Below are 72,089 nucleotides of genomic sequence, written 5' to 3' on the forward strand. Positions count from 1 at the left end.
CTTTCCTATTGCATGCCTTACCAAACAGCTTATCAAAGAGCTTGTACCCTATTTACCTGCACATTCCATTCCACCAAGAATGGCATTTCTTCTTGTTTGTCAATAGGCATTCTGCTATGTCATTTTCATTCATGGTAAATTCAGCAAAGTAAATATATATATATATATATATATATATATATATTTTTTTTTTTTTTTACTTTATTTATTTATTGTTTTTTGCTAAATCCCTTCACTTTTTTTTCACCCAGGCCCTCAACCCCTCCCCTCTGTTGGCTGCTCTGCATAGTAAAAGTTAATAAACATGATAAAGTCATAATTATCATCAGCATTATGTTAAGAATGCAATAAAAAAAAATGGTCCAGTTATATACTAGGCAGTTTTATAGGCAGAGGACATGAAGAGTAAACATTTGAAAATATGTCAATTCTCACTTACGGAAATAACAATGCCATTTGTCATACATCTAATTGGCAATAAAGACTGACAATTTCAGAAAATAAGAATTTTCATATTCTGTTGGTGTGAGTGTAAATGGATGCAATTACTTTGTAGTATATAAAAAAAGAAATATAATACTTTGCAATTCGTCGATTCCAATTTAAGGCATTATATTTATAAAACAACAACATCAACAAAAAAACACACACATGTAAGAACAAGAAGATATGTGTAAGGATATTATTATAACATTATAACACAAATACTTTTAAAGAAAACTAGGAAATGTTTATGTATTTAAAAACATTTTCAGAATGTGTATGTAGACTATAGACTATGTTTAAAAAGATACTTTTCAAAAAAAAGGTAGGTACTATACAAATGTCAATTTATTATCAAGAAGAGAAAGAAATACCTTTTCATTATAATTTATAAAGGACATTGATACACTCTCTATTTAGTAAACTCCTCAAGGTACAAATCATCCATTATTTGTCATTTTACCTCTCATCCCCCAGCACAGCACTTGGCATGTAGCAAGTGTTCAACAAATTTACATTAAAATAACCTGTACTGCAATTTACCTGAGACATAAAAAAATTTACTCTCATTAATTATCTAAACTAATAAAAGCCTAGGTGGCTTTTGTGCCCTCATGCAATGTCCCCACTTCATCACAAGATGGCTGCCCCCACATCATCCCAAGATGGCCTCTCCCAGGTCATCACAAGATGGCTGCCACAAGATGGCCATCACAAGCTGGCAGGGAAGGGTAGTGTGGGCAATCAGACTGACAGGGGAGCGCAGTTATGGGCGAACAAGCCATCAGGGAAGGGCAGTTGGGGACAATTGGGCCAGCAGGGGAGGGCAGTAGGGAGCCATTGGGCTGGCAGGGGAGGGCAGTTGGGGGCAATCAGGCCAGCAGGGGAGCAATTAGGGGGCAATCAGGTGGCAGGCAGAAGCAGTTAGGGCCAATCAGGTAGGCAGGCAGGACAGTAGTTAGAGCCAGCAATCCTGGATTGTGAGAGGGATTGCCCCAGCTTCATCCAGAAGTTTGTCCAGAAGGGCATCTGGTCTAATTATCATATTACTATTTTATTATTATAGATATTTACTGAAAGGTTACTATTTGTAGAAAATGGAAATCAGTGCAAATGTCCACTAATCACAAAATGGCTAATTAAATTATGGTATAAAATGTTTTAGAATATTATGTTGTCATTAAGACAATAATTATGAATGAATGAAGATCATCTGAATAAAATATTTGATATTCAATTTTTGCTAGAATTAATTCATCTGGTAATTATGAGTATATGGAATAAAATTTATGAAATTATGTCAATGAAAAAAAGGATGAAAAAGAGTATGTTTCCTGATTTAAACTGTGCTAAAATCATGTTTGCATATAAGCAAGTAGAGTAAAGGGAAAAAATGAGGGAAAAATGTATTTTTTAATAGTTAAGATCTATTTACAGTGTTTTGCATAAAGAAAAAAAGAGAAAAATTCTGTTATTGAGAGGAATTTCAAAGTGTCTGCCTACCTACTATTATGAAACCAAATTATGACAAAATAAGGATGCTTTTAGGTAAAATTCAGTTAAGATGGGTAAATAGTTCCTGGCTGTTATATTTACTTTGAAAAAAATATATAAAACAAATCTTAAAAAAAAACAAAAATGCATCTAATTCTTCTCAAATTAATGAGGACTTTAATTTGTGATAGGTGATAATGTAAAGTGGACAATTTTAGTTGTTAGTTATTTTGAGTTATGCACTTAGAAATCAGTACCCCAAATTCTTTGGAAGATTTGTGGAAATTTTTATTTTACCTGGAACATCTCTATTCCCAAACATTCAATGTATTTACTGAGTTCCACTGAATAAAGATAATGTCTCACAAAGAATTCCTGTAATAAAATACCAAAAATTTTTGATACATTGGCCCGTGGAACTAGAAAAAGACATGATTCTTTTCAGCATAAATATGATTCATCTGAAAATGATATTAAATTACACGGGAATCATTCTCCTCTTTATCTATGGTGTAACAACACTGGAGAAAGAACCAAAGTACAGAAAGAAGAGAGAAAATGTATGCTTTGTACTTTAAATCTGAAGCAGAGAGAGACTGATTAAGATTTTCAGAGAAAGTCACCTCTGGATGCTGCCTCTAATTTACATATTACCTGGGAGAGTGTCGTGTGGCTGCATAATCTCATCTTCGGAATGTGTTCTGCTCATTTTCCAAAGGGGAGGATGGTTCTAATGCGCTCAGTGGAGTGTACTATTTTTTACTTCTGCTGTTTCTACTTACCTGTCTTCTTGCTTATTTATTGTTTGCATTTAGCTTGTCCTGCAAGTGTAATTGTAGGGCAAACGAACAGGCCATAAACTTTACAAATAAACCTCTCTTCAGTTTTATACGGCAGCTGTGTGGAGCACCTTCATCTTTCTTTTTCTTAACTTGATGAAATTTTCTAAAGGACCATGAGTTTTTAAACAAAATGTCAAGAATATGGGTTTTCCCCTCTGATTTATAAAACTTGCCGTAGACCACCAAATTCCTCCAAAGAAGTTAAATTCTAATGAGTAACTTGTCCTACACATTTGAAACTAACTTTTTTTTTTTTTTTTTTTTTTTTTACTATGTAACAGATAAAGCTAATTCCAAGGACGTGGGCAAATCATTAAACCTCTTTTTATACTCATCTTTAAAATAAGATAATTGGAAACTATGAGCCCTATAGTTAATGAAAGTTCAATGATTTCAAAAGCCTTTTACTTCACAATCTTTGCAAATAATAGCTCACAGATAGATTAAACTCTGGGGGATGGTGCTTGCTGAATAAATACTTAGCAAACAATTGGTAACAGACATGGAAAACAATTGCCAGAAAACATATTAATGACTTTGGGAAATGCTAATTTATACAGTTAATATTTAATAGTATAGTATTTCAACAAATGAATTAGTGTTTACATAGTAAAGAATTCCAATGTTTTGTGCATACATTCTTGACCCACTTCCACAGTTTTTTTTTTTTGGACATTTCACAAAAAGTTATTTTAAAAAAATGATGATCAAAATATTTCTGTTTATAGCAGTTTATTATTGGTGGTTGAATCTATAAGATAATCTATAAGATAATCCCATCTTATCCTAAGAATTTTTAATCATTTTTGATATTTGCTTTACATTAGCACTGCCAAATGTAAATTTGTATAAGTATCCCAAATCATAAAAGATTTATAATTTTAAAGGCATTTGGATTATTCTTTAGTTAATCAGTTGGATAAAAATTAGGATAACTGTAACTAGAACAATTAATTGAGTTGAGCTGCATGTTATTAAAAAAATGGGGGGAAAATCATGGTGTGCGTTGGCTACAAAAATGAAACTAAGCGTGTTTGCTGTCACAGAATTGGTGTGATAAGCAAGAGGAAATGCATGAGTCCAGGTTAATAATCAAAGCATATACCAGAAGAAAAGGGGTCAGAAGCAGTACATTCTTGCGGTTAAGACTATTGGCCCTTTATGGGTTTGTTAGGTTAATTAACTCTGGAAAGACTCAGTTACCACTGCTGGGAAGTGTGACGAGAATAATCACTTGTCATTCAATTCCACAACTGGGTATGAAAGCTGATTCTAGCGGTGTAACAAGGCCTACGGACTGGGGGATAGTTACAGGCTGAGGAAGGGGCGGGCAAAGCAGCACAAAGAAAGCGGTGCTCCAAGAGAGTGACTTACCCACTGGTCGGAACTACAGCAGACCAGGTGATGGTGCACTCGCCCCCTTCCCAGCCTTTGTAAGAGGACCCTCGTTTGTTCAGCTGTCCTCACTCCTCCCTGTGGCCATGCTTTTCAGGGGAGTCATGGAGAACCCCTCATCCCTTGAGCCTGCCCTCTTCCCTTGGTTTCCTGAGGCCGGGAATGCAATGCAATTTGGGTCAAGGAGGTAAAAGGCCAAGTTAGCGTGAGGATGAGGTGAGATGGGGATGGGAATGGTGTTTCTGAGAAAGGGCTTCCTCAATCTTAAAGAAAAAAAAAAAGTCTTGTTACTGCCTGTACTACGTGTGGTCACTGACCTGGGGATATAATCCCTGCTTCAGGCATCTTTCAGCCAGGCCAAAGATGGCAGGTCAGAAATGAGACTTAAAGTGGACCCAGGAGGAAGGATGGATTTGCACAAACGGCAAACTAGCAAAAAAGTAAGGATATTTCAAGCCAGGATAAGAGTTTAGATAGGAAAGGAAGGGAAGGGAAGGGAAGGGAAGGGAAGGGAAGGGAAGGGAAGGGAAGGGAAGGGAAGGAAGGGAAGGGAAGGGAAGGGAAGGGAAGGGAAGGAGGAAGGAAGGGAAGGGAAGGGAAGGGAAGGGAAGGGAAGGGAAGGGAAGGGAAGGGAAGGGAAGGGAAGGAGGAAGGGAAGGGAAGGGAAGGGAAGGGAAGGGAAGGGAAGGGAAGGGAAGGAGGAAGGGAAGGGAAGGGAAGGGAAGGAAGGGAAGGGAAGGAGGGAAGGGAAGGGAAAAAGGGTGGCCAGAGGGCTGTCTTGTTAACTGAGTAATGCTGAGACCACTAAGGTTAGAAGCAAAGAAAGTCATGTGAGGAAAAATTTTGATAAATGGGGAAAATTCATTAGTTCTTTTCCCAATCCGTTCTCCAACCTGGAAGTGGTGCCAAGTGGCTTGCTTGGGGTTCCTACTTGTCCTAAGTCACAGGTGAGTTTTGAGGCTTCTTTCTTCAGATAAAAAACAGAGAGAATGGGGGGTGGAGTGGGGATAGGTAAGATATGTACACATATAATATCTTAATTAAAAAAATGTAAAAAAAAAAAAAAAAAAAAGAACAGAGAAAGGCAGAAGGCTGAAAGGAACCTTGTAACTTCTACAGTTTGTAAACTTAAACCAGTCATGCAAGAGAATCATCCTGTTTAATTTTATCTTGACATGGTCTTATTTGATTGGTTTTTGTGAGATTATAGATTTTCTCTTTTTTACCTGACGGTGGAATACATGTTGATCTAGTCACCATGTAAAATGAGACAATGGCCTGGCCAGTGTGGCTCAGTGGTCGTACATCGACCTATGCACTAGGAGGTCCATTCCCAGTCAGGGCACATGCCTGAGTTGAGGGAGTGGATCCCCAGTAGGGGGAGTGCAGGAGGCAGCTGATGAATAATTCTCTCTTATTGATGTTTCTCTTTCTCCCACTCCCTTCCTTTCGGAAATCAATAAAAATATTTTTTAAAAGAGAAACTGACTTCCCATGAAAGTAAAAATAATCTGATATTTATATATTTTTAAATTATTTTATTTTTTGAATCTCAAAATGTGATATGCACATTATATCATATTATATCATAAAAATAATCATATTTTCTATGTGTTCTGGTTTTGCTATAATGTGCATATAGCAAAACCAGAACACATAGAAAAATATGATTATTTAAGATTAGAATCAAGCCTCAGTAAGATAAAAGAAAGCTAACTATGCTTCAATATTTTGTGATTGTTGGTTCCACAACATCTCTGACTTCAATGATCTAAGTGCCTATAAGACATAAGTGATCTACAATTCTTCATGAAAGAGAATAAACTCTTAAAGGTATTAGATGCCACTGAAAATACATACATGCTAAGTTATTATTAAACTCACGAAACAGTACCAAGATACTTTTGTTGCTCACATACACATCATATTTAATAAAATCTAGAAAGCTATTGATTATTAAAGATAGCATTCTTATTATTCAAGTAGCTATATTTATTTCTGTACAGTATTTATATTTAAAATATACCAAAATTTATTTAACCATTCTAATATTAATGTCCAATTAGGTTACTAACAATTTTTTGCTATTAATAACAGTATTACACTGAACATGATTTTATACATCTTAGCATGTTACAAATATACATTTCTGTTGGGTTTTTGGAGTGAAATTGAAGTTCAAGTTAAAGTAGGAGCTGATAAAACACTTTTCCAAAGTGATTGTACTCTCCAACCAGCAAGATGTAAGATTTCTATTTTTTTTAATATTTTTTGTTGAATACTGATATCACATGTAACTTCTACTTCGTGGCTTGCAGTCTTTTCTTCCAAAAGTTTCTTTTGATAAATAGAAATTGTTAATTTTAATATGGTCCTGTTTATAACCTAATTTTTCTTTATGTCTAGTGATTTTTGGGGTGAAGTTTAAGAAATCCCTGTCTCTCCGAGCTCTTACATTGTCTTCTAGAAATTTTATTGTCTTACTTTTTAAATTTAGAGCTAGAAAATTCACCTCTAATTTATTCTTGGCTATGATGTGAGTTACGAAGGAATCAAAATTCATTTTTTTTCTCCCTATGGAATCCAAATGACCCAGTATAACTTATTGAAAATACTCTTCTTTCACTGAACTGCAGTATGTGAATCATTGACTATATTTAGACCCACCTATTGCTGAACTCTATAAATTGTCTATGCTATATCTGTATCATACTCCTGTTGTTTTTACAGCTCAGCAAGTCTTTAATTTTATTATTATTATTATTGTTCATAATTGTGTTGATTATATTAGACCCATTCCACTTCCATAAAAATTTTAAAACAACCTAGTTGACACACAAAAAAAAAAAATTGCTAAAATTTTCATTGGAGTTAAGTTGAATTTGTATATGTTTGTGGAAAATTAAAATTTTTATAATAGTAACTCTGCTAACATGAAAATTCATATGCTTTCATTAATTTTGATTTTCTTCAATTTTACTCAGTAATGTTCTGTGGTTTTCTCTAAAGAGGTATGGACACTTTTGTTAGATTTACTCCTAGAAATTTCCTGCTTTTGTTTATCATTTCAAATGGCTTCATTTAAAAATTTTATGATTTGTTTATTATTGCTTATGAAAATATAATAAAAAAGGCATAAATAAATATACTTTATTTTTATATAATGTTAGTTTTCTATCTTTCTTGAGGGAAAAAATGCTATATCTGTATTCTCTACGAAGCCAGTATAATATTGATCTTTGTCTCATTCCTAACCTCAGAAGAAAAGCTTTATAAAAACTTATGATGTTCACAATAGGTGATTTTATAGATAGTCTTTATAAGTTGAAGGAAGTTTTTTTTCTGTTACCAGCTTTTAAAGTTTTTAAAAGTAGGTCTACTTCTAATTATGAATGGATATTTAATTTTATTGGAAACTTACTTTTCTACAACTCGGGTATTTTTCTAGTGATAGTTTTGTTATATATTTTGGAATTCCTGTGTAATTCCATTGTGGTCAGAGAAGGTCTCTGAATAAATTAAATTAATCTGATTTTTTTTGAAATTTTAAAATTATACAACATATTTTTAATTTGGGCTACATTTATAATGGAAAAATATATCAATTTTGTCATTGTTGAGTGAAGTGTCCTATATATACCAATTCCATCAATATACCCATTGGGTTGTTAGTTAATTGTTATTCAGACCTTCTATAATTTGCATTAGTTGTTTTTACCTGCTTGATTTTTTAGTTGGTATTATAAGTGGACTCAAACTCTGCTGAAAGTTTTCTAGCAAATGTAGCTTAACAACAGAAAAGCTAACTAGGAAGCTCCATATGTCTCCTAAGTGAATCCCAGGCCCTCGATTGCCAGAGCCTTGCATTGTGTTCTTATTTATTAAAGTGGTAATGTTTCCCAGTGGCTAATGTTGCCTGTGTACAAGCTCCCTTGATATAAAACTCAGAAAGGGAAAAAGGATTAGTGGGAAGATCCAAGATTCTAACTTATTTACAAGAAACATTTCTCAATTGTCCAAAATATGTCACCTTGGTTGTGTATATTAGTAGAGCTTTCATTAAAAGAAACTTAAAAAAACAAAAAACAAAAAACTCCTAGTGGGATAGAGAACGGGTAAAGGTAGTCAAAAGTACAAATTTCCAGCTATAAAATAAGTAAGTTTTAGGGATATGATGTACAGCATGGGACTATAATTTATAATAATGTTTTATTGCTGAGAGAGTACTAGTAGATATTAAAAGTTCTTAAAAAGAGGAGAAATCAAGATGACTGCATAGGGTAGACACCTGAATGCAGCCTACCACAACAAATTTGAATTTAGAATTGGAAAACAGGAAACATCTCCCTGAAGCACCTGACGGCTGGCTGAGAGGAGGCTCTGCCATCTGGGAAGGAGAGAGAAGGCACGCTGAACCTCAGGAACTTTGAAGGTGGGGTGAACTGTGAGCCCAAAAAGGCGACCGCCCGATTTTGCTGCTGGCTTGCTTGCAGAGCCCAGAGAAGGTGGGCTGAGGTCGCTACTGGCTTACTCCCTGCGCGCGGAGAGGGTGGACAGCTAACGCGCAGCTAGCTTTCTCATTCAGGAGAAAAACCGAATCACCCTATTGCTCTGATAGACGGCCCCCGACAGGGAGAGGCCAGGCTGTCAGGCAGTGGGCAGAGATCTCTCAGAGATGTGTGAAGCCAGCGGCCATTACTGCGGGACTCAGAAACCAGACCCTCATAAGGAGAGGCTGACCAAGCTTGTCTGCACCACCCCAAGATTCTGCCCCATCCAAGCGGAGCACAGCAGCCCTTCCAGTGGCTAGCTTTCTCATTCGCCTTGAATAGGACTCTCCTAGGGAGGGACAGACAAGAATCCAAAGCTTGTCTGCGCCTATACCAAAGAGGTGTGTGCGCCTGCAACCAATCTTATAGGATTCAACAAAGCTTGTCTGTGCCACCCTGAGACTCCACCCCATTCAAGCAGAATACAGAAACCCTCCTAGCAGAGACACTTCTGATCCTCATAGCCAATTGGCTTGGAGATCAACGCTTCCCAGTGATACCAACAACAAGCAAGGCTTAACAACAAGACTGCACACACAGCCCACAAAGGGCTACACCAAGACTGTCCACCTCAGGTAAGTGGGAGGCTGACTCACTGAACCATATAGGACACCTTAGCACACAAAGTCACCCTACCAACTCAGGGAAGCTGTGAAAATGCCGAGACAAGGAAACAGATCACAAACAAAAGAAATGGAGGACAAGAAGCAAGTGGATATAGATTTCAAAACCATGCTTATAAGGTTTTTCAAGAATTTTCTAGAAAAGGCTGATAAAATAAATGAGACCAATGAGGATATGAAAAGGGATCAACTAGAAATAAAGAATACATTGTATGAAATAAAAAATATTATGCAGAGTCCTAAAAACAGAATGGGAGATCATAAGAATCAAGTCAAAGATTTGGAACACAAAGAGCTAGAGGACACTCCTCCACAGAGGCAATAAGATAAGAGAATCCAGAAAGTTGAAGATAGTGTAAGAAACCTCTGGGACAATTTCAAACGAACCAACATCAGAATTATGGGGATCCTAGAAGAAGAGAAAGAGCTAGATACCAAAAGAATACTGGAAGAAATAGTGACAGAAAACTTCCCCCACCTGGGAAAAGAAATAGATTTATAAGTCCAGGAAGCACACAGAATCCCAAACAAAAGGAATCCAAAGAGGACCACACCAAGACATATCATAATTAAAATTCCAAGAGCAAAAGACAAAGAGAGAATATTAAAAGCAGCAAGAGAAAAGCAGGTAGTTACCTATAAAGGAGCACCCATACGATTGTCAGCTGATTTCTCAACAGAAACCATGCAGGCCAGACGGGAATGGCAAAAAAATATTCAAGGTGATGAATAGCAAGAACCTACAGCCAAAAATACTCTCTCTACCCAGCAAAGCTATCACTCAGAATCAAAGGCCAGATAAAGAGCTTCACAAATAAAAAAAAGCTAAAGGAGTTCATCACCACCAAACCAGAATTATATGAATTGCTGAAGGGGGTTCTTTAGGAAGAGGAAGAAGAGAAAGATAAAAATTATGATCAACAAATACATAACTATCAACAAATGAAACTAAAAGCCAAGGGAATTAAAAAACCTGATGAACAATATTAACTGGTGAATATAATAGAATCAGAGGTATGGAAGGGGAGTGGACTGATGATTCTTGGGGAAAGGGGGAGTGGGGGGTGTGGGAAGAGCCTGAACAAAAACTGTGCACCCATGGATGAGGACAATGGGGGTTGGGGAAAGGGCATAGGGTGGGGTGGGAACCTGGTGGAGGGGAGCAATTGCGGGGTGGGGGGGAGTGGAGGGGGGAGAAGAATGTTTGTAATAATATGAACAATAAAGACTTATTTAAAATTTTAAAAAAAGTTCTTAAAAACAAGGAAAAAAATGTAGCTATGTATGGAGATGGACATTAACTAGACTTCTTGTGGTGGTTATTTTGCAAAATATTAAATCATATGTACATTTGAAACTAATATAATTTATATGTCAATTATATATCAATTTAAAAAAACCTTATGACAGAAAAAAAGATGAACAATTTATAAAGTATTCATAATTATTTGTGGAAAGTGTGGATTACCAATATGCTTTATATTAAACTTATTAAATATTATGTACATCTTTGAAGCTGCATAAATTGTTCAAATTGTCAACAGGATTAACAAAATGAGCTTTTGAAAATCTTGTGTATGACCAGGAGTTAACAGAAAGATCAACAGGCTAATAGAATGTCAGCCAAGCTCATACATTCATCAGCATATGTTTATGGTTCTCAGAGGCTTAAGGAAGCACAAGATGTTCTATTAACATCAAATGGTATCACTTCAAAGAAGTGGCATTCCTGGCTCTTGCAGCTTGTACACCACTTCTCTCTCCAAGAGTTAGAAACTCCGGGACCAGGTTCTCCGCTCTGCTTGTTTGGTGTCAACAGTAATACTTGCAAATAGGCACAGTAAGACATTAGCAACAATAACTGATAACAAAATAGTACAATTTATAAATATAATTTATAAATAATTTATAAATATAAATTAGGCACAGTAAAAAACCTATGTATAGAAAAATATATAATGTATTTTTATATTTTATGTGATACTTATAATACTTATAAAAATATTATAAGTATTTTTATATTTTATATAAAAATATAAAAAAACCTATGTATGGATAAAAACAGTATATACACTTGTATAGGGCTCTGTACTATCTGTGGCTTCACACATCCACTGGGATTTTTGGCATGAATCCTCATGGATAAGGAGGTGCTACTATATCCACCCAAAAAATGGTTTGAACAGAACGTAGAGTAGAAATGACCAGAGATGGGAAATAAGAGTAATTTTTTAATGAAGATAGAGTTTCTATTTGAGATGATGAAAATGTGCAGGATAAGGATAGTGGTGAGGGTCTCACAACATATGAATGTAATTAATGCCAATAAAATATACAATAACAATTTGTTTAAATGGTAATTTTATGTTGTATATATTTTACTACAATAAAGTTATATATTGTAGTAAAATATATACAACATAAATGATATATTATAGATATAATTTATATGAAACCAAAAGTTTTTTAAAAGTGGCTGAGATCCATAGATCACAGGTGCTAAGTGGTAAAAAACTTGGCAACTGCTTCTTTGAAAGGAATGGGAATGGCAAAGGGGAAATGTCACAGGAGGAATTGATGCAGCAAATGATTGCAAGTGAATACAGAGGAACTAACAGTATGTGAACTGTGTTTGTACCCTGGAAAATGACTAGAAGAATCTCCTCCCATCAGAAATATTTAAGGAAATAATTTACAATTATTAAATACTAATGGCCCATTGCATGAAATTCATGATGGGGGGGTGCCCCTCAGCCTGGCCCATACCCTCTCCAATATGGGACCCATTAGGGGATGTCTGACTGCCAGTTTAGGCCCAACCCCACAGGGCCAGTTGGGGGTAAGGAGACCAGCAGCGGGTGGCAGTTAGAGGCGATCAGGCTGGCAGTGGGAGGCAGTTGGGGGTTATCAGGCTGGTGGGGGGCAGTTAAGAGTGAGAAGACTGGTGAGGGCAGTTGTTAGGAGCAAGAAGGATGGCAGGGAGACATTTGGGGGTGAGCAGGCTGGCAGGCAGAGTGGTTAGGGGCACTCAGAAAGGCAGGGAGTGGTGAGGAACCAGTGGTCCCAGATTGCAAGAGGGATCCCAGGGATTGGGCTTAAACGGCAGCCAGACATCCCCTGAAGGGTCCCAGATTGGAGAGGGTGCAAAATGGGCTGAGAGACAACCCGCCCAGCACGAATTTCATACACCGGGCCACTAGTCTATATATAAAAGTCTAAGCAACCAGAGCAACCAAAACAACTGGAATGACTGGTCACTATGATGTGCACTGACCACCAGGGGGGCAGACACTCAATGCAGGAGCTGCCCCCTGGTGATCAGTGCACTCCCACAGCCAACCTCTTTTGACAAGTCAACCTCCCTTGGTCTCTCCCTTTGGCCCCTGGGCTGGGATGGGAAACTATGGGTTGGGTAGAAGTGGATATGGCTCCTTTCCCAGGGAGGTTGAGGGCTAGCTCCCTCCTCAGGGCCAAGATCCCATGTCCTATCCCACCCCCAGGCCACCAGTCCCTGATCAGCCCGCTGCCTGTCCGCCATAGTGGCAATGTGATGGCGAGGGAAGAGGGGGGATGTGGGGAACAGCACTGTGGTGGGATGCTGATGATGACAGCATTAGCGTCCAGCATCCCTTCCTGGCGACTGGACCATCGCCTCCTTTCTGGTCCAGACCCGATTGGCCCTGATTCCTTGCCAGACCTAAGGATCCTAACCCATGCATGAATTTCATGCACCAGTCCTCTAGTATTATACATTGCTGCAATACAACAAACTTAAGGCAGGCATATTAGGCTACTTTGCGGCACTCTTTCTTATAATGGAACACAGGGTTGAAGGCTCTTTGGGGGAGTCCTTTACATTCTTCCAATCCCTGTTTGGTTTAGTTATTTCTAGATTTATCAGCCACCCTCCTAGTCATTGCCTCCTCTGTCAGTAAAGAGCAAGAATCCAACACTCTCTTTTCTACTCTTCTTGAATAGCTTCCTTAATTGTCACTATCCAAAATGTAAAGCTACTAAAACTCAGGTCTTCTGATTCATAGCCGGATGTCTTAACCCATCCTAGGAGCCTGTGCTTGGTGCTTTTAAATTATTTAGCCCTGCCAGAGAAGTCTGAATCTGTTTCATCTTCACCTTGTCTTTTATAATATTAATTTTTTATCTTACAGTGTTTCCATTAGTCCTCATGGGCATACTTATGGACTAATATAGCCCTAGAAATCACCTTCTGGCATTGAAAATTCTGCCTTGGGGCTTCTAAAGAACTGCAAAATCTGCAGGGACCCCTCTCCTCCAGGCCAGGTGAGTCGATTCCCTGGATCTTCAGAAGAATCAGAAACCCACCCTGACATTAATTCCCTCCACTGGGTACCCTGGTGCCGCAGCCTGGCAATTGAAGGTTACATGTGGATTTTAGCTTATATTATTTAAAACATACACCTCTCTACTACCAGAATGTCCTTTCTTCCACTGTTAGTGCAAAGGCTGAAGGTGTGAAGTCAAAGGTGACCTGTGTCACAGCAATGAAACGACCCATACGTTTCAGTAGGAGGCTGCTGGGACAGAAGCATTGCAGTTTGTGGCCAACACTATGGCAAGAGTGCCAGGAGCCCTGCCCCTCAGCTATCCGACCTTGAGCCTTGCTGGGTGATACAAACAATTCAATTCCTCCTATTGTTATCATAGCCACTTAAGCTATTCTTCTTTGAGAAAGCAGACATTTTTCCCAGAGTTTTATGTTAGTTTTTTTTTTCAACTTCCAATGTGGCTGCTAAGTAGGAAAGAAGGGTTACAACACGGTGTGTATTACATAATTCCATTTTTATTTAAAAAAATACAATGGAACACAAAACTACAAGTAGATAGAGCAGAATGTTTCAGAGCTTTGTCTGGTGTCATCAGAAGGAGACAAACGCTGTCATTATACCCTTCCAGTGTTTCTTTAGGAAAGTAAATGCAAATATGATATTCTTTTTAACCCTGACTTTTAAACAAAAGATATAAACTCGCTATCTTTAACTAGATTATTCTGTCTGAAGACAAACAAGCCCTAAACCTCAGGAGCTGTCAGGACACGCTTCACTCTCACTCCTACGGTGTGCAGGCTGCTCTTCTTGCCGCAGCTCTGCTCCTGCCTGAGGTGGCTTCCCAGTCTCCCCTTCCTGGGAACGAGGCCAACAGAGTGGCTGCTGCCTGCGACATGCTCCTTTTTTTTTCAGCTTAATATTTTCTACTTTTTTTATTTTTTATTTTTTAATATATTTTATTGATTTTTTTACAGAGAGGAAGGGAAAGGGATAAAGAGCTAGAAACATCGATGAGAGAGAAACATCGACCAGCTGCCTCCTGCACACCCCACACCAGGGATGTGCCCCCAACTAATGTACATGCCCTTGACTGGAATCGAACCTGGGACCTTTCAGTCCACAGACCTACTCTCTACCCACTGAGCTAAATCGGTTTTGGCTCTACTTTATTTTTTAATCTCTTTTATTGATTAAGGTATCACATATTTGTCCTCATCTCTCCATTCCCATTCCAAACCCTTCCCCACATATGCCCCCACCACCCCTGTTGTCCTTGACCACTGGTCAGGCTCATATGGATGCACAAAAGTCCTTTGGTTGATCTCTCCCCTTTATCCCCATCCTCTCCTACCCTCCGAGGTCTGATAGTCTGATCCACGCCTCCTTGTCTCTGGGTCTGTTCTTGTTCATCAGTCTTATGTTATTCATGATCCTCTTATGAGACAGGCAGGAGCAAGAGAGCTGATGACAATTCTCCCTGCCCCGAAGCCCAGACACGACATGCATCACATGATTCCACTGGCGGCAGCATGTCACATGGCCAAGCCCAATGTGTGATCTTTCTATTGTAGAGCAATGCTTTGCCCGCTATTTCACTCATTTGAATATACATATAGCTTCTTTACTTTTTAAATATGTATGTGGTACTTCAGTTATGGCTATGCCATAGTTTACATAATGAGTCCCTATTGATGGAAATATGGGCAGCTTCTTTTGGTTGAAAGTATTACATATATCCCCTTTTCCCCCCATTGTCCTCTCCCAGCCCCCCGCTCCCCGCCCCCCAGTCCAAGCCTTCACTTCACCCCCCAATCATCTGTGTCCATTGGTTATGCTTCTGTACACACAAGTTCTTTGGTTGATTTCTTACATTTCCACCCCCGCACATCCTCTCCTGCCTTCCCTCTAAGGTTTGACAGTCTGTTTGATGCTTCCGTGTCTCTGGATCTATTTTTGTTCATCAATTTATGTTGTTCATTATACCGTGTTTCCCCAAAAATAAGACATCCTCCAAAAATAAGACCTACTTACAGGTTTCCTTCTGAGTGAAATATAAGGCATCCTCCTGAAAATAAGCCCCCCCCCCCCCCAGGCTGTCTCAGAATGCTATTGCTAAACATGAGAGATTTGGTCCACTGATTCTGAAAGAAATAGAGTCACAAGAAATTCACCAGGAAATTCAAGAATTGGATTGTTATGATGATGTTCTGGAAGATGATGACATGATTGTCATTGAATAAATGAGTAAATTCTTGTTACTGTATGATTCACAGTTTGTCTGGTTTGTGTTGACAACTACCATACTACAGTACCATATACAGGTAATAAATTTCCTTTATTTTCATTTAACAATAAATGTGTACCGTATTCTTCTCCATGGAAAATTAAGACATCCCCTGAAAATAAGACTTAGTGCATCTTTGGGAGCAAAAATTAATATAAGACACTGTCTTATTTTCGGGGAAACAGGGTAGTCCTCAGCAGTTTTGAATCTTTTGCAAAGTCAACTGATGTTGAAATGAATACCTTTGTCCCTCTGTCAATTCATATGTTAGCAGGTGTATAGTAAAATGAAACTAAGGTGCCCTAAGAAAATGATACTGTATCCACCAAAGCCTGTTTGGCTCAGTGGATAGAGCGTTGGTCTGCAGACTGAAAGGTCCTAGGTTCGATTCCGGTCAAGGGCATGTACTTTGGTTGTGGGCACATCCTCAGTTGGGGGTGTACAGGAGGCAGCTGGTCAATGTTTCTCTCTCATCGATGTTTCTAGCTCTCTATTCCTCTCCCTTCCTCACTGTAAAAAATCAATAAAAAATATATATATATTTTAAAAAGGTACCGTATCCAATGGCTCCAGGTTATTTCCTTCATGCAATTTTCATAAGGGGGGTGAAGGAAGTCCAATTTGGCGGCAGTGTGTTCCTTATGACCATTAAAGGTATTTTAGTATATTGTGGGTGCTATGACAAACTGCCACAGACTGGGTGACTCAACAAGAAACATTTCTCATAGTTCTGGAGGCTGGGAAAGCCAAGTTCAAGGCATAGGTCTGGGGAGAGCCAGCTTCCTGGCTCATGGACAACTGTCTTCATGCTCTGTCCTTAAATGTCAGAGGAGGGTGACCGAGGTCTCTGGGTCCCTTTTATAAGGGCACTAATCCCATTCGTGAGGCCCAGCCTTCATGACCTAATTACCTCCCCAAAGTCCCACCTCCTAATACTGTCATATTGGGCATTGGGATTTCAACATGTCACTTTTAAGGGGACACAAAGCATCCACAAGAGGCTAGGTTATCTCCATCTCACTTTTTTCACATTCCTCAAGATCTTAGTCTGCATGGTTGAAGCTAGATCCTGGGCACATTCATAGTTCAGGTCACAGGAAGGAAAAGAGAGCTCTTAGAAAGATATATGCCCAACCTATGAGGACCCAGACCAAGAAACAACAAACGTCTCATCCAGTCACGTTCCACTGCAAAGATTTACTGACATAGCTACCACTAGCCGCAAAGAATGATGGGAAATGCAGTGTATAAATGGGCAATCCCAGGGCAGCCTCAATTCTGTCACAGTGGTAGAAGGCAAGAACAGCATATCTGTAAGATAAATCCCTCACAACAAAATAATTGGGTCAAATGATAACACATTTGTAATTTCAGAAGATAATATTATACCAAGCTGCATTCCATAAGAGTTGAATTATTTAGTACTTCCACAAGCGATGATGCGTGAGAATATGTCTCTTGTCTTCCCAGACAGGACAAGAGGATGTGTTGTCAAACTTGAAGATTTTTTTCAATTTGAAAGTATGAAAGGTATCTCAGTTTAGTTTTGACTGGAGCATCACCTCATATGTATAAGGGCCATTTATATTTCTTTCTCTATTGTCTGGTGGGGCCCTTTGTCTAATTTTTTTCTTTTTTCTGTTTTTAATATGTTTTATTGATTTTTTTTATAGAGAGAAATGGAGAGGGAGAGTTAGAAACATCGATGAGAGAGGAACATTGATCAGCTCCCTCCTACACATCCCCTACTGGGTATGTGCTTACAACCAAGGAACATGCCTTTGACTGGAATTGAACCTGGGACCATTGAGTCTACAGGCCAATGCTCTAACCACTGAGGCACATCAGCCAGGGCCTATTTTTCTATTGGATTATTAGACATTGGACTAAGATATGAGTTGAGAGTATGAGTATACCCTCTCGCAGCTTGTCATTTTCCCTTTCACGTTACATATCACAATCAGAATGCCCTTCTATTCCTCTAGTTTCTAAAGATATTTTTGAATCACTAGACAGGCTGGTCTTCCAGGCATCTGGTGGGTAGAAGTTAGGGATGCTCGTACTCATCCCACAATGCACAGGAAGTAACCCTGGTTATTCTGCCCAAGAGTCAGGTACTGAGGTGGAGAAACTGTTGTTTAAAGGAATCAGCTCTTTGTGTGTGTGTGTTTTCTTTTCTCAAATAAATTAGAACATTTTATATTTTATATTTAAATTTTGATCCATTTAGAATGTATCTTAATCAACATTTAAAATATGGATTCAAGTTTATCTCATTCTACGTGACTACCCAGTTGTAACATCCATTACCGCACTATGTATTCTTTCTCTATTGCTGTGTTACAATTCGCTGCAAAAGTCTGAAACACAAACATTTACTGTGTCACATCCTTTCTGAGGTCAGAAAAGTGAGAGTGACTTACCTTGGTGGTTAGGGCTCAGGGTTGCTCATGCGGTTACAGTTAAGCTAATGGTGGGGAATGCAGGCATTTGGCCAAAGATCTGCTTCCAAGGTTACCCAGGGCTGCTGGCCTGCTGTGGTTTCTCATGGGCTGCCGGCTGGAGGTGTGCTTGTGTCACAATGTGGGCCTCTAACCAGGGTATGTGAGTGTCCTCCCGATACGGTGTCTAACTTCCCACAGAGGGAGCGATCTGAGACAGAAAGAGCACCACGGTTGTCTGTTTGCTCTTTACTAGGGTAAATCTGGAGCAACATGTGATACATCCACAATATTAGATTCATAAGAAGCAAGTCAGGAAGTCTAGTCCTTACACAAGGGCAGAAGAATTAAGCACCTTATGTTGAATTGAGGACTATAAAAAATTTGTGGACATGTTTTTATTTTATTTTATTTTTAATATATTTTATTGATTTTTTTTACAGAGAGGAAGAGAGAGGAATAGAGAGTTAGAAACATCAATGAGAGAGAATCATCGATCAGCTGCCTCTTGCACACCCCCTACTGGGGATGTACCCTCAACCAAGGTACATGCCCTTGTCTGGAATCTAACCTGGGACCTTTCAATCCGAAGGCCGACGTTCAATCCACTGAGTCAAATCAGTTTTGGTAGTGGACATGTTTTTAAAACTACCACATTCTGCTTACTTGAGAGTCCTTTATCATTTACTTACTTCTCATGTGGGTTGGGCAAATTTTTATCATTAATATACATTGCTTCTGACTTTTTAAAAATCATGCTTGGTCTGTGATTTGCATTAAAGGACTTGTTCACACTCACAAACTAATATGTGCTTCTGCTAGGTTGGTGAATCAAATGAGAGAAGAGATATGCAAGTACTTTGCCAACGCTGAATAAATAAATGACTACAGGTTTTATTACTACTATTATGTAGAAATGTAGCCAGAAATTCCATAATATACTTCCTATTTGATTTGCTAAAAATTGGTCCCTGGATACAATTGTGGGAATGTAAGTTGTGGGTCAGTTATGGAATTTTCCATCATAATATTTCCTGTGGATACTAAAATCCAGATCAGGACACAAAAATAAAATATGTCAACTAGTTTATGTTCACTGAGTCTTCTCTGCCACTTCTGGGAGTGTCAGTTTATCCTTTATTTGATATTTGGGCAGTCACAGTTATTGGAAGTATGTATAAATATGTGTGTCTGTGCTTGGATATGAAAAGAGGAATGTATAGCCCCCACATGAGAAAGCGCCAGCAGAGTTGCTAGATATTTGTTGTGTGATAGGAGATGGTCTGCACCGAGCCACCGTGCCTAGTCTTTTGATTCTTGTAATACTTTTTCTTTTTAATTTCAGACGTCTCTTTAGATGGAAGTAATCCTGGGGTTGGTAATACTTCAATTCTATTGATCATTAAAGCGTACTTGTGGAGAAGAGAAAGGACTAAAGAAAAGTTGAGGCTTAGACATGGGCCAGGAACCAGGAAAGAAGGAATCAGAAATTAGGAAATAAAGACAAACTCTGTTTGGAATAGAGATTCAGTACAGTTATTAATGTGCTTTGATTTTTAAAAGATGGGATCTCCAACTGGGCAATTTATATTGCTAGATTCAACCCACATATATGATGTGTCAGCACAAATACATATTAAAATGTCTGTTAAAAATTGCTGGCTTTCTTGAAAAACAAAACAAACAAACAAAACAAAACAAAAAAACCACAGAGTATGTTGCAGTATTGGGCCTCCACGGCAGCAACCAAGCAAAGCTGTGGTGCCTGTGGCTTTAGATGGGATAAGAACTTCCCAATTCACCACAGTCTTCCTCTGCGGCCTCCTCCTGCCTAGCCTCCCTGAGAATGCTCACCGGGGCACACCTGGCTGCCAGCAGGAAGACGGGTGCAGGAGGCTGCATTTAAATTGAGTGACAATTCTCTCCGCAGGAACTACATTCTTTCTTGGTCCATTGCAGTGATCTATCAAAGGACTTTGCCTTTGGAACACAGGTAAAAAGTGTTTCATGTGCTATGCTTGGCAGCAGATAACTACAGGGGCCACATCCATTTCAGATGCCATCACTAACGCCTCTGTGTCCATCTCTTTCCAGGTTATCTAGTCAAGCTTTTTATTAAATGCTCGAGGCCCTTGCAGGAAGTTTCCTACAATAGGGTTTCCTGCTGTGATCTCTGCTGCCTCACCTGCTTCTCTCCTTTCTCCCCCACCCCCTGTTCCCCTTCCTTCTCCAGAGCCCCACTGGCTTCTCTCCCTTCTCCCTGCCCTGCTTGCTTGCTTCTCCACAGCTTTGCTCCCATCTGCAGCACTTGGCTTCTTTCTACACTGTCTTCAGTCTTTGTTCTGGCCTGTATATGCAAATTAACTGCCATCTTGGTTGAGTTAATTTGCATACTCACCACGATTGGCTGGTGGGTGTAGTGAAGGTATGGTCAATTTGCATATTTCTTTTTTCTAAGAGAGGATTCTTGGGGTACCACGAGTGCAGAAACTGCATTTTTAAGAACTTCTTCAGCAGAGCACATCCAGGAGGGCACTTGCAGAGAGGAAGAGAGAGGAATAGAGAGAAACATTAATGAGAGAGAAACATCTATCAGCTGCCTCCTGGACACCTTCTACTAAGGAAGTGCATCCCACCCCACACCAAAAGGACCCAGAGAGAGTTACCCTCACTCTATTTTTGGTCAACTTTGCGTCTCTCCGTGGCATTATAGAGTGACTAATAAAGGAGAGCAAAGGAGCCCAGGTCGCATTATAGGTGAAGCAGTATGTTTGCTTTTTTATGCTTATCTCCCCATCTCCCAGAATTTGCTTCACTGCTCCTGGGTTTTGACCAGTCAAGAATTTTATGTATGCTCAGCTTCTCAACTAAAGCACACTGTGTTCTTTATTTTGTACTTTTAGTAGAGGATAAAGATCAGAACAACAATGACCAAAAAAAGCCAGACCAAACCAAAAAAAAAAAAAAAAAATTATATTAAGTGAGCATTAAAATGTTTCTAAAAGTTATTTGAATTGTAGAAACACTAGAGATAGTTTCATTGTGGACACACAGATGTGTGTGTGTATCCCATGTATTAGAAATCCAAAACAAAATCAAATAGGGATTACATTTCGTCTTTAGCAAGAAGTTTAATATCACCCTCCAAATGCCTTATTTTCCTGCTTCCCTATATTTAGCACACAGCTTTGAGTTTTGTGTTTGTTGCCTCATGGTCCCAAAAGGCTGCTCTATCTCCAGCATCATTTTTGCATTCCAGGAAGGAAGAAAAAGAAAGGAGCAGTGCTTGTATTAATAAAGCAAAAACTCTCCCAGAAATCCCTAACTACAGATGGTTTCTTACAAGTCTGTAAATATTTCTCTCTTTTCTGCATCCAGCACAGCTAGTGAGCAGTCCGCTTCCTGAGTAGGCACTGCTGGGGATTAAGAAAATGATGGTTTATTGCATTCATTTTATTCAGCAAAAAAACAGAAAGTTTTACTAAAGTTCAAGACTTGGGCCCGAGTTGTATTCATTCCTGGTGCTTGGCTGGATTTAGATAATGAAACCCACCCCTGGCTCAGGGGCTGAAGGTCAATCTGACAACACTCCTGCCTCTGGCAAGGTGTGTTTCCAGGATGTGGCTCTACCAAAGCCACTGGATTCAGCTGACAATTATTAAAGAAATGCTCATGTGCCTTCCCAGGCACTCTCTACACATGTCTCTGGCCATAACTATGTCATTGAGCCATTCTAGAAGCAAGGAAACCTGACAGATAATATTAACTGAGACATTTCTGCCCTGCTATGTACTGTGAGTAAATAAAAATAAGGGGAAGTTGATAAGGGCTTGCCACCAGCAGTGCCCGCCAATTCTTATTCATTTCAGAAAAGCCTATAAACATATTTAGAAACTATTTTCTCTTTTTTCTTCAATCTTAGCTTCCCACTATCTAATGCCTCCTTTGAAAGAGGAGAGTTCATGCTCTGTGTAGGTATTGAAAGGAGAGGATTTTGGATGCTACAGCAATGCGGTAGGTCTAGTAAGTAAATCTGAAACACCTGCAGTTTGGAGCATACTCTGAGCCACAGCAATGCCCTGCAGATGGCAGTTGAATGAAGCTATGTAAATGCAGTTGTCTGCTAGGCACATTTCCCAGGCTAGGAACAATTTTGATTTTTTTCTGTGCTAATTGCCCACCTCAGACTCTCCAAGACTTTTCCCTTACCTTAAGTATAGATCTGTCAAAGCCTGAATTTTTCTTCTTATTATTATTAGAGGTAGTAATAGTAGTAATAATGATGGGGAAAAGAGATATTTTTGGGGTCTAGCAATCTGAATCTAGTTACTGCCCCTTTAATTGTCTGGTCCTGCAAGAACTGTTTACTTCCATTTTAGAGAGGCCATACACCTTCCCCAGACAAAGTTATCAGTGCTGGCACCAGGCCAGGCCTTTCATTGAGGTCTCAAAGTCCAAGCACATAGGTCTCTTTAAGAACTTGCAAAGGGGACCAGAAAACTCCATATTTGGGAGACAAAGGACTGAAACACATATAAAAAGAAACAACTTCCTCCGTGTTACTGCTCAGAATTTGGAAGATTTTTTTTTTCCTTCCTCTGGGCCCATGCATATTAAAGGGTAATTCCATTTCTCTAAGCTAGGGGTGTCGAACTCAATCAGAGAAGGGGCCAAAATCTAAAATCCAGCCTAAATCGCGGGCCGAATTGGTTTACTGAACAGTCATAAACTGTCATTGTGATGGAAACGCAGCGGATTGCAGTGATGACAGCGTGGTGCGGGCCACATTGCAAGGCCTGGCAGGACGGATTTGGCCCGCGGGTCTTGTGTTTGACACATGTGCTCTAAGCATTGCTTGGTTTTTCTCCAGTCTTCGGTAACAGTAGTAGTAGTAATAGTATTATAGTATTGGACTTCTAGGGCTATAACCTGCTACAATATGCAAGCACAAGCAAAGTAAAAACATGACAAAAATGAATTCATTTAAAGTAAACTACACTCTAATAATTATTTTCTTGGATATTCAGATAGTTTCTTCTCCTGAGGCAACAGGAACAGGAGTGACTATTTTGGTATTGCTCATACCATTCATATTTTTAGATATATCTTCTCCCAGGCAAGGAAAATAAAAGGAAAAATAAGCAAATGGGACCATATCAAACTAAAAAGTTTTGCACAATGAAGGACACCATCAACAAAATGAAAATTGTTAATCTCCTGGATTGAAGAAGTTATTTGCCAACAATACACCTGATAAACAGTTAATAACTAGAGTATATATGAATTCACACAACTTAACACCAATCTAATTAAAAACTGGCAGAGGACCTGAATAGATATTTCTCCAAAGAAAATATATACCCTGTTTTACCGAAAATAAGACAGTGTCTTATATTAATTTTTGCTCCCAAAGATGCGCTAGGTCTTATTTTCGGGGGATGTCTTATTTTTCCATGAAGAAGTATACGGTACACATTTATTATTAAATGAAAATAAAGGAAATGTATTACCTGTATACGGTACGGTAGTACGGTAGTTGTCAACACAAACCAGACAAACTGTGAATCCTACAGTATCAAGAATTTACTCATTTACTCAATGACAATTCAATGACAATCATCATCTTCCAGAACATCATCATAACAATCCAATTCCTGAATTTCCTGGTGAATTTCTTGTGACTCCATTTCTTTCAGAATCAGTGGACCAAATCTCTCATGTTTAGCCTAGGGGGGCCTTATTTTTGGGGGGATGCCTTATATTTCTCTCAGAAGGAAACCTGTAAGTAGGTCTTATTTTCAGAGGATGTCTTATTTTCGGGGAAACATGGTAGATAGACAACAGTTGTATGAAAAGATGCTCAACATGTTAATCATCAAGAAAATACAAATTAAAACCACCATAATATATCACCTGACTTCCGTCAGAATGGCTATCATTAATGTGGATGGAAAAAAAAGGCAACATGCTAACCTGACTAGCTCAGAGAAGGCCTGCATGGCAGTTTTGCAAACTCAAAAACCTAAAGTAACCACAGGGGATGGTCTGAAATTAAAACTAACCAAAAGCAGTTTATAGTGGGTAGTCATTTCTAGGTCAGTATCTTCCCTGACAAGGTCAAGCTTTACCTTAACTGAACATACTGTCTTTTGCATCTAAGATAGCACACCAGTGAAATGTCAGGGTAACTTGTAATTTCCCTTTTTCTGGACCCCTCAAGGCACAACCAAATGACCACAAATCCCCTCATTGCTATTGTTATCATGTTAATTGTTAACTGTTAACTACCCTGTATACTAATAAAAGAAGTATGTGTCTATCATTTTACTTTTATCAAATCCCATTTTTATCTCCCCTTTCTTTCTGCCACCTCCCTAATTTATCTTCCTTTGATTGTAATGTATAAAACAAGATGAAAAACTGCCATTCTCAAGAGCATTATCCCAATAACTTGAGATTCTGCTTCCCAGCAATTGTCAACAGTTTGGCTCAAATAAACTCATAAAAATCCTTTATGGGTTTGAATGTTTTTACATTAACATTAATAAATGAATAACCATGTGTCGGTGAAAATGTGGAGAAAAGAGAACCAGGATGGTTCCCTGGATTCTTTGTCCAATGGAATCAGAAAATGAATCCACAAATGGAAGGTGGTATAGCAAAGGTGAAAATTTTATTGAAGAACAAGTACAGGTTCCCACATGGGAAGCAGAAAGAATCTCACAGCACAGACTCCCAAGTGGGGAGGGGGAAAAGGTCTCACTGAGTCCCTGTTTCCATGGCTTATAAATAAGGTGACCAGACGGCGCTTTTGGCGGGACAGTCCGGATTTTTTGTTACTTTTAAAACATCTCTGTTGCCCTGGGCAGGAACTATCCTGCCCAGGGCAACAGAGCGGCTTGCAAGGTCAGGTAGTTGAACTTATTTTCCCTATTATTCAAGCAAGCAAGCGTTTACAGAAACCAAAATAGCAGGGTTAAAATTTTCAAACAGCAGGTTTTTTATACAATAGTGGTTACTATGCTTCACCAGGATGCTTTCTTAAAAAAAAAAAAAAAAACACGATCTTATTTCCTTGTAAAATTCCAATTCTTGGCTTTCCAATGCTTTCAGGTAACAATATTTCCTCTGTCCTCCTACCTGCTTAATTCCACTCACCTTTCAGGAATTTCGCTTACTTTCAGTAATTCCTCCCGCAGTCTTTCCAGCCTCTTTCCTCTCACCCATGACCTGGGTTAGGTGCTCCTCCTTCTGTGTACCTCAGCCCCTTGCCCATCTCTTATTACCAAACTTTCCCCGTTGTCCCATTATCGTTTCAGGTTTTTATCACTCAGTAATTTGTGTGTGTCTAGGGATTTTTATGTCTTTTATATGGATAGTATCCAATATTTGATGAATGGCGGAGATGTTTTCTACAATAAAATTACAGAAGACTTTAACTAGAATACATACTGAGCAATAAGCTTTCTATTTTATTTTTTAAAATATATTTTATTGATTTTTTTTTTTTTTTTTTTTTTTCAGAGAGGAAGAGAGAGGGATAGAGAGTTAGAAACATCGATGAGAGAGAATCATCGATCAGCTGCCTCCTGCACACTCCCTACTGGAGATGCACCTGCAACCAACGTACATTCCTTTGACCAGAATCGAACCTGGGACCTTTCAGTCCCCAGACCAACACTCTATCCACTGAGCCAAACCGGTTTCAGCTAAGCTTTCTATTTAAGATTATGGTATCAAAGGTGTTTCTTGGGCCTGACCTTCACAACTTCACTTGTTGTTCTCCCCATATGTATCTTTTTCTAATTATTTACAGAAGCAAGGCTTTTCAGTCACTCTAGATTTCCCAAATGCATCCTTATTTCCATCCTTAGGATATTTATTAGGGGGGACAAAGGGCAAAGGGAAATTTTATAAAGGCCATGACTTCACCTGAATAAGAATTCTTGATAGCAATGAACTCAGCCTCCTTCTAGAGATTAAAAGTCTTAAATGTGGAAAGTTGTTTAATAAGATGTGAACATTCATATGTTGCCTTGTTGACTTTTAAAGGTAATTAAAGCTGAAAATGAGCCAACAGTGAAGGTTCCTCATTGATAGGAATGCTTGTTGTTCAGAAACATTCTGGAAGGTAATAATTTAGAGAAGGTAATTATTTAATTATTAAAAAACATTCTCTCCAAACTGAAGAAATTGTTCCAAATGTCCCAAGCAAGTATCCTGACATAACTAGGCAGTAAGCTCATAAGTTAAACTTATCTCACATAGTCATCATGCTCAGTGAAGTTTTGAAGGTTGAACACTTCAGTTCTTAATTTGGTTTTATTATCTTAAATCATATTATGTATTGATTTTTGTTTAAGGATGTGTGTGTGTATCTATATATATATATAAAATAATATATATATATTACTAAATTAGCAGAGCATCAACTCTGGTATAAAAATAAATAAAATATTTAGTATATAAGAATAATTAGAGGATATATTTGTTTATATAATTGTTATTGGTATAAACAACAAGCCAAAACTATAGAATTCCAAAATGTATTGGCCTTAAGAGATAGTGATAAAAGACTATTTGTTTTTTTGCTATTATCTTTTGTATAGTGTATTAAATACTGCTGCCCCCATTCACAGCTCAAGTATTAAATCATAACTGATAATTTTTTTTCTAAATTCTAATATATCTTTTTTTAAAGTAATGTTGATTTCTTCCCTTCTGCTCCTCCTCCTGACCATTTCCCCTATGATCTCTCTTTATATCTTTGTCCAGAAACACATCCTAAAATGGATAAGTGAAGCAAATGTTTTGGAATAATTAAGCAGTTTGCCCTATTAATTGCACCAATTTATTTTTACTAGAATTTTCCTGACATTTCCCTCTCAATTGAGTACTCCCCACTGTTAATATTAGCAAAAGTTGAAAATATTGAGAGCTTGTTTGGAGGTTCTAGCAGGGGAGCGCAGCTACTCGTATACCCTTGACCGAAGACCGGTCCTCTCCTCTTGGGGGAAAGTCGTCCTCTTCGACCGAGCGCGCAGCTTCGGGAGGGACGCACATGGATCGGTGAGGGAGGAGGGGGACACCCGCCTAGCCAGCCAGATCAGCCGAATCAACCCTGGCGATCAATGGGGTGACAGATGTCGCAGCCAGATCGCCCTCACATCCATAAGTTGAAAATATTGAAAGGATCTTAACACATTTGGCTGCTATCTTCTAAGAATGTAAAAATCTACCATGCCTTTTCAAGTATTCTGCTTTCAGTATTACTCATGTACTTTTTAATTATTCGCATTTATATCTTTTTTTTCTATCTTTACACATTACTTAAATGTTCAAATAAAAGACTCCCTCACTGCCAATCTGAAGAGCTTCTTTTGAATACAGGAGGCCAGAGCATGCTGAATTAAATCAATTCAAATAGTTGGTTGCTGGCTGCTCTCCAAAGAAATTTTAAATCACACTGTCACAAAATTTTTGTACTGGAACCCAGATTCTTTGTCCACCAGAGTCGAAGAATGAATCTAGGGATAGAGGGTGGTATCACAAAGGTGGAGACTTATTGAAGAACAAGTACAGGCTCCCACATGGGGTGAGGAAAAGGGTCCCACCCACTTCCTGTTTCCATGGTTTATAAAGGCTGTAGTTCCTGTGTCCTGACATCCCCTCTGATTGGTCAATATTCCCTTTTTGAATCGGTTACTATAGTGACCGTGAGGCCCTCCTCCTTCATTGTCCTCCTATTCCTTTTGGGCTTTCTTCATTCTTAATTTGTAAATATAGACCATTTTATTTTTTATTTTTTTTGGCTATTTCCAGTTCCCTTGTCTTATGTAAATGTATCTGTTTACACTCTCTTGTCTTATAAAATATAATGGCACCTGGCTTCCTTGTGTTATCGAAATGTACCTTCTCCCTGTCTATAGCCCTATGGTTTTTTCCATGGACCCCGATTCTAAAAGTTCCCTAAACCTGCCTGTGCTCCCCTAAAATATAGTAAAATCTAATGCTATATTTGCTTTCCAAAGCAAGTGAAACATGTGTCTGCAACTTTTTCTCAAAACAATGCTCTTTTGAGTCTAATTTATCACTGTGTCAAGTTTTTTTTTTTTTATTTAATGTATTTTAAATGTTTCTTATAGTAAACTTTGAGGCTTATATATATATAGATTAACTGGAGACTGAGAGATACTTCACAAGGTGGGAAACACATAGATGGTGCTAAATGCTTTTGGCAAGAATTCTCCTGAATCCATCACCGCAGATCATAGTAATTCCCTGTGGACTTATGACCTTAAAATCAAAATCTTTGTATTTACCAGAAACCAATTTGAATTCCCTTGTGGCTTTCTCTTTAATTTTGAATTTATTTTTTAATCTATAATTTCATTGACTGTCTAGCCCAAGCATGTCAACCTTTGCAGCCCATGGGCTGCAAGCAGCCCACACGAATATTTTTGCAGCCCAGCCAATATAACAGTATGTAAGAAATGTTTTAATAAAAATTTTGGTAACTTAATTTTTACAATATCCTGTTATACATAATTATTAATAACGCACTACAGTGTTCACTAATGAGTGATTACTAGAATCCTGTTGTATTCATTTCCCTTATGTGCAGGCGTACCATTTCTCTCCACTAATACTGGCAGCAAGGATTTTAGCAGCTGATGGTCATGTCATTATTCTGTGCTGACTTGTTTGGTGTGCACAACAGGAAATATTTTGCTTTCAGAGAACAAGAAAAATAGGTTTACTTGCATTATGCTTAATTTGTGCAGTTATTCAGTGTCTGGTAAGTTAATGTTTAAGAAAAATATTAATTTTTATTAAAGTGTTCTATTGTTTTATGTTAACAATTACTCATTTATTTCAGCATGTCTCTATCAAAATAAACGTATGTTTCTATAAAAATTGAAGCTTTTGTTTTTTTGCAGCCCACATAAACTTAAACCTTGTTTACTTGGCCCCTGTTAGCCTTTGAGTTTGATATGCATGGTCTAGGCCTTTGAAAGTCCAAACTTACGTGGGAATTTCAGTTCCAGCTCCCAGTTCTGTATGAAGATCCAGGACATTGTGCTGTCTTTTGAGGCTATTGGTGGTCAGGAATGACGGTCCTCCAGAACAGCATGTGAGTCAGCTTTTATTTACTACTCTAGTTAGAAATCCCCCTTCATCTTGGGACCTTGGACATTTTCTTTAATTTATTGCAAGTCCAAGTTTGTATTTTTTAAAAATATATATTTTATTGATTTTTTTACAGAGAGGAAGAGAGAGGGATAGAGAGTTAGAAACATCGATGAGAGAGAATCATAGATCAGCTGCCTCTTGCACACCCCCTACTGGGGATGTGCCCGTAACCAAAGTATCTGCCCTTGACTGAAATCAAACCAGGGACCCTTCAGTCTGCAGGCTGACACTCTATCCACTGAGCCAAATTGGTTTTGGCAAGGTTTATATTTTTTTAAATTATTATATTTTATGAACATTTCTAAGTGTTCTCTATCAGAAAGACTTTCAGGATATGTAGTTTTCCATATTGTCAGAAATAGAGGTTCACAGATTCTTAGATTTTAAAAATACTCAAGTGCATCTCTTCTGCTTACAAAGCTACAGGATGTTTTGTATGCAGTAGTTGAGGCTATTATCTCTTCTATGCAGCTTGATACTAATTTCTGTGTATTGGTTGACTCTTTACACTTAGATTATAAGCTGTGGACTGCATCTTCTTTTCCTTCTGTGTGTCCCATTGTGCAGAGGACAGTGTCAAGTTCATGATAGGCTGCAATAAACACCGGTTAATTTAAGAGATCATCTTTCTTCTCTCGTATGGGGTAAGAAAACCATTGTAGCCATAACTCTTGCTGTCCTTTATTTTTATTTAAGCACTTGAATTTTTTCCTTCTAGTGGAAAGTATTGAATACTTATGATTCAGTAATCCCTCATCCTATGGAGGGCCATTTTAGGCAGCAATTAGGATGACACAGTCTACTTCTACTACTCTCTCATTGTTGATTGATATAACCCTGCACATTTCAATATTCCAAACTGTGGTTGTATTTAGTGCAGCTCAGTTATTATAATAGTTACAATCTGATTTTTAAAAGGGTGTTTGAAGAGAAAGGTAAAGACAGACATTATTTGGAGACTAGAAAAAAAAAAAGCTGTATTTTATGTACTAGTTACCCTACAAGAGCTTACAAATTCTTTTTTTTAATATATATTTTATTGATTTTTTTACAGAAAGGAAGAGAGAGGGATAGAGAGTTAGAAACATCCATGAGAGAGAATCATCGATCAGCTGCCTCTTGCACACCTCCCACTGGGGATGTGCCCGCAACCAAGGTATATGCCCTTGACCGGAATGGAACCTGGAACCTTTTAGTCCGCAGTACGATGCTCTATCCACTGAGCTAAACCGGTCTTGGCAAGAGCTTACAAATTCTGAAATACATGTGATATATACCACCAAATAGGGGATTTCTAAAATTATATTTGTATGCTAATTACTCATTTTAGCTGTGGTTTTTCGAAGAAGTAAATGATCCTGAACCTTTTGTCTCAGTGAGAGGGAAAGAAAAAAACCTCAGAAGTCGAGGACTGTTAGTCATCAAGATAAGAATTGCCCCTTTTCTAAACTGAATAGAAATGAATTCAATAAAAAGAGACATAATGATGGATTTATAAAAATAACGTTTCTTCACTGAATGGGTTTTCAATTCTAACGTTTCTTCACTGTAATCCTTTAAAATTATGCAAAAAGTTATTACTTAAGTGATAGCAAAGAATTCATTAAAAGATTAATAGTTCTGGTTTACCAATTCGTTTACTAGGCCACTTAATTATTTAGTTCATTAATTCTGTAAATGTCAGACTTACCATGAACTCCAGTGATTTACATATATAAGGTTATATAGTTGCACTGGTAATCACAGTCTAATAATTTCAAATAGGAACTTGCTATCATTTATATCTTTCAAATGAAATAAAATCTTTTTTTTTCAAACCAACAAGGCAAATCCAAAAGCTGAGTAATTATAACAATAAAATCTAACTATTCACCCTCCAACTTTGTCCACTTAAAGCACAATCATGGGCAACTGTAATAATAAAAAGAACCTCCAAAGAATAAGACAGAAACAGCTTCCAGATTAAGCAATACAAAGGACTCTAGTTCTGAGATACATGCTTTACTTAAAATATCTAAAATAATAAAAACATAATATGCTAATTAGTCTGGAAATCCTTCTGAATGAAGCCAGGGCTGCTAGGGAAGCCGGTTCCGGCAGCTGGGGGAAGAAAGACTTACTCTTGCTGAATTTTGTGCATTAGACCTCTAGTATATATACATGTTCCTAGGAAACTTCATGTTAGAAAACTATGAAGTTTCCTAGGGACACATATTTTATTTTATTTATTAAAAATGACCCTAGCTGGTTTGGCTCAGTGGATAGAGCATCAGCCTGCAGACTGGAGGGTCCCAGGTGCAATTCCAGTCAAGGACACATGCCTGGGTTGCAGGCTTGATACCCAATGGGGGGTGTTCAGGAGACAGCCGATCAACAATCCTCTTTCATCATTGATGTTTCAATCTCTCTCTCCCTCTCCCTTTCTCTTTGAGCTCAATTATATATAATGGTTACTCACTGGGAAAGTTTTAGGAAAAGCAACATTTCCTTAGCATAAGGATCCTAGAGTAGAGCTAGCAGTTCATATATATAATGAATACCACTTATACCATGCTAATGCATCAATATTACTCGCAATCACTGTTTTACTTAATACAGAGGAGCTATACAATATGAAATGGGCATATCTATTATATTTAAAATTGAATTAGTATAAATAGTCATCACTTAATTTTGAAACTTTACCAAAAGACACTGGACAATACATAGGATACAAATCTTTCTTTCTTTCTTTCTTTCTTTCTTTCTTTCTTTCTTTCTTTCTTTCTTTCTTTTCTTTATTTTTTTTCTTTGCCTTTATATAGTTTAACATTATCTTAGCAAATCTGAATAGAGTCAATATGCTGCTTATCAATTAAACTGAAGTTTTTGAAACCTTTTGGCTCTGTAAGGGCACTTATAATGTCCAAGCACTTTCTGGAGGTGAATTATTCCCCTAAATTGGGAGAAATGAAGCCATTTACTCAACAATCCATAGACCATTTGTTCACCACAACAGCACTCATCTGTGCTCAGAGTTCTAGATTCCTTAATGCTTGGTGAGAAGGTTTTATTACACTGAGAAAGAGAAAAAAATATAGGGATGAAAAAAAGAAAGACAAATCAGATTTTTCTGGAGGTAATTATTTTATATTACAGTTTGAGAAAAAGGTTATCAAATTCTGCTAGAGATTCATGAGAATGAATCAGAGACTATGCATCCATAGTCTTAGCTTGGCATGAAGGTAAGGAAGTCACCAGGACTGATATGAGATGGAAACCTGTCTTCAGAGTTGTATTTTACTTAACAAAAGAGGCAATAACCCAGTTACATCCACATTGGTGTGGCATTTGTTGAAAATATATGTACATTTGATATTTATTGACAAAGCAATTGAAATTACATTTTCTAGTACAAGTTTGTGAGAAAAGCTCTGTATTTAGGTCACTTAACTGTGGGGTTAATTTGCCAAAATAAAGGCTGAGTTGATAGTATCAGGAAGCTATTCTATATAATAACAATCTAATATGCAAATGGTTGTCACTACCTCATGCCCTGGTGCTGAGGCCAGGCCAGGGGACCTGAGGTTGCACCCCCTGCCATGGCACTAGGCTTGGGAACCTAAGACCAGGCAAGGGGAGATGGCTCCAGGCTGGGGAACCTGAGGCTGCACCCCCATCCGGCGGGGCTTGATAAGGGGGGTGGGGGGAGCTGGGTCTGGGTCTAACACAATTTTGAGGCACACGCAGGTGGACAGGGACTTGACTCTAGGTCCCATGGTGTGCCCAGACTCTGACAGAAGGGAGATTTTCATATACATTTTACCAATTTTCTTTCATCTCTGACACTTCTATTATAGAGAAAGGGCAAATGGCAATATTAAAATATTTCCTCAAATTAATTCCTTTTAATATGCACAAATTTTGTGCACCGGACCACTATCCGATATAATAAAAGGTTAATATGCAAATTGTCCCTCCACCAGGAGTCTGACCGGGAGTTCAACCAGGTAGTGGGGCTGGCTGGCCAAGCTCCCGTGTCCAGCCTGGCCCACTCAGCCCTGATCAGGTTGGGCTGGCACAGCTGGAACCCTTCCGTGCATGAATTTGTGCACTGGGCCTCTAATGAGAACCAGAAACACCCAACTCAAATTATTTAAACAATGGAAATAATTATTTCCCATAAAAATCAAGAGGTGGAAAAATTTCAAGTTACTTCAAGGTTTAAAATGTCATCGAGTACTCAGTTTCTTCCACTTCTCCTTGGTTCTGACATCTTTGTTGTGATGGCTTTTACACTAATGGACATAAGACAATTGATGTAGCTCTGGCAACACATTCAGACATGGCATCTCCCACAGAGAAAAATGGGAGCATCTATTCCTAATCTCTTTTGTAGCAACAAGAAACCCCTTTCTGCAGATGCCACGTGGGCCTCCCATGACATTGCTTATGCCCTTACTGCCCAACTCCCACAGCCAAATTCAATCACAGGTAAAGGGAATGGGGTGCCCTGGATTGGTCGAGAGCAACACGAATTGAATTAAGGTCGCTTTTCCCTGCATGAAGTTTAGCTTTGCCAACAAGAAGAAGAGGGTAATTGACATTGAGCAGAAGCTCCAATGATTCTTGCACCCAGAATTCCAAAGATCATTGGGGGAGTCCTGGACTTCATACCAAGGCTCTTGACCATTTCCCATATAACCTTCATCTGGGAAAACATCCCGCTTGATAAAACTATTATCAGGGGAATTTCCTTTCAAAACGTTTGAGCCTATCCATCTACAAAGGGAACACTGGCAATGAAGCCTTCATAATTGTGAAAGGCATGTGGACCTTGGCAAGAAAAAAAAAAAAATTAAGCTGATCCACAATTCCAGCCCTTCAGTAATGAGTCCATGGGCCAAAGCAAGTGTCTCTCAGAACATCAGCCCCCTTCTCTGTAAAAAGTGGTTAATGATAACTGCCTTACAGGGTTGTTTCAAGGATGCAGATAAGGTATATGATAAGTATTTTGTAAACTGTAGAGCTCAGTACTGTGTAATTGAAAGGTATGATTAGCTAATGAATTAGTCATTTTTACCTCTGCGTGTCACACTTCTCCAGCTGTTTAGTCATGTTTTCCTGCTGCTGCACCAAAGTAGCTTCCTGCTGTCTCATTACCACCTCGTGTTTAACATGGCAGAGATCAAGATTTTAATTTTTTACTGGAAGACACTCTTCTCTTTTCAACTCCGCAGTTCCTGTGGGGAATATTTTCCAGTGCCAATCTCCCAGGCCTGAGTCTAAGCCTGTTTTACAACCTTCTTTTTCAATCTCTCACTTAATAGCCATAAGTTCATAAAATCTTGCCACTTCCTACATAGTTTCTCTAATTTCCAACCTCTCCCTCTGCCTCCTCACAAATAAGCATCTAGTTCAGATTCATATTATTTAACATATAAACCTTCATAACTTTCACTAGCTTTGTTTCTTCAACTTTATGTGACATCTTTCCAGACAAGTTTGAAAAAGAATTCCTGCAACATGACCTCTTTTCCTGCACAGTCTACAGACGTGCCTATCTTGCAACGAAGTAGAATACTCTCACTGTAGACACTTGGTGGTCCCATAAGACACCTAAAATCAGAGCCATTTTGCAGACCTGGGCCAAGGAATCTTTGGAGAACAGCTTCTCTTTCTTTTGCATAGGTGAGGGTGGGCAGAAGAGATGATAAATCTCTGGGGAAGTGTAAGCCTTCAGGACAAATCAGGACATTTTCATAATTCTTTTGACCCACAAGTCTTAAAGTCCTAGTCTATGAACTATAGAATGGACTCTGATCTCTAGTACATCCTACTTCTAGAGTCAAGATGGGTGGGAAAAAGGGAAAAGAGACTGAGATAGCATTTGGTTGGAGGAAATGGACAACATGAATTAAGCTTATAAAGACACATTTGACCTTCAGGTTAGATAAAGTGGAGAACTTTGGAGATAGTAATTGGTCCTGATTCATAAAGGAATGCCTTTTTAAAGTATAGTTTCAATGAAAAGTCATGAGTGGGGAAGGAAAGTTTGCCCATAGCACTGAGGTGTGTGATAGAGGCAGGGCAGATGGAAAGTAGTAAGAACTAACATGTCAAGTTTTTAGTGGTTAGGATATGTAAAGATGTAAGCTATGGAATGCACCATAGGGGCATGAAAATGGATCAGCATGCTACTAGTATATGCAGAGTAAAGGGCAGTGATAAGATGAACTCAGATATCAGAAACTGAGGGGAAAGAATGGGGAAAGAGTGGGACAAACATATCTTGAGCACATAGTACACATTAGGCACTCTACCATTATGCTAACGTAGCAATTCTATCAGTGAGAATGTATTCTTGTAGTTGTTAGAGATGAGAACATTAAGGAAGCTTACTCATAGTCACTCTAAGCAAAGTAACTCCAAGCACTTGCAAACTGCTGCCCAGTCTCTCAATTATATTATCTGATCACCTTCATGATAACCCTGTGGGAAAGCAACATCACAACATCCAGAGAGGGGACTGGGTCTCAGAGGTGCTGAGTGCTCAAGGCCACACAGCTTGTTTTCTTTGCCGTTGGAGTTTAAATTTTGCTTAGCTTGGCTTCCAAGTTCACTAAATTATTCCAAGGAATGTAGCAAGAAAAAACATAGCTCAACCTCAGGGCTTCATATATTAGCTGTAATTTCATAGACGTTAGTGAAGATGTTTGAACCCTTGTGCGCTGTTGGTGGGGATGCAGATTAGTGCAGCCACTGTAGAAAACAGGATGAAATTTCCTCAAAATCTTAAAAAAAAAAAAAAAAAAAAAAAAAAGGAACTGCCTTTTAACCCAGCAATTTCACATCTGGGAATATATCCTAAGAACCCGAAACACTAATGCAAAAGAATACATGCACCCCTATGTTCATAGCAGCATTATTTACAATAGCAAAGATCTGGAAACAGCCTAAGAGGCCATCAGTAGATGAATGGATGAAAAAGGCTGTGATACATTTACACAATAAATACTACTTGGCAGAAAAAAAGAAGATATCTTACCTTTTGTGACATTATGGATGGAGCTGGGAATCATTATGCTAAGTGAAATAAGGCAGTCAGAGAAAGACAAGTACCATATCACCTCACTTATATGTGGAGTCTAATGAACAAAATAAACTGATGAACAAAATAGAAACAAAGGCAAGAAAACATGGAGCAGACTGACAGCTGTCAGAGGAGAGGGGAGCTAGGGGACTGGATGAAAGAAGGTGAAGACATTAAAGGGAATATATATATATATATATATATATATATATATATATATATATATATATATATCACATAGAGATAGACAACAGTTTAGTGATAGCCAGAGGGAAAGGGGGTGGAGGGGGTGGTAGAGAGTAGGCAGAGGTAGGAAACTGGGGGCAATGGGAATGGAAAGAGACTTTGCTGGGGCTGAGGGCTGGTGATGCAGTGTGCAGATGATGTTTTATTGAGTTGTACAATTGAAACCTGGATTGTCTTGCAAACCAATGTTACCTCAATAAGTTCAGTTTTTAAAAAGGTCTATGCCCTTTCCTCAGTTTCATAGTATATAGCAAATGTTATTCTAAGAACTTTGTCTAAAGATTTTTGAGGGGAAAAAATGTGTGAGATTAAAACAAATGAACAATAAAAAAAAGGGAGAAGTGAAGTAAGAGTTTGCTTTTTTGTGTTGGGTCAGAAAAGGGGATGCTATGGTTCCCTTATACCACCTTCTAGTAACACAGTGGTGCTTCCAACCGTTAGATGTCAGAGTGAGAAGATCAGAAGGCCTGACACTTCCAAAGGTCCAAGCAGGTAAGAGGGAAAACTTGTTCCTTTTAGACGCTTTCTTTACTAAGTGGCCTTAGTTGTAGCCATTTCCCCTCCCAGCAGTCTGTAACTAGTGCTTTCAGTCAAAATGATCCTCTGAGCCTCAGAGTTCAGAGGCTTTCCAAAGGGGGACAGAGTGGCATGTTATCGGTGCGGTGCCTTCTGTGTTCCCACCTGTTACCATGGGAAATGGTGTCCATGTGATGTCAAAAGGAAAGGTATTTCCTGAGATTCGCACAGAAGGATGAGTGATTTTTATTTCCATGGAATTAAACCTCTAGATTTCCAATGTTGTATTTCCCTCTGTCCCTCTATGGAAAAAGTCCAATCTTGCTTCAGCATTACTAGAATTAAGGCCACTGCTCATATTAAAGCACAGTCTATTTTAGCTTATATTTGAGTTGCTGTCTTTTGCATGTGGGGTATTATTGCTAGACGTTGGGTACCATTTAACGCCAGTGGGTCTTGATCTGGCATCTAGAAGTGTTCAGCAATCTGGAGAAGGGCTGTGCATAAATTAAATAAGAATCCAGAGACAAAACATAATTTTGAGAGGCATTTGGATCTGGGTGGGGGTGGGGGTGCAGAGGAGCCTGGCTAAAGAAACAAAGTTCTCCTCCTCTCAGGATCCCTTGCTTTTTATTAACACAAATTGTCTTAAGATGAGGTGGAGATATACACATCAAAGGATAGGATTAAGTATAGAAGCATTGTCAGATTGGGGAATTACCTCTGTCTATTCAGATGTTTGGCCAAGAGAAGGCAAAATAGCATTTAGATTAAGATGCCCTGAGCTGTCTGGCAGTAAGCAATCATCCTTTTCAGGTCTAGGGAAATGCCTTTAGCCATTCCCAACAGGCAATAACATATGTGACTCAGCCCTTGTTGAGTCCCCAAGTTTCATTAACCTTTCCATGAAACTCTTGCAATTATGTCATGCTGGGATTGGCTTCCAGCAGGGTATGTATGGCCATAGGATGCTTAAAGCCACATGGCTATGTAGTGAAGTGGTCAGCACTATCACAAAGCAAGAGAGAGCATGCCAGCAAGAGCAAGAGGTAAGAGCACAAAAAAGAGAACTCTTTATCTGGAGATTATAAATAGGAGCTTAACCAATTATCCCTTCAGGATTTAAAATGGTAACCAATTATCTTTTTCTCAGATTACACTGACAATCTACTACCTCCCCTACACCACCCAACATCACTGTGCATGTGGTTACCCACTGTTTGTCCCATCCCTTCCCAAGGTGCTTTGCAGGGAAGGGACTGGTAGTTACTTGTGGGGAGCATGAAGCTGTAGCTTCCTGGGGAAGCTGCCCACATGACATGCTTATAATGTCTGGCATCCTCTTTGCTTTCTTTTTACTATTAAAATTAGGCAGCTAATCCTATATAATAAAAGGCTAATGTGCAAATCGACCGAACAGCAGAATGACCAGTCACTATGATGCGCACTGATCACCAGGGGGCGGACGCTCAATGCAGGAGCTGCTCCCTGGTGATCAGTGTGCTCCCACAAGGGGTGCACCACTCAGCCAGAAGCCCTGAGCCAGGTTCATGAACTGGCGAGCACAGCAGTGGTAGTGGGAGCCTCTCTTGCCTCCGAGGCAGTGCTAAGGATGTCAGTTAGACATCCTCCAAGGGCTCCTGGACTTTGAGAGGGCACAGGCTGGGGTAAGGGACCCTCCACCTCCTGCCAAATGCACAAATTTTGTGCACCGGGCTCTAATTATGACAATAACAGGTAGGAACAAGGCAGAGAATTGTGAGCTGTGGAGCTCATTCATCCAACAGATCTTTTTGAGCACCTACTATGCGCTAGGGATGGGATGACAAAAAGATATAGACCAGGTTGCCTTCATTGCTCTATACCTGAGGTCAAATATTCACCCCAGTACTTTCAGGATTTCTATTTCATCCTCTATAAAATGAAAAGACACCTGCTTTTTAAAGTTTCTGTGAAAACTAAATAAGATAATTAATTTAAATGGTCTGTTGCATAATATGTGATTAATATATACAACACACACACACACACACACACACACACACACACACACAAGTACTCAGTGCCCAGAACCATAGGTGCTAAATAAATACATAGTGTGCTTAGGCAATAAAATCTCAGGCACTTGAAATATTTCTTATAGCAACATTTTTTTCTGATATATTTCCTCAGACAAGGGAAACAAACAAACAAAAAAAAAAACAAATAGGGCTACATTAAAATAGAAATTTTGGCACAGAAAAATGCTAAGGAAATCTTAAAAAAAAAAAAAAGAAAGAAAAAAGAAAAGAAAACCCACTAAATGGGAGAACATATTTGCCGATGATACATCTGATAGAAGATTAATATTTAAAATGTTAAAAAGAACTTACAAAACTCAGCACCCAAAAATTCCAAACAGTCCAATTAATAAATTGACACTTCTGAATAGACACATCTCCAAAGAGGACATAGTGATGTCCAATGCACATATGAAAAGATGCTCAATGTCATTAGTCATCTGAGAGATGCAGATTAAAACCACATGAGCTATCACCTCACACCTGTCAGAATGTCTATTATCAATAAATCAACAAAGAACAAGTATTGGTGAGGATGTGGAGAAAAGGGAACCCTCCTGAACTGTCTGTCCGTGGGAGTGCAGACTGGTGCAGCCACTATGGAAAGCATCATGAGTTGTCTCAAAAAATTAAAAATGGAACTGCCTATGTCTCAGAGAGTCCACTTCAGGTAATACATGTGAAGAAACCCAAAACACTAATTCTAAAAAAATATGTGCACTTGTATGTTCATTGCAGCACTATTTACAATAGCTAAGATATGGAAGCAGGTGCTGTCCATCAAAGGTTGAGTGGATAAAAAAGAGTGTTACATTTACACGTGGAATACTACTAAGCCATAAACAGGCAATAAATCTTCACCTTTGAGACTGCATGGAAGGACCTGGTGAGTGTTATGCTGTATGAAATAAGCCAGCCAGGGAAAGACAAGTTCCATATGATTTCACTTATATGTGGAACCTAATAAACAAATAAACTAACAAATAAAAACAGACTCACATTTTTCAAAGTGCAGGGTGGTTGAGGGGCTGAGTAAAAAAGGTGAATGGATTAAGCAAAAGAAAAAAAAAAAAAAACCATTGACACAGACAACAGTATGGTGATTACCAGAGGAAAAAGGGGTCGGAGAAGGTAGAAGAGAGTAAAGTAGGGATAAGTGTTGATGGAAGGAGACTTGAATTAAGTTGATGAACACGCAGTACAATATACAGATGATGTACACCTGAAACCTATATAATTTTATTAATCTATGCCACCAATAAATTCAATACATTAAAAAATAAATGCATAGTGCAGCAAGTTCAAATGAGAGAGAAGTGCAGAGACCATGTAAATAAAAATATTTCTAAGCAATCAAGTATCCTTTAATTATGTTGACTAAGGACTTCCATTAAAGAAAAGCCTCATTAACACAAAAGCATGTATCATATGGAACAGCTTGATCCAACTAGTGATTATTCAACTTTGGAAATATTAAGTTGCTGAGCCTCCCCTCAAGAACACTCCTACTCCGTTTAACATTTTCACCTCCTATTTATCATCATTATGAAAGTTGCTAGGAGCTGACCACCTACTTCACCATGGGGCAAATTGTCTCTATTTACACCGAGTTCAGCTAAAAGATATCTAAGAAGACGATGCCCCCCATTAGGGCCAAGAGGGTATCATTAATGTGGCTGGGCAAATAACTTCTCAGCCTTTATTGATCTATGGACAGGACTATTAACAAGGTGCTTGCTGATTGAAGGAGACCCTCCAAACCATTTCTTTTGCTTTCCAGGCCAAAAATGAAGTGGAGTGCTTCTCATTAGGTTTTCCTGCTGCTCTCCCTAATTTCCTGCACCCTACAGCATCAGCCTGGTCCATGCACACGGAACCTTTTGTGTTTCAGCACAGCATTAACAAAAGAAGTTCACAAGGATTTTGTAGAAAAGCTTTTCTTCTTTAACAAATGTATTTCTTAGATATCTTTTCTCACTCATTGCTGCACTTACCAGAGGCAAACACACTACATCAAAAAGAGCAAGCAGATATGATTTACATTTTTTTTTTCTAGCTTAATAGCTGGGCTACCCTGGGCAAGTTCTTTAACTTCTTCCGGGCCTCGTTTATTACAGTGTTTGGACTTTGAAACTAGTCGAATTCCACACCGGCCAAGATGCCGAGTACAAATCCCCACATGTGCAGACAACTGCTTTAACAGTCCCGTGCTGCAGAGACAACGTTCCCCCAAATTATTCAATGATGTGTTACTTTACTCATTCTTGTAACAGACATGTAATCAGCCTCAACTCTGCACCAGACTACTGGTTTGTTGCTCAGATTACACACATGAGTAATTCAAGTCATGTGGAATATGAAGATGTTGGAATAGAGACTGGGACGACATAGTCATTTAAAGTTTTTAAGAAGGCTAACTCTGAAACCTATATGAAGAGGGCTGGGGGGCATACTTGTTTAAAAAGAACGAGTTAAGAAGTGATTTTATTATTAAGAGAAAGATCATAGAGACTGAATTAAATGAGAGGCAATGGCAATGTCAAAATGGTGGCTCTGTAGAGGAATATTTCCAAGGAAGAAGAGACCAACTTTGGTTCCTGGGGGTAAGGGGACAAGGGACTGAAAATAACTTACTAACAGCACACATTCATCATCCCGTGCTGGTAGCTACTACATTTACACTGATTCTTCAAAGATCAGCAAGCACTTGACCCATAACAATTGAGAATTTGCATATTGAAACACACTGGTTCATTACATATTATTTTTTATATTAGAATTAGGGCTTTGCTTTTTTTAAAATTATGTTTGTGGTAAAATATATTATCTATGAATTTACATCAGTATGTTAATAAAAGCATTGCAAAGATGTATTATAAAAAAAGGCAGTGTTGTTTTTATGGGGTTAAATTCACTGGACTAGAAGAAGAGAGAAGATAATTTCAGATGCATTGGTAGCCTGGGAAGGTAAATGGTACTATGGTGTGTAGATTTCTGAATGTCAATCAGGTTTTACTTACTATTAATATGACCCTGGTGGGAAACTGGATTTTTTTTTTTTTTTTTTGGCAAGCTCTAATATTCAAATGGTTCTCAATGTACCCTTAAAATGTTGTTAAGTTTGGCTCTACATTTTTTCAATCTATATTACAGATCTTGCAATGTGTGTGTGTGTGTGTGTGTGTGTGTGTGTGTGTGTGTAAAACACATCATTCCCTCTAGCTTGACTATTTAAATCAACCCTATCCATTTCATTGGCATTAGTGTCTGACCCCGTTGTGTTCATGGCAACCTCATTGTTGTACAGTCATATTCCTTTCCTTCTCTTGATGTTTCAAAGCATCCTCCAAAAGTAACCATTGCATTCCTCATCGATCATCATTTAGCTATAGATAGGTTAACTATAAAAAATTTTAATACTTACCCCAGGACATGCTTATTGACTTTAGAGTAGGGGTGTCGAACTCAATCAGAGAAGGGGCCAAAATCTAAAATCCAGCCTAAATCGGGGGCCGAATGGTTTACTGAACAGTCATAAACTGTCATTGTGATGGAAACGAGGCGGAGTGCAGTGATGACAGTGCGGTGTGGGCCACATTGCAAAGCCTGGCGGGACGGATTTGGCCCGCGGGCCTTGTGTTTGACACATGTGCTTTAGAGTGAGGGGAAGGAAGAGAGAGCAACATCAAACATCAATGTGAGAAGGAAATATTGATCAGCTGTCTTCTCATATGTGCAGTGACTGGGGATCAAACCTGTAACGTAAGTATGTGTCCCGACAAGGACTCAAACCCACACCCTTTGGCGTATGGGTGACTCTCCAATCTACTGAGAAACACTGGCCAGGGCTAAAATTTATCATCCAAATGGAATCTTTTGAAAATAAAAGGGATGTTCTTAATAAATACTTTGGAGAAATCAGAATAAATGAGAATTGTCCTGGAAAACCAGATGCACATTTATTTTCACTATACACCTCAGAATGGTGAAGAATTTATAATTATTCATCCATCATGGAAGTGGCCAGATAGTCTTGCCTAGATCAAATGGTAACTAAAAACAAGCCTTTTTGAGTAAGTTAACCCTTGAAGACAGGGGCCATCTAATTCATCTTTGCTCTCCCAGTGTTCAGCTCACAGGTGGAAAATAGGTTTCAGAGCGCAGGCAAAACACTTGCATTTGCCTCTAATTAACCAATCAATCCACCTGATACCAAAGTTATCCCTCAGTAACCAGCCAGCCTCAAACTGCTATTAAATAGCCACTACCTTGTGGAGAAGGAAGCAGGGTCTCCTAAAGTCCTGTGAGTTAATACTAGGGAAATACCCAATTTCTTTTACAAAAGTCAGAGGCTCTTAAGAAAAGAAACACAATGTTAGGGGCAGAAATAGAAAAGTGTGGGCTAGGAATAATTATAAGGAATACTAATCATGCTCTGTTAGCCGTGACTGTTCTGTTCTGATGAGAGAAAGCACATTCTCACCTGGGTGAGATTTGTACGCCCAGGGATGTGGGTGCCAACACAGGAATGCAGCCATCCTTCTTTTCTGAGAATGGCCTATGGAAAGATTAACAGCCTTGTTCCTGAAACAATCTGGTCCTGGAGGCACCTGTCTTTTGCTATCCCCAACCTGCATGGCCTGTAAGCTGGTTGCAACCTCCCCTCTTTCACACACACCACCCTCCCTCCCCCACATTGCTTGTAACCTGGTATACCTTGCCTATTTCCCCATGCCTGTATTTCCTATTTCCCCATGTAATCTTTGTCCTTCTACTTCATATAAGCAGCTGGCTTATGGGGAGGGGTAGAGCAGATTTCTGTGGATGACCTGCTGCTCTCTCCATACCGCTGGAATTATTTAAATAAGCACGCACATAGGCTTCTGCCCTGTCTCTGCTCAATTGGTTCAAGTAGTTACAGGCAGCCTGGACCCGCTGATTGTCTGGTTTCAACAATATGAAGAACCTGGGACTTTCTTCACAGCCCAGCCCAAAACTGAAACCCCGTAGACTCGGCAAACTGTGGCTCGCGAGCCACATATGGCTCTTTAGCCCCATGAGTGTGGCTCTTCCACAAAATACCATGGCCTGGGTGAATCTAATTTGAAGAACTGGCGTTAGAAGAAGTTTAAGTTTTAAAAACTTGGCTCTCAAAAGAAATTTCAATTGTTGTACTGTTGCTATTTGGCTCTGTTGACTAATGGGTTTGCCGACCACTGCCGTAGAGCAGCACTACTCAAACTGTATGCATATGTAAATCATCTGGAGATTTTGTTAAAATGCAGGTTCTGTTCTATAGTCTGGGTACAGCCGAGATTCTCTGTGTGTTTTTTTAACAAGTTCTCAGGAATGATAAAACTGCTTGTCCTCACACCACAGTCTGAGTAGCAAGAGCCTTAGAGCATTTCAAATCTAGCAATGGCATCACTTCCTGCCTTTAATTGTTTACTTCCATCACCAAGCCAAGTGCTCCTCTGAGCCTTTGGAGTATTTCCCTCATGTCCCCAGGCCTTGCTCTGTGGTGCGCCCGGCATGGCTCTGTGCCTGACATATGGTAGCAGTTCAATATAATTTTATTGACTAAGTGATAGAAAGCAGTCCCACCTGTGTCGTGTCTTCTTGTAGAAACTTCGGCCCGTAAATCACTCCTTCCTTCCTTTAGGATAGGGGTGTCGAACTCAATCAGAAAAGGGGCCAAAATCTAAAATCCAGCCTAAATCGCGGGCCGAATGGTTTACTGAACAGTCATAAACTGTCATTGTGATGGAAACGCAGCGGAGTGCAGTGATGACAGCGCGGTGCGGGCCACATTGCAAGGCCTGGCGGGACGGATTTGGCCCGCGGGCCTTGTGTTTGACACATGTGCTTTAGGAGGATCCAGTAGATGACACCGCCTCCTCTCAGTGTATGACACACCATTTGTCAGCATATTCTTTTCCTTTCAAAGCCAATTTCAAGTCTGATTTTTCTTTTAGAGAATGTCCACTGAGTCGAGTGGCCTCAGACTGCAGCTGGTTAACCCAGCTTAGCTACCTAGACCCAAACAAAGTAAAACATCAACTCAAGAAAGTGCTCTCTATGGATTTATCTATTCTAGATATTTCATATAAAAGAAATCTTACAACATGTGACCGTTGGTGTCTGATTTATTTTACTGAGCATAATGCTAACTGTATTTCTTATTGGTCATGTGAATTTTAGAATTTATCACCAACTCTTGGTAAGTATCTGAAGGAAACCTAAATCAGCTTTCCCTTGAATTATACATTAGTTGTATTCCTGGAAAATCTGTGTTAAAGCCATTCAGAGGCTATTGATACTAATTGTGCAGCAGTTGCCATCACGAATAATTCACCCACGTGAATGTCTTTTAGGACAGTTCATAGTTGTACGGACAGAGAGCAATCTTTGTTGTGTCTTCTTAATTCCTTGGTTCCGCTTACTTGGTGCCAGTTGATCCTCCAATCATTTTGTCAGGCAAAACCATGGCCTTGCAAATTCGTAATGCATTCTTTGCTTGCTTTGTGAATCACTGCTTACTTAACCTCAGAAATGAAGCACCTGTTTTTCCTCTTTAATGATCATCCATGTTCTTGGATCTTTTCCTTCTGATTTCTTTTAGGTACTTACTCATCAATGATTCTTTTTCAGATAATTTCAACTTTTCCATTTTTGGACTAGATGGACCTATTCTCTTATTACTGAACCATCCATTTTATAAATAGAAGAAGTTATATTCTAATCCTAGCTCCCACTACATGCCCTTCAGACTTTCTGTTATCACATCAACAGAATTGCTCTAGCAAAGACTCCAATGCACTGATTCTTTACCTCTAAGCCCCTACCAGGAATCCTTACCTGACTTCTCCATGGCATTGGTACTGTGCTCTCCTGGCTCCTCAGGCCTCCCTATTGACCCCAGTGCACTCTCCTTTCTCTGATTTTCTGGACATACCTCAAATATTCAGTGAAATTTTCTGTCTTTGTCCGCTTGCTGTTGATTCCAGGAGCTCTATTTCGAACTAGATTTTTTTTGTGTGTGTTCAAACTTCCTCTGCTGAATTCCAGACCTACCCATCCAAATGCCCAAAGTTACTGTCATGTTGATTTCACAAACTTAAAATATTTTTTAAAAATGCAATTCCAAGTTAATAACACATTCAAATGTATGCTCACAGTCTTCCTTCTGCTGCTCTTACACTCATTGTCTCTGTAGCATACCACCAAGTTAGCATTCATGACACAAACCAAAGCCATTCTGTACTTTTCCCTTTGACACCTGCCCTCTTCCCATTCCTATCCCATTATTAAATATCACATATCTTCTTTTTTTTTTCTTTACCAACCATAGCCACTACTATTGCCATTCTTCAGGCTTTTGTCATCTTGTAACCGAAAATGCAGGTAAGGCTGCCTGCCACCACGAAAGCCAAACTTGTGAGACAGGTGCCAGCACAAAAGGAAAGATTTTTATTTCAGGTGACATCTCCCCCTCCTGCTCAAGCTTCTGGTTCATATAGGAATGGGGGGGGGGAGCTCTTTTTTCTATCCAATTATCTAGCTTTCAGAGCACTCAGGCCCTACCCATTCTAGCTGTCTGAGGCTTGGTTCCTGTCCATTTATCTTTCTAGCTTTTGGCACACTTCATGTAAGAACCTCCCTCTGTGCCATCTTGGCTAATGGTGGATACTCCTGCCACTAGGAAGCCTGGAGATTCAGCAGCCCCCAGTTTGCCTCCCAATGCTGGACATGGTACACACACACATCCTGGTGAACCTGCTGGAGCCCCTGGATCCTGGTGTGCTGCGTCCTGAAATTTCCAGCTGCGCCCCACTCTAACTGATGGCTGCCTACAGTAACAATTCCCCTTTCAAAACTCTGGACCCTAGTAATCTTACAAGGATACATGGATAGAGTTCTCATCTTCTGTAGTTTCTTCAAGGAGTATAGTCTTACCTAACCTCAGATTCAGATAGTCTTACTATCTGCTAAAAGAAAAGGGGGGTAAAGGGGGAGGAAAGCCTTTATGTGAGGAAGCAGGCTTGCTGTCTTTGGAAGGCAGCATACACAGTGTCTAGACTCTAGCAGATGGAACTGCTGAACAGGCAAAGCTGGTAGACTGCTTCCGATCTTTTAAGAGGTAGCGTTGCAAATGGCCTGCTAAAGTGAGAGCTATTATGCCAACAGCCAAGCATTTAGTGAGGGGTGTGCCTAGTAGTGCAAAGGATCTTGTAATAAGACTGGAAAGAATACAGGGTCCTATGACCTAATTCTGAGTGAGGCATAGAGTGGCACCCCCAACAGTGGAAAAAGTCTGCTGAGGAAGCCACTGTCTAGGAAAGGCATTGGTAGTCCAAGCACAAACATAAAGTACAGCAATTTCCAATAAACAATAATCAGATTAAAAGCAACTTTGTTCCTTGGTTCTGGGAGGCACTGTCTTTTTCCAAAAGAGAAGTTGTCCATTTCTTTCAGGAGTGCAGGTCCAGCTTTCCCTAGAAATATCAACAGTAGCAGCAATATCTGAGTCCTCCTCAGGTGGCGCTGTGTTATCTGTGTGTGATGAATGCAAGGCTTGATTGAAGAGTGTGTTGTCAGCAGGATGTCACAGAGACTGGCCCATTGCTGGGCTAACTGCTGATCAGGGCCTTGAGTCTTCCAGGTCTTTAGTAAACTTGGTCTCCCAGCTGGAATGGGAGGAAGGGCTCATCAGACAGGTGGGTAGACCTGCAATGAGAAAACTTGTGCAAAGTTGTTTGTGTTTTCCCTAAGTGTTGTACATATTGTTTGATTTTTGATTCATGTTCTAAATCTAAAGGAGGTGTTCCTAAAACAAAAACTTGAAAGCATCTCCCATAAACTATTTCATAAGGGCTTAATTTAAGCCCACTTTGGGGCACTATCCTAACCCAGAACAAGGCATTAGGGAGCTCCTGGTCTCATTTCAAATGTGGTTCTGGCATATTTTCACCAGGGTTTTCTTTTATGTGTGATTCGTTCTCTCAGTCTTTCCTGCAGGATGGGGTTCTCCAAGACTCGTGTAATTTCCTTTGAATCTGTTGGACCTTTAGGGAGATTTTTGAATGACAGTCCATTGCCACTTTGAATGCTGTAAGAAAGTCTAAAACTGGTGATTATTTCTTGAGTAAAAATTTTGCTACCTCAGATGTCTTTTCAGTTCTAATGGGGGTATGCCTCTACCCATCCAGAAAAGGTGTCTACGAAAACTAATAAAAATTAAAGTTTCCTATAGTTTTAGGCATCTGTGTAAAGTCAACTTGCCAGTCCTCACATAGGCATATCCCTTTATTAGTATATTATACTCCCTTTCCTGTTGGAGCATGTTCTACTTCAGGATTGTTTTTGACACATATCTGACAAGCTTGGATAATCTTTTGCATGGTCCTTGGTACGTGAGGGCTCTTGTCAGCAGCTGGTCCAATAGATCCAGTCTGCTGGAATAAACGTTGTCAGTGATTTCTAAGCAATTGTGTGGGTCTGAGCCTCTCTCTGAGTCTGAGAGTAGGGTGGCCGGTTTTAAGGTAGTGGTAGTTTGTAGGGTAACATTTGGGTTGTCCCATAAAATTGACTTATACTTCCCTATGCACCCTGCTGTCAGCCACTACCTACTTTCTGTTCTAATAGGGTTAGAATCTGTTGTTGGACAAAAAACAAAGGAGGTTGCCCTAGAGCCTCCTGAGACTCGAGAGCCACATGCGGCTCTTTGGCCCCTTGAGTGTGGTTCTTCCACAAAATACCATGGCCTGGGCAAGTCTATTTTGAAGAAGTGGTGTTAGAAGAAGTTTAAGTTTAAAAATTTTGGCTTTCAAAAGAAATTTCAATCATTGTACTGTTGATATTTGGCTCTGTTGACTAATGAGCTTGCTGACCACTGCCCTAGAGTGACTCTCCCTACTTTATGTAAGATGTCATAAGTGGCTGCTATTGCCCAAAGGCATGGACACCATCCTTTTGTCATGTGATCTAGTTTCTTGGAGAGATAGGTTACAGGTTGAGGGGTATTTTCCAGGATCTGGGTTAGTACCCAAAGTCCAATGTTTTGCTTTTTATGATTGTATAATTTGAGTGGTTTCTGTACATTGGGCAATCCCAGCATGGGGACAGAAACTAATTTTTCCTTCAAGGTGTCAAATGCTGCCTGACAGTCTCTTGTCCATTCAAGAGGTTTGAGTCTAGTTTTCAAAGAATGATACAACGGTTCTACTATAAGGCCAGAGCTTGAAATCCAAGTTTGGCAAAACCCTGTTATCCCTAAGAATCCACCAAGCTGCCTCTGGTTCTCTGGGGTTTTTATTGCAGTGATGGCTTGTCCTTAACCAGTTGTCAAGCTTCTAGAGCCCTAATTCAATTGGAATCCAAACTATGCCACTTCCTCTTTTCAAGTCTGGGCCTTGTGAGGTGTGACATTTTATATCCTCTCTTTGCCAAATGCTTCACAACCGTGGTAGTGTTTAGCAGTCCTCAATTCCCAGTTCCAATCAAATATCCCTTAAATCTTTTGCTGCTATTTCCCCAAACATGGTCAGAAAATTCTTAAATCATTGTGACCATACAGTATTGGCGGTTGGCTTTAGTTTCCTGTGCTGCCATTCCAAAGCAAATAATAGTTGAGCCTGTTCATCTATTGGGATGCAGGAAAAAGCATACTTCAGGTTTATGACTGAAAACCATTTGATATCCTGGGCCCTGTAATCAACAAAGTATAAGGGTTGGGAACCATAGAACGAATGTCCTGGACAACATCATTTATAGCCCTAAGATCCTATACAAATCGATATTCATGACTGAAGCTTTTGGACTGGCAAAATGGGGATGTTATAGGGAGATGGGCATGGCTGAATTAACCCTGAATTAAAAAATTTCTGCAGTAATGGTTGAATTCCTTCTAAAGTTTTATTTCTAAGGTAGAATAGGGTATTGTTTCTCCTATGGGATCTATGCCCCTTCTTTTAGGTTCATTTTTATGGGTTGGATATTCACCACCCTCCTGGGATTCTGTCAGCCCAAACAGTTCTATCAACCTGCTCCTATATCTGGGGCAGGTAAGTCTACCTCTGCGTTCTTTCAGGCAAGCCAGGAGATGTGGAGATGGATAACATGTTCTGGCAAGTTTTCTAAACATAATTGTTGCTTCTCAGATGAAAAGGTTATTTGTACGTGCATCTACAAAGTAAATCTCATAGAAGAACACACTGGGACAGTCTGGCATGCAGAGAAAACTATACATACATTTTTGATCCCTAAGCTGGCTTTCTAGAGGTGGAAGGAATGCCTGTTTTGGTACTATAATTGTATGTATGGTCATTACAGTAGCCAACATTGCAGCTAAACTTCTTGGTTAATTTTGTATTTAGCACTGAGTATGCAGCCCCTGTATCTATGAGGAAGTCAATTACCTTGATACCCACAATCAATTGTACCCAGTGAGGTAAAATAGTAATAGGTCAGGAAGTATCGATGGGAGCTGCTTGGCCTCCAGTTTTGCCCTTTCAAATATTTATCAGCAAAGGTTTCCTATCCTTTGTTAATTTATTATTATTATTTATTTATCTTTTTGCATTCCAGACAGTCCTTTCCTCAATGGTCCTCCTCGTTTCAATAGATGCATTAATTGGCACCTAATTGGTCGTTCTCTTTTTGTTTTTTTCCTGCACTGTTCCTTAAAAAAAAAAAAAAAAAAAAAAAAAAAAAAAAAAAAAAAAAGTGGTGTGCTTTAATTTTCTTGTTTCTCAGACCTAGCAATCTTCAGCAGTCAAAACAGAGCAACCCCTGCTGGCACAAAAATCAAAACCATCGGAAGACCCCACACAAGTTAGGAACCTATGAACGAAACTTGGATCCAGACTGGTTTTAGTCTAACTGTCTGCTCACAATTAAGTCCTAGCATCTCAACTCTTGCCAACCAATACCACAAGCAGTTCTGACCCAACCCAAAGCGCACAAAGCCCAAATGGCCTGAAGCCCACGCTGCATGGATAGCCTGTCAGCTGGCACCACAATCGGTCCTCACGGCAAATGAGTCCAAGTAACACAAAATCCAAACAGCGCGAAGCCCAAGTGGCATGAAGCCCAAGCAGCAGGGAGAGAGGACGCCCAGTTGCACACAGTTCAGCTTACCCTGTCTTGGAGCCTGTCTGCTCCCTAGAAATCTGTCTCTTTCAGCAGCCAAGTGTTTCTGGTGGCTGAAGCCTTGAAAACTAGTGCAGGGAAATTCCCCAAGAAAAGCTCTCCATCCCATTCCCAGGGTTGGCTTGCCATAGGCGGTTGGAACCACTGCCCAGTGCCTCTAGGACTTACCGAGGTTCATGCTTTTCCAGTGGAGTTGCCAAAAGCTGTAAGCAAAAAATGCAGGTTTGGCTGCCTGACCCAAACTCTGAGGCAGGTGCTGGTGCAAAAAGAAAATGGTTTTATTCAGGTGCTGAGGTTTGGGAGAATACTGGACTGCCTCAAAGGCCATCTCCCCTTCCTGCTCAAGCTCCACATGCTTAAAAGGTCAGGGTTATCTTGCTAGTTTTTGGAGTGATTGAGCAATGTCTATTCTTCCTGCTAGACTTTGGTGTACTCAGTGTAAGAAGCTTCCCCTGTACCATTTTGGCCAATTGGGGAGACTCCTATGCTCCCCAGCTGTCTGTGATTGTGGGGAGGATGTGCTGTAGTACCCACTGTCAGGAAGTCTGGTGATGCTGCGTGCTATGCTCAGTGTCCGGAGATGGGCAGAGTCTGAGCATAGCACCTGCCTATCCATGGAGCTGGTGGGAGTCTGCGGGGCATTCCTGGATCCAGGCATGCCTGGATCATTTGTGCAACCACTGCACAGCCACCCCTCCAAAGTGGCGAGCCAGGCCCAAACTCTAAATGATGGCTGCCCACAGTAAAAATCTACTCTTCTCAGGAGCTACTGAAGTATACTCCTCAGAAGAGTAGTTTAAGAGCAAGAAAACAAATTTCGAAAGAAAATTAATTTCAGAGAGAATATAAGTTGGATCTAATATTGTATTTTTAGTCTCATTCTATTAAAAAAAAAATGCCAGCCTTCACTGAAAGGAAATAACGGTGCTCTTCCCATTCTAAATACTTACTCCTGTCTACTTGATGAGACCTCTGCCCTTTTCAGACTTTAACCGACACTCCTGACTTAAGCTTCCCCTATGTCCAGGAGTCCTGGGTTACTTTCTTTAAGTTGTAGAAAAAGACTTAAGGTTGTTTTGTGAGAGCCTCTGATTAGCTTTTTGAATTGCTTTTAATTTACTATTTGGTAATCACAAATAGATATTAAAAAGATAAAGATTATGGACACTATTATTTTCCAATGGGATTCTTGAATGACTACCTTATCCCCAGTCAGAAATTTCTTTTTCTTTTTCTGATCCCTATGTGGCTCAGCATTTTGTTTTTTGAACACTTACCCTACTGAATTCAATGCAAACTTTTATCATTTAATACTAAATGATCATAATCATAAATTTCTAAAGTACTTTAGCAACATTTAAAATATGGTATTTAAGATAGGTTGCTCTCCTGTCAAAGAACAGGATTATTTTCAGGAAGCAGTATAATGTGGTAGGTAGGCAGATAGATTTATGTATAATATTTTCTACATTCAAATCCTGGTCCTGCTATCTACTTTTTTTTTTTTTTTTTTTTACTTGGTAAATTCATTTAATCTTTCTGAGACTCTTTTTTCTTATCTATAAAGTAGGGTAATCATAGGAAGTGTCCTATAGGGTTATTATTAATTTGTTTAAATATACTGCCTGAAATGAAATGAGATGCTAAAAAAAGGGGGGGATGTATAATAAAATCAAGTAAGGCTATAGCTTTGGTGCAGGGAGGAAGATGTTGACTTGAGAATTATAATGAACTGAATGAGAATTATAAGGGACTTAACAAGAGCTACATCAACACAAAAAGAGCTTTAAATAATAAATAAGAATCTATTGCAAATGAGGAACAACATAGCTGAAATAAAGAACACCCTGGAAGGTTTCAACATTAGATTAGAAGAAACTAAGGATTTATATGTGAATGAGAAGACAAAGGAAAAAAACACCCATTCAGAGCAGCAAATGGAAAACAAATTAAAAAGCAAGAAGGAAGTTTAAGGGAGCATTGGGACAACATGAAATGTAATGACATTCACATCATAGGGGTCTAAGAGAAGAAGAATTAAAACAAGGAATAGAGAACCTGTTTGAAGAAATAATGGCAGAAAATTTCCTATCTTGGTAAAGAAAAAAAGTCACTCATGCTTAGGAAACACAGAGAGTCCCAACCAAGATGAACCCCAAAAGACACACATCTAGGCACATACTATTTAAAATAGTAAACATTAAAAACAAAAAAAGAATCTCAAAGGCTGCAAGAAAGAGACAAAAAGTTACCTACAAGGGAGTGTCCATTAGACTATCAGCTGATTTCTCAATAGAAACACTTCCGTCCAGGCAGGAGTGGCATGAAATATACAAAACCATTAAACACAAGGGGACTGAACCCAAGTCTATTCTAGCCAGAAAGGCTATCACTCAAATTAAAAGGTGAAATAAATAGCTTCATAGTAAAAAAAAAAAAAAGGGGGGGGGGGCTAAAAATCTAAATACAATAGAACTGGCACTGCAAGAAATGCTAAAGAGACTATTGTAAGAAGAACTAGAGAGAAAGCAAAGAATGTAGGCATAAAGAGGAAGAAGAGCAACAAAGAAGTACCTATCAATAATAACCTTAAATGTAAATGTAAATGCTCTAATCAAAAGCCATAGAGTACCTGAATGGGTGAGAAAACATGACATGCTGTCAACAAGAAACTCACCTCAAAACAAAAGATTCACACAAAATGAAAGTGAAGAGATAGAAGAACATTTTCCAGGTAAATGGGAGAAAAACAAACAAACAAACAAACACACACACACACACACACAAAACAGCTGGTATAGCAATATTCATATCTGGCAAAATAGTCTTCAAAGTGAAGATCATAATAAGAGACAATGAAGGCTACTTCATAATACTAAAGGAGTCCATACAACAAGAGGATATAACTCTGGTAAATATATATGTATCTGATACAGGAGCATTCAAATGAATACAAACACTTCTAGAGGAATTTAAGGGAGAGATGGACAGCAAAACAATCATAGTAGGAGAATTTAACATCCCACTGACATCAGTGGAGTGATCCTCTAAAAAAAAATTAACAAAGAAATAAGGATCTTAAACAACATACTAGGACAAATGGAATTAATTGATATTTGCATAACATTTCACCAGAAAGCTCCAAAATATACATTTTTCTCAAGTGTACATGGGAGATTTTCAAAAATAAGCCACATGTTAGTACACAAACTAAGTCTCTACAAATTTAAGAATATTGAAATCATATCAAGCATCTTCTCAGATCACAATGGCATGAAATTAGAAATCAACTATAATAAAAACACTAAATACATTCAAATACCTGGAGGCTAAATAGCATGTTTTTAAAAAAAATAAATTGCTCATCAAAGAGATTAAGATAAGAAGAAGAAAAAAAACTTAATGGAAATAAATGAAAATGAACACATAGCATCCCAAAGTTTATGGGACACAGTGAAAGCAGCCCTGAGAGGGAAGTTCATAGCCCATGTCAAAAAGTTAGAAAAACTTCTACTAAAATATCTAACCTTTACAACTTAAAGAATTAGAAAGAGAAAAACAATAAAAGCCCAGAGTAAGAAGAAGAGAGGAAAAAATAAAGATCAGAGTGGAACAAAATGACATATAGACACCCCTCCACCACTCACACACACACACACACACAAACACACACACACACACAATACAAAATATCAATTAAACTGAGAGCTGGTTTTTTGAAAAGATAAACAAGATTAACAAACTTTTAGCCAAATTTATCAAGAAACAAAGAAAGAGGAGCCAAAAAAAAACAAAATCAGAAATGAAAGAGGCAAAGTAACAACTTATCCCACAGGAATTCAAAAGATCTTAAAAAAATACTATGAACAACTTTATTCCAATAAGTTGACAACCTGGACAAAATGAACATATTCCTAAAAAAAATACAATCTTTCAAAAGTCAATCAGAATGAATCAGAAAACTTGAATAAGTCCACAACTACTAGTGAAATTGAAGGCATAACATAAAAATTGTCAGCAAACAAAAGCTCTAGTCTGAATAGTGTTTCCTCAAAAAATTAAAAAAGACTTCTTTTTGACCCAGTGATCCCATTCTAGGAATATAGCATAAGAAACCAGAAACACAGATCAGATAGAACATATACACCCCTATGTTCATAGTAGTACAATTTACCATGGCTAAGATTGTAATCAGCCTAAGTGTCCATCAGCAGATGAGAGGATAAAAATGCTGTGGTACATTTACATAATGGAATACTGTGAGGAAGTAAAAAAAGAAGAAACAATATCTCGTTTGTTACCATTTGGAACAACATGGATTTACCTGGGGAGTATTATGCAAAGTTAAATAAGCCAGTCAGAGAAAGATAAGTATCACATGATTTCACTCATATATAGAATCTAATGAACAAAATAAACATATGAACAAAATAGATCCAGAGACATAGAACCAGGAAACAGACTGATGAATTTCAGAGGGAAGGCGTGGATAGAAGGAGTGTTGGTAGGGGGAGGAGATTAACCAAAGAAATTATATTCATGCTAGAGGCCCAGTGCATGAATTTGTGCATGGCTGGGGTCCAGCCAGCCCTGTCCCAATAGTGATGGATTGGGTTGGGCCTATCAGGAGGAGGAGATGTTGTAAGATTGGCAGGCTGGTCTGCCCTGATTAGAGCCTGATCAGGACCCAGCCAGCTGGGGGAAGGGGCTGAGGCCAAATGGGGTGGGGGGTCTGATTGGGGGTTAGCGGCTGGGGGAGGGGCCAGGGGAAGTTGGCCAGCCAACCCCATCCTGGATTGGTATGGGAAGGGCCAATCAGGGGTGGAGCCATCTGGGGGGAGAGGCCAGGCCCTGAGCAGATCAGAGTTGTGGGAGCTGCTTGGGGGTGGGGCTGGCTATGGGGAGGGCTTGTGGGTGTTGGGCAGTCAGCCCCACCCCAGAATGGGGTGGAGAGGCCAATTTGGGGCCAGCAGGCAGAGGGACGGGCTATAGGTGGCTGGCAGGCAAGGCCTACCCCTAATCAGATTTGTGGGAACCAATTGGGGGTGGAGCTGACTGGGGGGAGGGGCCACAGGCCATTTAGGGTGGTGGGATCTCATCAGGGGCAGGGCCAGCAGGGGGAGCTGCTGCAGGAGGTGGGCCAGTCAGCTCCAACCCCCCAATCTGGCTGGTTCACTAGCAAGGAGGCATCATAGCAATGGGTCATTCTGATTGTTACAGTGTTCCGGTCTCTGTAACATACATATAGATATGCATAGTCCATGGACACAGACAATAGTGTGGTGAAGGCTTGGGAGGGGAAGACACAGGGTGGAGGGGGTAAAGGGGAAAAACAGCAACAAATAAACAAAGGGACCATTTGTAAAGATAAGTATAAAATAGTAGGACTATAAAGAAATGTTCACTCTAATTCTGATATAAATTTATAATTCTAGCAGGAAGTCTACATATTATTTTCCTACTTAGTAATCTGGCTCATATTTAACTTTATTCCCTGCTAATTGATTGTTGTCAGACAAAGGGTGATACTAAAAACTTTATTATTTGCAGACACATTTTTCCCTATGTCCCCATGACTCCTGTCTCTTACTACTTCCCAACTCTGCTCCAGTGGCATCTTAGCACAGAGGCTTCTCTACCTCATATCTTACTCTAGTTTACTTTCCTTATTACCTCCTGACAGTACAAATGTAATCCTTTAGAAATATATTTTAATCTGTCATCCATAACTAGAACTTTTCTTCCACTAGATGATATCTCATTTGTTCACTAGTGCATCCCCTGCACATAGAAATTTCCCACTAAATATTTATTAAATTAACTTCGTCTAATTTGACCCTGTAAAAGCTCAATAAGTTCTGGAGGAAAATTGTTGTTTCCCTTTTAACATAAAAGAATAAAGAGCAAATTTTCTTAACATGGAGTCAATGTATGAAATTCATGGAGTCATTGAGCTTGAATGGAGAAAAAATTACAACTCATTTTCACTAACTCCTAACAAAAACTTAACATTTACTTCTTTAAAAAATGTAAGCAACAAACAGCAATATTATTACAAGTTCCTATCATCAATAGATATGATATATTTTCATATCACATCACAGTTGTTGCAAATATCTCAAAATATTGTTTATATTCATTTAAATTGTGATATTTATAAGATCTGTCTCTTGATGATGACTTATTCTTAAACTTCATTTGAAGACATATTTCTGTTTATTTTAAAGAGAGAGGAAGGGGAAGAAAAAAAGAGGAGAGAAAGAGAGGAAAACATTGGTGTGTGATGAAAACATCAATCAGTAGCTTCCCTTATGCACTCCAACCAGGGATCCAACCTGCAACTAGGGTATGCATCCTAATTTGGAATTGAACCCACCACTTTTTGCTGTTTGGGCGGACACTCAACCAAATGAGCCACACCTCAGGCAGGCTCTAATGATTTTTAGTATGATAATCAAGGAGCACCGTAACTATGGATCAGAAAAAATAATAATTGGATTCTTCAAATTCTATTACTTTATGCAGTGGAATATCTCATTCTGAGAAAGCAATGGTAATTTTTATCAAACGATCAAAAGGCTTCACAACACACAGAAAAATCTAAAAAACCTTGGTATCAAACTCAGCGATGTGTTGTGATCTGTCCAGTTCACATAACTGGTGAGTGGCAGTTGCAGCACTAGAACCAAACTCAGGCCTTTTTGTGTCACCTTCATGGCCACTTTCATGAGAGAAGGGAGTCCACCTACATTGCCGTAGAAATGGCATGTTCTGGGGTTTTCCAGCATAGTGGCCCTAACAGAGGTGTTTGGTCCAATCCTAAGTATTATTTCTCCACACCTGCATAAACTTAAAATACCCAATCACATGGAAAGAATAGGGATAGTCCCACATTTACTTCTATTTAATTGGTATGTGAGTCAGTCAGCATTGCCCATTCCACCCATTTGGGTTAAGTCATGTCAGAATCTAAGGATTAAAGCATTATCAAGTTTGAGGAAAGAGTCTCTCACTGGATAAAAGTTGCAGCTCTTGGTTGTAATTTCTTAACTGTTTGGGTCACTGAAGTTTTTACGGCCTATGCTTTTATTGATGTCCTGTCCAAATTCTCTTGAGTGTAATTATTTTCTTTTAACCTCTGTTCCTGCAATTGTTTGACTTGGATATAACATTCTTCACTTAGGCTTCTAAATTGATTTGTGGCATTTATGCACATAGTTTAAGAGTTGGCATGCTTAAACATAGTAAGGCAGTATAGACTTCTATTTCAGCATATACCATTTTTGAAGACATGAACTCTTATGTATATTTCATATAACAGTTTAGTGTATAATAATTCTAAAAGTACATATAGAAAAGTACGTTAATAACTAAGAAACATAGATGTGGAATAAACATGTATATATATACATATACATATTTATTTATTTCTGAGTAGTAAATGATGGAACTGAAACTTGGACCTGTCTTATTCAGTTCCAAGGTATAATATATTTGCATTATCCTCCACCACACATATGAGATGGTGTAAGCACTAAGTTATAGTCACATACAAATAGGTGTGTGTGGCAGACAGGGGTGTGGAAAGGTGAGGAGAAGTAAGCTTAGAGATAAGTATAAATTTTAAAAAGAATATCTTAAGTATAATTGTAGTAACGCATTAATTTATTCCTTAAAGAATGTTTCAGCCTAGGAGGAGTTGACCTTTGGTGGAGAAATGACAAGTTAATTTGCCTACAGCTTCTGTCTGCAACTATCACTGTTGCTAACAAGAAATAGACAAGTTGGAGGCTCAGTTGGACATCTGACCAGACAGGACAGGGTCTGCTCCTGGAAGGCAGTGCAGTGGCTGCTTTTCGGGGATGAGCCCCTGTGGAGATGATGACTTGGTATAAACAAAGTTCTCAGCCTCATTTGCAGATTCCTTCTTGCACAACATCTGATGTGTTTGTGCATTCCAGGTCTCAGAGTCAGCCTTTCCTTCTTGGGCACACCTTTTTCCTACCTTCCAGACCCAGTGTCACTCAGAGACATTGAAATGGTTGTTTAGTCTATGGCAGTTATTTCTGCCTTGGTGTCTTCCAATAGCCATTGCTTCTAACTCCCATTTCTTCAGCCAGAACTCATTATTATAGATCATGGCCTAGCTGCAATCCTTTATGACAACCAGCCACCTGGCCCAGGGTTGCTTTGGGCCAAAGAAATCCGTAGTTATGGTGGGAAACTGTTCTCTAGGTGTTTTGATCTCATTCTCACACATTCCAGCCATCCCCACCCTCAAATTAAAGGCTGACTCAACATCTTCCATTAATCCATTTTCATGGAGTGCCCTTCATGTACAAGGCACAGTGACACCTCAAATCCATGTGAAGTCTCTGTCCTCAGGGTACTTATAATTTAATTAGGTAGCTGGAACTAATGTCTATAAAAGTTAGCTGTCAGCATCACAAGATCATCCTATATAATAAAAGCCTAATATGCTAAGTGTCAGTCTGTTCCACCTTTCAACCAGACACTAGGATGAGCACTAACCACTAGGGGGCAGACACAGTGGCTGGTAGGTTAGCTTCCTGCTGGGGTCTGGCTGATTGGGACTGGGCAAGAAGAGCCAGACACACCCAGCTCCTCCCTGGCCCTGGTTGTGCACCTTTGGGGTCCTTTAGTCTGGCCTGCACCCTCTTGTAATCTGAGACCCTTAGGGAGATGTTGGAGATCTGGTTTTGGCCTAATCCCTGCAGACCAGGCCAAAGGACCCCACTGGTGCACAAATCTGTGAAGCAGGCCTATAGTATAAGATAAATATAAAAGGAACAACACCAAAACTAGCTCTAGCCAATTTTGCTCAGTGGATGGAGCATCAGCCTATAGGCTGAAAGGTCCCCAGTAGGATTCTGGTCAGGGACATGTACCTTAGTTGCAGGTTCTCTGGTCCTGGTCAGGGTGCATTCAGCAGGCAACTAATCGATGTGTCTCTCTCACATTGATATTTCTCTCAGTCTCTCCCTCTCCATTTCATTCTCTCTAAAAATCAATGGAGAAATATGCTTGGGGAAGGATTAACAAAAACAATAAAAATAATAGCAAAACTAAGGCCAATTGCATTCAAAGAATCACTGAAAGTTGGAGTTAATTTGGAAATATTAACAAAGCAGTTGAAACATTTGCAGCTAGAAATTCCATGTCTGTGAATGAGGGGAAAACCTGCTCAGTATTAGAAGATATTTAACCATATATCATGATGTAAATACAGAGGTAGTATTTAGAAGTTATTAGAAGCTGTCTCTAAATATAAAAATTATGTGAATATGATCAGCTATTAAATAACCCATTGAATTTAGAAAGAGGAAAGTGTTGTTTAGAATCAGACTAACTTTTCCTTGGCCAGGATCTCATTTCAGGATAATTCCTGTGTGCTGTTCTGCACCCAGGAACTTTCACCCTTCTCGTGGCATCAGTTTAAAAGACGAGGAAAGTGTGGATAAGACAATGTTCAATGTTAGGTAAGAAAGGTAAAGAAATATCCTCTGCCCAGTGCCTCAGGTTAGCTCAGTTTTCATCATTTTCTGACGAGGAGATTCAAAGAAGTAGAGAAACAGGGGGAAATGAGTTTTTAAGTAGGTGGTGGGAAAATAACCACACTGATAAAAATTATAAACAATACTGCACAAGCCCCTCACAAAGCAGGCTTTCTGAATGCCCAGGGAGGCATGTTTATAGAAGAAGAAAAATCGAGTTGGCTGGCGCCTCTTAAATGTGCATACTCAGGAGTTCTGGACACACATATGCTTTTGTGTGTGTTTCCTCGGAGGACATTTTCAGACGCCAATCTTTTTAAAATCTCAGCCGTGTTTTAAATTGAGGAAGGTATGGGATTTCTTATAAAGGACATAGATATGTAGAGGTCCATTAGGAAGTTATCTGATATTTGAATGTAAAAAAATGCAATTAAAATCTCACTACCCTTGTTATAGTTTGTTTTCTTTATTTTAAGCAGTCAGGAATTAAAAACAACTGAAATTATTTTTATAAAGCTTTCAAGAAGTTCATTTCTGGACTAAGCCCAAACATACAGTCTGTAAGCCAAAAATGGACTATTTTCACAAAGAGATGAGTGATGGAAAGCAGAAGCTGTCATGGAAAGTATGTGAATACTCTCATTAAAAAAAAAAAAAAGACTGTGGATTGGAAGTAGGCATTTCGTTACCTTTTAAAAACTCTGGCAAATTACTTCCCTTTGGAGGATGATCATTTGAGTTAATTTGCCTGCATTCCAAATATTATGGGTCTTGTGACAGTACGCATTTTTTTTTTCTTTTTTGATAAATTTCCCCTTGTTCTTTGGGCAGACTATGGGGATTTCTCAACCAAAAATCAAGGTTGTTCAAGCTCGAAATGTAGTGATTGTCTTATTGATTTTAATTGACAGGATTTTGTATTGTGTAATTTACTTACTAAGGTAAATTGTAAACATAGCTTATTTACTTCTGTTAGTTCCCACTAAAATATTGTAGTGAGGTATATTCTAAGACTGACTGTTCACTTCAACAATTGAGAACAACTATGGAGCAATGATTCTCAAAGTGTGGTCCCCAACGAGCAGCTTCAGCGTCACTTGCTAAAAATGCAAATCATTAGTCCTCAGCCCAGGTTTATGGAATCAGAAACTCTGGGGATGGAGTTCACCAATTTGTGATTTAACAAACTGTGATTCAGATAAGTTGGAGATTGAGAACCAATGCTATAGAATAAGAAAGTTGCAGGTATAATGGGAGTAAAACTAGAACTATTTACTATTCTAAAAAGAAGCCAAAACATCTTTTTGCTAAAAAAAAAAAAAAAAAAAAAAATTACTCAGGAGCAAATTTGACTGAACAAGATTTCATACCATCCCATCCCATGATATGATTTGTTCATTTGGAATAATGTAAGCATTTAAGAATTTCTTAAATGCTCATCATATGGAACATTTAATATAGAATACTCTGATGTGATACTTATTAGTAGTTTTTCAATGATAGTTTTGGATGCAATAAGATTCAGAGAAAAATTTAATCCTGCTAAACAAACTCTAATAAGATCCTTGTCAACTTTAGCATTGAAGAAATATTCAAAAGTCAGGATTAATAACAGTGTCACCATGACTCAAAATTATGGGATTACTTCACTTGAAAACAATCTTTATTCTGTCATTCGAAATTCTCTTCACATAAGTAGAAAAAGAATTTAAAAATACTGTCACAAGATAATATCTACATTCTGACTATAATAAATATATATAACATCCTTACAATTATTTTTAACAAATGTCATTTTATTGCACTGAAACTCTAATTCTCTTAGCAAACTTTCATTGATCTCTGATGCCAAAAGGAAGAAAAAGTCAAGCAGTATTGCAGCATAGAAAGAACTTTATCTGAGCAGTTGGGAAATACAAGGTCTAAACTAGATTCTGCCAATGATCATGTGCAGATATGGACAAGGGACTTAATCTCTCTGGGCCTCAGTTACCTGGTCTGTAAAACGAAGGGGTTGAATTGGATCGCCAAATACTGCTTCAATTAGCTATTGTGGTCTAAGAAACTATCATAAACACCGGGGCTTCAGACAGCAACCATTCATTTTTTTCTCATGAGTCTGCAAGTAGACTAAGTGGTTCTGCTGACCTAACTTGTGCTTGGCCAATCTCAGCTGGACTGACTCCCTGCAGTAAGACAGTGGAGCTGCCATGAGCTCACTGCTCTCGGATGGCCTCCATGAGGTTTCTCATCCTCCAAGATGCAGCCCAGGCTTGTCCTCATGCCCCATGGCAGGGTCCTAAGAGAGTGAGTAGAAACATTCAGTCTCTGGAGGCAGCTATTCTGACCAGGCACAACAATATAGCTGCCACATTCTACATTAGACAAACCAAGTCACAAGTGAGACAGATCCAAAAGAGGGGAAATCGATTTTACCTTCCGTGGAAGGCACTGCAAGTCAGATTGTGAAAGGTCTGCTACGAAAAGGACAAGAGGTGAGGCTTCTTTTGCAACCAGTCTACATTGCTAGCTTTAAAATACTGTGAAATATTGAGAAATACATTCACTATAGTGCCATGGAATGCTCACTGCAGCGTGGTTCCGGTATACAGGACTATTTAGGAAAATGGTAGATGTGGAAAGGAGATAACGTATTTGTAAAAACTGGTATAATCAATGTTTTAAGCCAGGCTCCTCTTTAATTATTGTCTGAGTTTCACATAAAGTCTGCTTCATCAACTGGATAAATATTTGACTGCTGTTCAGTAAATTGCATTAGTTTACTTTAACTATATGCTCAGCCTTACTCAGGCATCCTACATTAGGCAATGTAGTGTGTAATGCATCTCTGCAGGTGATCAGAGCTATTCTCTGTATGCGGTAAATTAAAACTCATATTTTAAAAATTAAACATCCTTGCACTTCATGATTTCAATATTTAATTATAATCTGTGTCAAGGCTTAATCTTTGACTGAGTCAGGCATGAAATTAATCAAAAAAAGAGGCAAAAGCTTAGCAATTCTTTTGCAATGTAAAAATAATGTGGTTTCTTCAGTCTTACAGCGATGTTTATATCCATTTTATGGAGAAGGGTCCAATATCCTCTGAGTTAGTAGACTAAGTCACCATATATGGGGACAGTGACCTGTTCAGAAACATTAGTAACATGAACTGATGCTTATTAATTTTAACTAGGAACTAAAAATTAAAATATAGATTTTTAAAAATTAAAATATAGATTATTCACCTATTGAAAGAGATAATAGAAAATAAAATTAATGCATTGACATCCTGAGTGGAACAAAAAATAAAATACACACAATAGAATAGAACATCTATATGTCACATTTGTTCCATTTATATTTTCTGTTCATTTTCAAGAACTTCTTGTATCAAAAAATTCAGACAAATTTTCCAAGGAATATATACTCACAAAAATAATAGAAAACATTTGTTTTCATTTTTTTCCCTAAAATAATTTTCTTGTAATATACGGTTGTATTGATGAGAAAAGGAATGTACCACCAAGTGGAGGAAAATGTATAGAGGTTAGTTAGTGGAATTACATAGCATTAAACCACTGGTTACATAGCAACATGTACAGTTACTAAGTCATGGTGATGAAAGAGGCAAGTTAAGAAGAATGATCACATTATTTTCTTCACCATAAGAGTCAGATAAACTAACATGCCTTTAAAGTTTGTCAGCATAGATGATGTTCAATTGAGTCTTGTTGGTTTAATTGTTGTCTTGGTTAAACGGTTCCCTTCTTCAGGTAGTCATATATGAAAAAGTTAATTAAATAGCGAGTAAGCAGGAGGCAAACATCTCAGGAGGTCTACTTTGGAAGATGCGTTTGCAGAGCAGCCAAGGAAGGGAACATGAGGGATGAGCTCTCATAGACACAGGCTGTCCTGAGCCTGGATGCTGTAGAACTTCCTGGATTCTGCAGCCTTCATCCTTTCACATTAATTTTGGTTGCAATACATGAAAACATTGAGTCTCCACAATAGTTACAACACTTAAATCACACAGAATAAAGAATACCCAATAAAAATTAAAACAGCAATTCTCAAAGAAAGTGATCTAAATATCACTATGAAAATACAATTTTAAACAGTGAAATATAATTTCAAACCAAACAGGTATGAAGCAGGCAATAATATAAAATGTGACAAGATTGAATATTGTGCAAGATAAGAACTCCCAAACAATTTGGAAGAGGAATTTGTCAATATCAAGGAGATGTGAAAATTTACATATCTTCAGACCCTGAGTTTCCCTATCTTTGTACCAGATTGCTTATAGTAACATTCCTTTTGATGGCAAAAAATTGGAAATAACCCAAATATCTTAAATACTGTTAATATGTGTGGTAATTTTTATACAAAATAATATATAGTGATTAAATAAGTAAATTATAGCTCTATATATGAGCATAGATAAAATATTGAAAAATCTTCAGCAAATGTAAAAACATATAAAATAATGCATATAATATGGTACCATTAATTAAGTTTAAAAACATTCAATGTTGTGGATTGTTTATGGATACATATCTTTGAAGGGAATATATTAAAATGTTCATATAATTGTAAACACAAAATTCAGATGTCTTCCTTTTTCCCTCTCTTCTATCTTTTTTACTTTCTTTCTTCTTTTTTCTTTCTTTTTTTCTTTCTGCCTCCCTTCCTTTCTCTTTTTCTCTTTTTTATTTCTTTCTTTACCTCTTGAAAAAGAAAAAAATGATATAGAATTAAAGAGAGACCCATAGAAAGATTCAAGAGCAACTGCAACATTTTTTTTTAAAGTCTGAAGATGATATGGCTAAATTGTAGCTTTTGTTATTGGTGGATGTAGTTAAAGTAGTGGTTTTTATAGTATTCTCAAATATTTTCTAATTTAAGAAAGACAAAGATTAATTTATTATTTAGATATGTTCGTTAGCTCACAGTGATTAATCTTCTTTATTGTTTATAGATGTGTAGGGTTTTTTTGTTTGTTTGTTTGTTTTTACCCTTCACTCCCAAATTAGGTATCTGCTTTGTGTCCAAATACAATATAGGAACCAAATAAGCATGATGGTAAAGTCCTGTTTCAATGTGATATTACACAGTTTACCTCTACAGTGGGCAATAATACTGGTCCTAGCACCCGTGTTATAAAATATTTGATTTAGGAATTCAGAAGTTGCCTCAGTCTAAATAAAAGTGCGAATTATTGCATAATATTCTATGCCATGAATGAATGAATGGTTACCTAACATTTTCTTGATATTAATGCTATGCATCACATATATTTTAATGAAAATCTGAGGTAATCTCTGATCTATGAAAAGTACTATTTATGTCACCAAAGCCTTGACCAAATAATGAAATTGGTTTGCTGAATATTCTTACTATGTGTTTTTTTACGTATTACTGACATCTTCATTGGTATTCCTCTTCTTCACAGAATATATATGAACAGTGCATGCTTTTTGTCTACAGAAACTATACTATAGCTATTAAGTTAATATATAAGCCTGCTTTTAGATTTCATGGTGAAAATCTTGGCTATAAAATCCAGTTGATCCGATACCTGAGTCAATGAGAATCACTGGATCGGATAGTAGGTGTAGGCTAATTTGCTTCCCTTTAAGTAAATCTTTTATCATAAAGTATACAGAAAAGTTATTTGTCTCAAATTTGTATCCAATAATTCTGATATGGTATATAATTTATTAGGGAGTACGCTTATAAGTGCTTTAGTAATACATTATTTTAAGGAATTTGAGTTATGCTATGTCTCTATTTTGCAGATGAGAAAATTGAGGCACAAAAGGTTTTAAAAAGTGACCTGTGTTAGACAATAGGGTGCTGAAAGCCTAAGAAAGTTACAACCAGTAAGTGAAGAGGTGGAATTCAAAACCTGGTATGTCTAATTTGAATGTTCACACACGTAACCACTTCTCAATCTTCGGCCCAGTATCGTTGTATTGGTGACAATAAAACCCTCTGCCATAACAAAATATAGCATTATCCCATCACATGCTATTGGAAATTTCTGGTGCCAAACCCTAAGGATAACAGTTTATGAAAGGAAAGGGAAAAATTAAAGAGATAAAATAATAAAGAAAAGGAGCCAACTTTTCATCAAAGCAACAATAAAGACACAGTATTTTCCACACCTTGGCCATCTGCTCTCAAAGGAAATGTTGCTCAGGTTATATTTTCATAAGCTGTCTCTGACATTTGTATTCACACTCAAGCATACACACATACATGGACAAGCTTTGGTAGTAAACTTCACAGCTGCAAATATTTCTAGCATGCCTTCTCACATAGGGATCCAGGTTGTGTCTGTCTAAGGGCTGCTGGACTATATATTGTAAAAAAGACCCAGATGAGAACATAAAGTATTGTCACAGTCCAAATTGCTGATTCATCTCTTCCCTTTGGTGACTTGAAAATTGGGTTTATCAACTTCTGATGTGAACCATTTATTATTATTTTTTTATTCACAGTTTTGGGGGCAGTAAAAATATTAACTTCTGGTGCATATGGTAGGTCAGTACTTCTCAAATTTTAGGTTGTTACCCACTAGTGGTTTGAGACAAACTAGTAGTTGTCAAAGCACTTAGTAGATTGCAACCAGTATTAAAAAAGAAAATAGAATGGAATAAAACAAATATCCAAATGCATCACGTCATAAGGGGTCATAAGAGTACATATTATTTCAGATAGGTATGTATCTGAAATGCAATGTAAAATGTATTCCTTCCTGTGGGACATCAACAAAAGTTGCAAAACTGATGCAGTAGGAATAATGAGATAATTGGAACATTTGACTTTCATTCAATCAGGTAAAATCATAAGCATACCTCAGACCAATGGATTACTATTCTTGGAAGTAATCCTATACTTAAGTAATCATTATCTTAAGAGAAATCTACTTAGGAAGATGGAAGAGGTTTTTATAGGTTATAATTTCTACATTTTCCCCTATTGCCAAATAAAAGCAGTGATCAAATGGATGTCCTAATTGCTGCCAGTACAGTAATCTTTCTCACAAACTTAAATTGTTATTGATTTTTCCCATTGAATTTTTTTTCTTTTGAAAAAGGACAAATGATTAAATCAATTGTTTGGGATAATATGGAAAACAGCATTTGGACAGATTTTGTCATTTTTTGGTTTATTATCTTGACTTCCTGTGAGCCTAATTTAAATGCTAATCTTGGGTACAGACATAGTTAAATGCTCATAGTAACTATGACATTTGAGCCAGGAACTATGCTATTTCCCATTGGAAGCCATCCGATTCTCATGGCCCTCCCCTGGACCTTATGATTCATGTCTGTTATGGGGCCTAGGAACTAATTATTTACACATACACACATACACACACACACACACACACACACACACACACACACATAGGAAAATAACAATCCTTGGTCATTTTTAGCATTAGGCAAACTTGGGGGACAACTGCATTGTTTCATTTTATTTTCACTCAAAAACATCCATTGGAATAGATTTTAACATCACGCCCATTTTTACAGATGAAGAAACTGAACAGATTAAACAACCTACCTCAAGTTACCTAGAGAGTGAATAGAGGAAAAGCAGTGATCAACACACGGGAATCTCAGCTGAGACACAGCTCCTACCACAGGTTGCATCCAGTAACTAAACTAACATCCTCTTACCTACTCTCCATTTCTTCAACTCCTAAGTCATGTGCCCCCAGCTCCAGCCTTTCCTCTTCTCTTTCCTTTAGCTCTTCTTGTGATCCAAGGGCTGGTTTTAGAGGGGAGAATTCCATCTGCCTCTTTAAGGGAGCATGACTCCTTAAAGACCCTCAAGATGGTTTGGCTGCAGGTATGTGACTGTTTGCAATGTCAGGGGGAGGGATAAGGTTATAACTGTGATCATAGAAATACCATCATCTTTCATCCTCCCTCCACAGAGGCTTTAAGGCTGGCAGCAGCAGTTGCGTTTTGGCTGCTGGAGTTTCAAGGGTGCTACTACTGCCTGGTGTGTTTCAGGCTGAAAGAAGTTTGCCTCTGTTGCTGTAACACACGGAGAGAGTAGAGAACCACTGGGTGCAAGCAATCTTCTTTGTTATCATAACGGAGGAAGTGTTGCCATAAAACACACAACATAGAAAATGCAGTGTTTCAAATCTGCATAGTGTTCAGCAAATTGACAATGTTGTGGGATGGCCACTTCTATCTAGTTCTAAAACATTTTCACCACCACCCCTCCCCTCCAAACAAAGGAGACCCTATACCCACTGAGCAGTCATACTCTGTCCCCAAGTCGCTGAAAGACATGAATCTGCTTTTTGTCTCTATAGATTTGCCTATTCTTGGTATTTCTCATAAAGAGCATCAGACAATATGTGATATTTTGTGTCTCATTTCTTTCAGTAAGCATGCTTTTCAGTTGCATCCACATTGTAGCATGTGTCTGCATTTCATTCCATCTTGTGGCTGAGTTATATTCAATTGTGTGGATATACCATAATTTGTTTATGTATGCTGATGGACGTAGAGGTTGTTTACACCTTTTGGCTATTATGAATAGTGCTGTTCTGAATATTTTTGTACACATATTTGTTTAAATATATGTTTTTAGTTCATTTGGATATGTATCCAAGAATATAATTGCTGAATCAAATGGTAATTCTATATTTAACATTTTGAGGAACCTTCAAATTGATTTCCATGTTGGTTGCTTCATTTTACTTCCCCAACAGTAGAGTATTAGTGATTCCAATTTCTCTACATTTCACTAATACTTGTTCTTTCTCACTTTAAATAAACTTTTGTTTTTATACTAGTCATTTTAGTGTGTGTGACATGATTCTCATTGAGGGTTTTTTTTTTTGCATTTCCCTGATGGCTAATGATATTAAATAACCTTTCATATGCTTGCTGACCATTGTATATCCTATCTTCTTTGGAGAAATGTTGATTCAAACCCTACATTCAACTCTCAAACCCTGCTCATCTGATTTTGTACTGAGGCCTCCCTTTCCCTCTCTCTCTCATATGCAATAATAATGGTGATAATGATAGTAGCTGCTTAAAGCCAGACACAGTTCTAAACACTTTACATACAAGTTATTTAATTCTATCAGGTCTTATCTCCATTTTAATGGTAAGAAAGGTGAGGGCCAGATAAGGTAAAGTTAAAGAGGACTTATTATAAAGCAGGAGGCAGAGACTGAGTTCAAAGTCAATTCTCTCTGGTTTGAAAGTCCATGCTCTTAAACCTCTGCATCAGGAGTCTGTAGACTAACTTGCATTGCTTACATATAATGAGAAATTATTTTTTCACTCTATACCATTTTATACATTTTTAATAATATGTTTAAGTGACTGAAAAGGATGTAATTTCCTACATACTGTAAATATTATTATTTTAATATATGAGTTAGGTCACTCTTTTAAATGTTTCAAGGGACTCTAAATGCTAAAATGATATGGTACTCAGCACCATTGATTTTAAAAATTCATGAACAATCCTTTTATTTTTGCTTGAAATTGTACTTTTATTATATTACTTTCCCAGAATATTATCATAATGTAACATTTTTCATGCTTGAAAGTCTCTTATTGATCACTCTTTCATTCTTTCTTTATCAAAAACTAGAGGCCCATTGCAGGAAGATTCCTGCAAGAATAGGGCTTCCTGCAGCTGGAGCTAAGCAAAAAGGGCAGGCTTTGCTCCCTGCTCTGCTGCTTCACTCCCTTCTGCAGTGCTTGCTTTCCTTCTACACTGTCTTCAGTCTTCACCCTGTGCCTGTATATGCAAATTAACTGCCATCTTTGTTGGGTTATCTGCATACTCGCTCCTGATTGGCTGGCAGGTGTAGCAAAGGAATGGTCAGTTTGCATGTTTCTCTTTTATTAGTGTAGATATGCATATAAATTAAAATTGAATCTTAAATTATTTCTTATAACTATAAAGCTTGAGTGTTAAAGAGTCTTTCTGATTGAGTGATAGTATCGATACTAGTAACTAATAACTATAGTTATAGTCAATTTATAAAATAAACAAATTATATTAAAGAATTTTTATAGATTAAAATTAACTATAATAAGTAAATATGTATTGAAAATGTACGTATTCAGTAGCATAGATGGGTCTGATTAAAGAGGAGTTTGTGCACAACAATATTTCAACTTTTTCTTTAACATCGCAGAACACTTTAACTATTGAATAATGAATTATAATAAATTTGTGTTAGGTGAAAGAAATGCCTTGTATGTGAGTGTGAGTGTGTGTGTGTGTGTGTGCGTGTGTGTGTGTCAGCTGAGAGAAGCTAATTTGAAGACTTGTGGAACAGGGACCCTTGCTGATATGCTGCCCTCATCACACAAGAAGGATTCTGAAACAGGTCAAATTTAGAAAAGAGTACAGCCAGAAACAATGGATCTGGGAAATGAGTTTTTAAATTAATGATTCATGTATCCTAACCCGTGGTGATAGTGGGGCTTTGTGTACTCATAGCAGCTTGAAGACCAATATGCTGAGTATATTAATAAGTGAGTGGCCTACCAAGATTCCAGCCCAGCTCCACCAGTGGATCCCAGAAAAGATTCTTACATGTGACCCTGTTTAATTGTGGAAAAACTCAGAGTAATTTGTCTGGCTTGCAGAAATTACTGAGTGGCTAAACAAAATTTAGAATTCATTCTGTCTCAGACTTTTTCCTAAATTATTTTCTTTTCTTTTAACCCTCATCTGAGGATATGTTTTTTATTGGTTCTATAGAAAGTAAGGGGGAGAGAGAGAGAGAGAGAGAGAGAGAGAGAGAGAGAGAGAGAGAGAGGGAGAAATATCCACCTGGGTATGTGCCCTGACTAGAAATCAAACCAGGACCCTTCAGTGCTCAGGATGACACTTTTATCAGCTAGAAGCAATC

General features: G+C 38.5%; 2 long non-coding RNA genes across 2 annotated transcripts; both read right to left on the reverse strand.

Annotated features, from left to right (window-relative positions):
- Positions 1-23,981: 23,981 nt before the first annotated feature.
- LOC123651999 lies at positions 23,982-29,624 on the reverse strand. The gene is made up of 3 exons (XR_006741016.1): positions 29,612-29,624; positions 28,946-28,951; positions 23,982-24,142 (listed from the first exon to the last, which is right to left on the reverse strand). It is a non-coding gene; the product is annotated as an uncharacterized LOC123651999 (long non-coding RNA).
- Positions 29,625-33,929: 4,305 nt separating this feature from the next.
- On the reverse strand, positions 33,930-56,123 carry LOC123651998. Its single transcript, XR_006741015.1, has 4 exons — positions 55,978-56,123; positions 40,365-40,386; positions 35,145-35,148; positions 33,930-33,940 (listed from the first exon to the last, which is right to left on the reverse strand). It is a non-coding gene; the product is annotated as an uncharacterized LOC123651998 (long non-coding RNA).
- Positions 56,124-72,089: the final 15,966 nt, after the last annotated feature.

This window comes from Pipistrellus kuhlii, unplaced genomic scaffold (genome assembly GCF_014108245.1).
Source record: "Pipistrellus kuhlii isolate mPipKuh1 unplaced genomic scaffold, mPipKuh1.p scaffold_m20_p_10, whole genome shotgun sequence".
Classification (NCBI taxonomy): domain Eukaryota; kingdom Metazoa; phylum Chordata; class Mammalia; order Chiroptera; family Vespertilionidae; genus Pipistrellus; species Pipistrellus kuhlii.